Genomic DNA, 71134 nt, shown 5'->3' on the forward strand with positions numbered 1-71134 from the left:
TTTTTATCTCTAAATTGCGGGTGGATATGTGTCTAACCTGGGAGTCAAAAACTTTTGTCTCTAAACTGACTCCTTTACCCTATGTGGGGTACGATCAGGGGGCATGCAAGAAAATAACCATTAAACTAGCTCTCGGGAAATCCACTCTGGCAGTGTCACAAGGAGCTTTGGACAGCTTACCATATGGTGAAAAATATATAATTGCTAGATATCTTACTAGTTTCAATACACACATCTAGCAAAAGTGCAAACTAGTAATTGTGAGAATACTCCTAGATGCATCAAGTAGCAATTTTCTTATCATATAGTAAGTTGAGTAGCTATATGGTAAGATAGTTGCTAGATGAATCAAGAGAGTTCAAGCTCACTTGCTAGTTTGAGATGTGTTTGGAAGCTAGTAATACATCTAGCAACTCAAAGATATGACATAGTAGTTCATCTAGTAACTTCCTAACAAAACGTGGTAATCCTCCTAACGCTACTCAATGTCTCTCCTAAAATTACCTCAACAGCCCTACCTTCTAGTGAAAGTCCTCATCCTACAACCTGTGAAATCCACACTTTTAAATAATCAATCAAACAATCAACCCATGGCACTTGGAACAATCCACAACAAGAGACATGACTCACAAGTAACATGAACCACTACACACCCACACAAAACTATGGCCGGATGTATTGTGCCCGGCTCACAATCAACTTATAAAGCCTTTGGCCTTATAAAATAGTGGTCATACACTAGAATTCAATACAAGACGATTCCCACATGCAATAGTGAAGATCCACAAGAAATCTCCCCATCGCATACATCAACCCACAATGTAAGCTGCAAATTCCACCTGCTACTCCACAACCAAACCACAAGGGGTTACCCTTGCAAACTCGCATTCTCGGCCTCCTGGGCAATTTCGATAATGGCGAGCATGCTGATATGAAAGCTCCAGAAGAGCCAACTCCAAGTCTCTCACATCCAATCCTGACAAATTATCATTGATACAAATGACAATGTTATAAAGAATCAAATGACAACAGCGCAGGCAGTATCGCGCATGTAGTTTTATAGTAGTTCATAAAACCAGTGCTACTAACATACCAGCATCCTGTCCCATCTCCACTAGATTGGATGTTGCATCTGGCCCATCCTTACTAGATGACAGCAAATGCGAATGCTTGGCCGTATTTCTTGTGCGCATCCCAAAATCCGGATGAGCACCAGGCCATACACTCCGCATCTCCCTGTTATTTTCACCATGGCACATGCACACATCAAACCAAATATAAGAGCAAGTTCCAGTATCATACACAACTACGCATAAGCAAAACAAGACAAAGAGACATCACACGCCTTAAAAATGTGCGGGCAGCATTTCTACTATAACCAGGAAGGTTTTCTAGCTCTCTCTTAAGCTCTGCATAATCTGGGATGCGCTTCAAAGTGCATATCCCGCCACCATGCTCAGTGCGCAAAGCAAGTGCAATTTTTTGTAGTCGGGAGGCTATCCTGTAACACACACAGAATTTTTCCATTGAAAAGGAATGTATCATAAATACACAAATAGGGCTATTAATATGTCCAATAAAAGCACAAGACGTAGTTTGAGACAAATTTCAGTGCGTTGAAGCGTTATATTGCTTCACAAAATTCACCTGTGATTGTGCATCACATCTTGAAAAGCTTCCTCCAACTCACTTTGGTCAATACCCAACACATCCACTATCTTAGAAATGCCCATACTCTGCAATTTCTCTTTCAAAAAGTTGAGAATTCATATAACCTTGAGATGCAACACCCGTGAGATAATTTTGTTCTAGAATCCCTTCGCAAAGCATGCACATGCACTCATGAATCAAGCATAGAATGCACATCCAGCATACACTTGGATTCTAGAGGCGGCGGAAGCGAAATTGACACCATGCAAGAGCTTCATACCTTTTGTTCAGGGATCTGAGTGGATGGGGATGAGGGGAAGCCCTGATTTTAGGGATGCATCATCAACACCGAGCATATAAATTTACAGTAACATAAATGGGTCCATATACCCACACATATCTCTGCATTCAAAATTGATAGATATTACATGTCTATGCTACACATACATAATCCATCATCACATTCCACTTGGGGGCAATGTTGCCACAATCACACCAGACCCACCAAGGTAATCTAGGATCATGTAGCCATTCACGAAGCGGCCTATGGAAGTGTAGGTAGGACAGTCCAAACCATAGGGTGGATGGTTTGCTTTCGCAGTGTGTGCAACCCATTAACAATATCATGTGGAAACATGACAAATGTTCCAAGGCAGTTTTGCTTCTACAAAGGCAAAATTCCATCAAAACCACATACCTGAAGTCGATGGGGAGATAGAAGTCATAGACAGACTCGAGCTCGCTCAAGTCCAGTATTTGGCTGTTGTACTCGATGCAGTGACGATCAAGAAATTAGAAAAGCATCTGTTGTGGCTGTTAAACATCTGTTGTGGCTCTCACAGATGTTTAACAGCCCAATCGGAAGAACGGGTTTTTAGCTTCAACCGCCATGTTGATCGCAAGGAGAAGAGAATCCTCATCAATCCTCTGAGGGATTCGTGCTGTGATCTTCGGAACCAAAAGAATGTGCCCATACTCAATAGGGCTGACATTAATGATTATAGCATTTGTCCCCTCAACCACAGGTGCTTCAGGATAAAATTCTCCTTCATGAGAAACTCCACTTTTGACACAGAACAGAAGCTCTTCTTTTGCTGCTTTGGTGAAGTTGAACTTTGAAGGGTCAAAAGGCTGAAGAACTTGATTGACTCTAAACTCTGTGGGTCGCTTTTTTGAATGGCGACCCTCATTGAGCTGAGCAATGAACCCATACTCCCCAGGGAGGACCTTGGTCTCGCAGGCAGTAACATCGTATCGAAAAAGACCCCGTGCAGCACGATCTTCCCACTGTGCAAGAATCACCAAGTCCAAAAACTCAGAGGACTACTGCCAATCAAGATCCTCAGTCTTGGAACAGCTTTCATCACCAGGAGGAAAACAGAGCCTTCTTGGAAACTTAAACAAAGGCAGGGAAGATCCTGGGGCACAGCAATTACCAAGAGGGTCCTTCCCATTCTCAGCATCATACTGATTAATGGACAGAACAATTTCGACACACTGAATTGTCCGCATGATGCTGGCCCTTCACTCACTCACACCTCTTCAAAGAGAAGTAGGCAGGAGTGAGAGAGGCAATAAAGTCAAGGGATTATCCCTGCCGCCGCCGCTGACGATGAAGATGATGCATGTGAGCAAGAGGATTCATAGCCCTGACTACGCAAGATTGACTGGGTATGTTTTTCATTGGTCCTCCTTGCCTGCAAAGCTCTATCTTAACACATTTCCCACATACCTGTTTGCCATTTAAGGCAACCCATACAGCTTCTACAAAATTGTGTTGCTGTTTCGTCTTAGCTTCTTGCACCTCCCCCATATCGTGGCTTCTGCTGCGCCCGATGATGATGATGATGCAGAAGTCTCGTTAATAGAGATGGGCTGCATTCTCGGGAGCTGTTGAAAGGGATCTTCATGGTGCTAAGCCCATGACCAGAGGCAGTCGTCGTAGAGCCTAATCACGACGGCTGGTCGCTGAGCTCGCAATAGCTGCAGACTGATCCAGCCTCTCTAATACAATATTGGAGTGTCTCTCGTACTCACTTGTGGTTATAGTGAGGATGCGTAGGTTGGGCAGTAGATCACCTCTTGCAATGTTTCATAGCGTAGATCTGTGCAAAAGTGGGCTTAAACATAGCTCCTCCAGCCCTGCACTGTCGAGAGATACAGAGCGTAGGGATTTTGTCTGTAGTTGCTCGAAATCTTCGGAATAGGCATAATCTTTAAGTCCGCAGGTTTTGCACTTCTTGTGTCCGGCCACTGTCTAAGTTCTTGGGCTCAAAAAAACCAAGGTGTTCTAGGTTTTCCTACAATTAAAATTTGCCCCTAGATTTAAATTTGATGGTGAAAAAACCTACAAATTTTAGGGAAAAAAAGTGGATTATAGTGCAAAAACCTTCAAATTTAGTCAATTTACCTCTATTGATTCTCATACGTAGGTTTGACAAGTTTTTGGAAGAACATTATTTTTAATAAAAGTGTTATCTACTGTAGGGCATTTAGCACAAAGCTCTTTCTCATCAGCATCACAAACTAAGTCCTTAAGGTGGGAATCCTTGAGTATAACAATAAGAAGAAAATGAGCTATTTATGTTGTTGATAGCGTAGAGAAGAAGAGAGGAGTTGGAGCTAGGAGAGCCTATGCTTGCGCTCTAAAGAGATGACCATGTAGATGGGAGCTACATTAGCCATCTCACTAAATTATGGAGGATGTAGGTCCCAGAAGACAAAGGTGAAGGACAAGGGTAGAAGTTCATAGTGAGCACAAGGACCCTCCAAAATTTTAGGGATTTTATCTGTTTTTACACTAAAATCTTCAAATTTTAGCCGGTTTCCATCAAGGTGACCCTCCAAACTAGCCGTGAAGTTTCAATTTTTATCCTTCAAAATTACACTGAAGGTGGATTTTCTGTGAACACTACTGTAGCAGGATTTTTTTGTTGATGGCAGATTTGCAAAACGTTGACATATGCAAATCAATTAATCATATGATTATTCAAGTCATTGCTTCAAGAGGCTAGGGGGATGTATCAAGGCATAATAGGGATGTGACTACTCTAAGATGTCCCCTAGAACTGCAATTTAAAGGTTAATGAGTATTCATACTTATAGCAACTTGAAAGGACAGGGGAACTGAACATGCTCATCACCACCTATATAGGCCCTTGGCCTTATAAATTTAGGGACCCTACAAACTTAATGAGGAAGTTACAAACTTAATGAGGAAGTTGCTTGAGTAGCTTCCTATGCATGAAAGTCCCAAAGTTAGGGGAATCTTTGACCTAACCTTCCACTCACCCAAAGGGCACCTCTTTTCTAAAAGGACACATGGGACACATGTCAGACTCTCACTAAGCTTAACGACATGGTGTGCTTGAATGCTATTGGTTGTGCTAAACAGGGGTCCAATGAGCTTCTACTTCCATCCAAAAAATATCTAGATATTTTCAAGCTCTCTCTCTGTCTAAGAGGTAAGGAGGACACTTGTCAAAAGACTACCCATGTACTTGACTGCATGCTGCATGTGATTGGCTAGGGGGAGAGGGGTCCAATAAGCTTGATGGAAAAAGCTACCACTCACCCAAATCAAGAAGGGGGGGTGCTAGGGGGATATACACCACACACACACTCATTGTGTGGATCCATTCTCACTTGGTGAAAGTTGAGGAACTCCACCTCCTTCTCCAAGCTTGTGAGAAGTGAGAGCCTACACCAACACTCTTGGCTATGGAATGCAAATCCAACCAAGAGCCATGCTTCAATGCTTAAGCTTTGCCATCTTCTCCATATTCATTGCTATGCTATTATGTATGCTAGCAAGAAGAGTAGTGATAAGTGAGGAACTATTTCTTTCTCCTATGGAATGTTTCTTCTTCCTCTTCCCTACCCTCATTCCCCGCTAGCTCTCTCCACCTTCGAAGGTGTTTGAGGCCTTGGGACTGAGGAATGGGATAGTTAATGCTTTCTACAAAGTTTATGTTATGCTTGTGATGCATGAATCTTTCCATCTTCATTGCATCACCTAGGTCACAAGGAACACAAAGATTGTATTGTATCAAGTCTCTCTTGGTGGGAGAAACTATAATACAAATGCCTATTGGAGGGGGGACCGGATCCATATGAATCCGGTCCTCAACTATTGTCATGTTCTCTCTTGCAAAAGTATTGTTCGTGCCAAGTTAACTAATTACAATGTTTATGTTGCTACCACCGATTAAATTCACCCGCTGTGCTCATAAAGTAATCTCTCAAAAGTGCTTCACCTAATGTCCTAATTCCGCTACTTTCAAAGTTCATAGGCCATTTCTATTACATAGCAAGTAATTTATGGAAGTTGAAAATGTTGTTTGTAGCGAGCACATTTTGTAGCCTTGCTCTTTGACATACCATCTTTCATTTGGACCCCTTTACCATCGGCCCCGTGTTGAGATAGATCTGAAAGCGTATGTCTGTATTCTAACCCTTGTTCCTGTTTATTCTCCCACATTAAATTATCAGTTTAATATGAGAAAATCATTTGGGTTGGTTAGATATTAGATTTTATGACATATGTGATTGTATGTTCATGTATCTCTTCTACATATAGTGTCTATAAGTCTGAAAGAAAGAGTCATCAAACTAATACTAAGCTTAGATCTTTTTATAGGAGTGCCACACATTGTTAGATCATATATTTGTTCTCTTGTATTGAGTTCTCTAATCAAAACATAGGCTTTGGTCCTGCATATTCCTTTTGCCATGATTTAATAGACTACAGATGCCACCAAGGGCTTGCTCTAGTATGTGAAGAATAAAGTAGACTGGTTGCTATAGTTTTGGGCATTGTAGGAAACTAGGCTGCATACAAAACATCTCTTGCCATGAAAATAGAGTATCCACCACCTCTGTGAATGGCATCTGCATGCACGACCACATCACAAATCTTGATGGTTGTGCCTTTTCTCTTCTCTTATGTAAAAGCACTATCTTTTGATGTGTATGGCAACCATACAAATCCATCATCTAGCACATCTTGTCAAATCTTGTCCAGCTCATTATCCTAGTTAAATTTCTCATATATCTTGTTGCTAGATTTGAGGTCACCTTGGTTTTATTTAAATTTGGACTAGCTTGTTTGCATGGAAAACTAGCCCGAGCCGGTTGCAAGTCAATTGTAGCCAACAGACAGTTGTTGACCAAAAAGTTAACACATTCTTAAGACAAGCATTTCAAACACAATATCTCTCCCTCTGCATGCACATGCCTCATCTATATGCTATGTGTGTATGCTTGCAAACCTAGTGCAACCTAATCCTACACCATTAGGGTTGTGCATTTGCACCTCAACAAACAAACACACACACACACACACACACACGAAGGACAATATGAGGAGAATTCAAATTCAAAAATGTGGGCCATCAATTTAGCACTATTATGTGAGGATGCTATCCTGTATCTCTCTACTCTGTGTGAGCTCTAAGAGCCTTTACCCATACTGTGATTGTTATAGGCTACAACAAGAGGAGAAAAAGAAAGAAGTAAATTTGTTCTAGGTAACATTTTCCATCATGTGCCAAGACCTCTTAGGAATTCCTTATGGCTTTATATCATTACATAGATGCCCATATCATCTCTTTTCTTTAACCAACTTAGAATTCCAAATGGAATGCCTTTGTTTCTTGCCTCTCCCTTGCCTAACCTATATATAATCACCATCACAACATCTATTGCCTCCCTCTATTATGTAACCCACCATCCTCTTCAACAAAAGATGTTTAATCTCTTTACATCAATCTACCATAACATGAGCAAGGGCACAAACATTTAGTTGGCATAGAAATAGGTGAAGAGATGTAAACCCAAGCAATACAAATTATAAAGGGTACATATGGACTATCTCTATCTATATCTCTCTCCATATCCATCTCGACCCTTCTAGCCAACGATCCTATGTATGATAGAGTATTTCCTTTTAGATCTCATCATGGAGTGCAAAGTGCCACTTGAATACTCCCCTCATCTTTTCTTCAATGTGTTTTTGTGTGTGGCATATAATATGTCAAAATTAACACAATGTAAGCATTAGGTAAAAGACAAAATTTATAGGCCTTAATATGCACATTTTATATTTAAAGTCATGAACCTCTTATCGCTCGTAATAGGGAATATGTATTTTGTTGAACTAGATATATATGCAATGAGTTTTGAGGCGTGTAGCCTGAACATGTGTAGTACTTGTAGCACCTCTAAGTTTTGCTTATAAGGAGTTTGATAACTAGATCATAAACGATTAATAGATGGCACACTCTCTCCGTTAAAAGTAACCACAATACTATGAAGAATTTTCTTGCGAATAGAACTTGCACAAATTCCTATGGAACTTCTTCCCAAGTGAGAATCGAATGTATAAGTGGAGTGCATTTACCTTTGAGGGGAAAGTATCACCACATAAACGATCTTCTCAAAACAAAACTTTTCTAAAATACAAGAAAAGGTTGTAGACAAATGCCCAAACTTGGGTATTGATTCTGTCAAGATCATTTGCCAAGGTATAAGAGTTACAATGCGGTTTAATGATTATTTGTAAATATGACTTATTTTTAAAAAAGACAACTTAAAATAAACCATAGTACATGCATATCAAAAGTCATATAATAAAATAGCTAGATTAAAGGTCTTTGTGTCCAAAAAATACACAATATTGTTAATGCTTAGTACCAAATAGCCACTTTATTGTGATGAAGAAAATCATGTTTTCTATATAGTAAGTATGTTGGACCTAACACTTACTACTTCAAACTAGCAACTACAAATTTACTATATTGTAATTGCATTGGACCTATGATTTGCTACTTCTAAATATCAAGTCAACGTAGTTACTATATAGTAATTATGTTGGACTTAAGATTTGCTACTTCCAACTAGCAACTCCACATAGTTGCTATATAGTAATTGCATTGGACCAAGGAGTTACTACTTCGTTCTAGCAACTCCACATAATTACTATGTAGTAAACATAGAGGTACTTGGGAGTTCCTAGTTTCAATTAGCAATTATAGACTTCCTATATAGGAAACTATGACTTTGCTAGTTCAATACAGCAAAAATCTCCTCACTTGCTTTTCCAATCTAGGAAGTACATGGAACACAAGAGAGAGGGGGCATGAAAGGCAGGTCCGAAGTTGATGGTGGGAGTAGGGTAGATGCCTTCACACAACCACTGCAGTTTCTCTCTAGCCCTCCTCTTGCACCTTATGATATGGGCAGCATAGTTCACACGATTGCGAGCTATGGTGGAGGCACGAAAAAGAGAAATATGTCGTCTGTGGCAAGCACATCCAAGAGATACATGATCCGCCATGCATTTGGGGAGCTTTGTGGGATGGCAGAAACGAGCCAAAGAGCTATGCCAAGCAACGAAGGTAATGGAGATGGGGAGCACTCAAGATATGTAGAGCACAGGAGATGACAGAGTGGTGTAGACATCCCAGGGAGATGATGGTGGGCAAGTGAAACTATTGTTGCTTCAAAATTCTAACAATTATTTGAGAACCTCGAGCATAAATTAATTGTGTTTCGACAAAATAGAGCCAATGTATGTACATTGCCTAAGACATTGGAAGTTTCGACTCGTCGCAAATCTACACAGTACACTCATAAGATCTCTTGCAACCCCTGTTAAGTCATTGTGGTCTCCATCTAAATACAAGCCATTATCCCATATTTTCCTGCTTGCACACAAGAAGTTTTGGACAAATTCTCACAATATTTCCCACATTGTCACTTACCTCAACATTATGAGCTTCTGTGAGGGAGGCGTCGCATACCTAGCTAGGTACAATTGGGGGTAGGGGACCGCCGCCCCCCGCCCCCCTGTCCCCAATCGTACCTAGCTAGGTATGTGGTGCCTCTCGAGGAGAAGCTCATGATGTTATGCATTGTATGAAAAACACTGAGAAAGACTCGGTTTTTCTACATGAGAAAACTTCTCAATCTTCTTGTGAATTGTTTGTAATGGCTACTAGGCAATGTGTTGGAACGAGTTTAAAAACTTGCCTTCTTTTGAGTGACCTGAAACTTTATCTTTACAGGCACCCGTAGGGTAAAGGGGCCAATATAAGGCCATGTAAGAAAAAAATAGTATTTTTGGGGGGGATTTTTCATATCCGGCCAAATTTGAAATTTGAAGAGTGCATTCAATTCCTCATGAAAAGACGCATTGGATGATATCAAGATTGATATTTTTTTTATTTTGCCTCAGCACTCTATTTGAAAAAGCGTAATTCTAAGGGCTTTTTAGAAAACAGAGACACTCAAGCCCCAATAGTAGTACACTTTTTAGCAAATCAGATGTGGACACCTAAGAAAGATTCCAAGCATATTCCTTTTTTTTGTCTCTCTTTTGGGGGTGGAGCCATCTTCCTTTTTGGGGGTGGTTCCTTATTGGCCCCTTTACCCTACATGTTTGACATCAATACCAGAAGTTCAAGCAAGGAGTACTTGGCTTATAACAAGCGGACATGGAGTTTCAGATGGTTGGACATCCTCATTAGAAAAGTGATGTTCTTGATACAACCCTGTTGGATGTTTTCTTAGATGCCATAACGTAAATGCTTTAGACACATCAATTTTCTCAAATGGAGGTGCATGAGCACACAAGCAAAAAATTATTTTTTGTTCACTCTGCCAAATACTTCAATATGTTATGAGGTCTATGTTGTGCTACAACATTCACAAGAAGTTTTGAACAAATTCTCATAATAATTCCCACATTGTGACTTACTTCAACATCATGAGCTTCTGTGAGGGAGGCACCGCATACCTAGCTAGGTACCATTGGGGGCAGGGGACCGCCGGCTTTTTGGGGGGGGCGGTGGTCCCCTGCCCCCAATCGTACCTAGCTAGGTATGTGGTGCCTCTCGAGCAGAAGCTCATGATGTTATGCATTGTATGAAAAACAAAGGAAAAGACTTCATTTTCTTACATGAGAAAATTTCTAAATCTTCTTGTGATTCTACTTGCAGTAATCCAAAACTAGCACACTTGCGAGAACATGCCTTTGCTACAAGCTCTGTAATCAATTTTACTAATAGTTTGCTTTGTTTTGGTACCTGCAGAATTGAATCGTGGTGAAGGTTTTATATGTGTCAACAAATTGATTGTTTTTTGTGATTTGGGTAGATGCAAGTACTGAGAAAGTGGGATTGTCAGTTGGGAGGTGGCTTTCCTCCTAAAATATTGAAGCTTAAGGTGCTTACAACCATGGACCCTTTCTCTCTATTCTCTCTCATCATGTTGATGGGTTGCATCAAACAAAGACAAACACATCCAACGAATAGGGTGAGATTGCCTACATGAGTAGCAGCTCGATTTCCTTTGCACGTGAATGCTCTCTTAACCTTCAAATCTTCAGCCATCATGGGCGATGGCTCAATATCTCCTACCTACATGTTTACTTTTTCGGACTCTGTTTTTCGACTTTCTTGTCTTGTTGGTACACTATTGCATGGTTCATTGATCACAGTACCTACTTTGTAACTTAAGCAAAACTAAGTGTTTAAAAGAAGGTTTACAATGTAGTACATGGCATTAGAATGTGCATGTGAATGAGGACTTAACATGTAATTTTTGAAACGGTAGTGGATAGCATGCAAGAGGTTGAGTACGGAGACTTCAACGATAGTTTATCCAACACAAATGGGTAAAGTTTAAGATGTCTAAAGCTATATACACAAGAAGATTTAGAAATTTTCTCGTGTAGGAAAACGAAGTCTTTTCCGGTGTCTTTCATACAATGCATATCATCATGGGCTTCTGTTCGAGAGGCACCACATACCTAGCTAGGTACGATTGGGGGCAAAGGACCACCGACCCCCCCCATCGAGCCGGCGGTCCCCTGCCCCCAATCGTATCTAGCTAGGTATGCAGTGCCTCCCTCACAGAAGTTCATGATGTTGAAGTAAGTCACAATGTTGGAATTATTGTGAGAATTTATCCAAAACTTCTTGTGTATATACACAACTACATATAGTCCTTAAGTCACCGTGGAAAAGTTGTTTTGCGTGGGTGTCCAAAACTTCTTGTGTATATACACAACTACATATAGTCCTTAAGTCACCATGGCAAAGTTGTTTTGCGTGGGTAGGGTTGGTTTTTCTTGTAATACAAGTATGCCTCATAGTGTGGGTTTGCAAAACAAAGAAAGAAAGTTTAAAGTAAAAACAATTTTGGTGCTCGTTATGTGTGCACCTTGTTATGGGCAGGGCTCATGATTCTCACTTTTCTCTAAGGTTAGAAAAAAAGTTTTTGGTGAGCTTTGTCCACAAAGATATTGGTGTGTCTCAACAATAAATTTATTTTTTGGCCTCTCCTCTTAAAGACAGGCCTCATGATTTTATCACTTGTTTTGAATAGCACTTGGTGTACGAGCTTGTGACTCTGATGTTACCTCCAATTCCAAAGGTACTGTAAGAACCTTCACTCACACATCCAATCTCTTTTCACTACAGATCTGCGTTGCATGCACTTGGAAGGATGTGCACTCCCCAAAGAGATTATTTCATATAAAGCTCACCTACTAGCTCAAGGAGTCTGATGCAGAAAATCAAAGGGATGCAAGAAAGTCTAAAATGGGTACCCAAATGAGCTAGTAGGGAATACTGTGTGTGTGTGTGTGTGTGTGTTGGGGGGGCGGGGGGGGGTGGGGTGGGGTGTGGACACAATCAGAACCGCAAATGCGTCATCATGCAAAATGTCATCCTTTACACTATACTCACACCTGAAACATGTTTCTTTTTCGACTAACAGGGCATTTCAAACTCCTTCGAAGGAGTATCTACAGCGGGGGATCCAGAACCTCTCCAAAAGAGTCCACGCCGGCGCAGACTCTTTTAGAGATTACTTTTTTAGAGAATAGATGTGTGCAAGCTGATGGCCCGATGGAGTGTGTGAAGATGTGCGGATATGCGCAGGTTTTTTTTCTTCTCACTATATGGTGTAGATCCTCAATATTGGCCTTTAATGCACTTCAGCAACTTGCCTACTAGCTAGCCTGTTATTCATCTATGTTGCACGGATCAAAGACAGAGCACACGTCAATCAAGGGCACTTAGCAGAGTCAACACATAAACGAGAGAGAGAGAGAGAGAGAGAGAGAGAGAGAGAGAGAGAGAGAGAGAGAGAGAGGGGGCTCCTTCACTGCCTCTGCCCATCCTAAATATTGGCAAAGTTGCATGATCAATCCAACAACTTTAGCTTTGAAGTTGGCCCTCATAATAACCAAGCCATCTTGCGAACTACAAAGAGAGAGAGAGAGAGAGAGAGAGAGAGAGAGAGAGAGAGAGAGAGGGGGCTCCTTCACTGCCTCTGCCCATCCTAAATATTGGCAAAGTTGCATGATCAATCCAACAACTTTAGCTTTGAAGTTGGCCCTCATAATAACCAAGCCATCTTGCGAACTACAAAGAGAGAGAGAGAGAGAGAGAGAGAGAGAGAGAGAGAGAGAGAGAGAGAGAACTCGCAAATCTTAAAGAGAGAGAGAGAGGGTCTAAAAGCTGTTTGAGAGAGTCCACGCCGGCAAGCACTCTTTCATAGAGTTTTTTATAAGGGTTTTGTTTATAGTAGCTGGTGAAATGATGACGGTTGAATTTGAGGTCCTATTTGCCTCAACTAGTGTGTCTCCAAATGGCTTCTAAACCTTGCCCAAATATGTCAATGAACAGGGACCCTCATATTTACCTTTCCCAAAGTGGCACAATGTTGTTGGTTGTAGCAAGCAGGATGTTGAATCCCTCTAGGTATGGTACATTATCCTTCGGTCGAGAAGGTAGAGATGCTAACGATGGTGAATCTATCAATCGAAATACTATGGATGTTGCTGCACGCAACTCATTGAACATGTTGATCGCACACATTGCATGTGGCATTCACAACAAATGTGGTGCTCTTTCATTTCTTCAAGGTGGGTCGTTGAAAACTACGTGCATTGGTAGATGGAATGATGTGGTAGTCACCTAGAGTATGGTATTTTTTTCTAAAATAGTCGAAGTGTGTGTGTGTGTGTGTGTGTGTGTGTGTGTGTGAGAGAGAGAGAGAGAGAGAGAGAGAGAGAAAGAAAGAAGGGGAGAAGATGAAAAGTTTAAATGTTGTAAGAACAAGCTTAGGAGAGCTCAAAAATGTAACCAACACCGTGAAACTTTGCATCATTTCACTAATACATTTTATTTTGGCTCTATAGAAAACAATTGCTATACCTATGTGTACTTAGATTTGTGAGGTTCTCTGCAAAATTGTATATGTCTTTTGGCTACTATTGCATCTGTTCAAAAGGGGTTTGACTACAACTAAGTGTCCAACAAAAAAGTCTTTCTTAAAAATACAAAGTTCCTTTCAATGACATTTATAAAAGACTTGAAACTTAAGAATTTTTTTAATGTTTTCGCACTATTCTTTTCAAGTATATGGAGGACATTTTCCTTTTCCTCTCGTTTTCTCAAGCGTCATGATTGTAAGCTGAATAATCATTTTTGAGAGCTAGACAAAATGGAGTCACCCACGAAAAAGTTTATCTCCAATTTCAATAAGATACAATCTAGTACCAAAGACTACAAACACACATTGCTCATATTGACTCCAAGCTCCTAAACTACTACTTCTATAATTTCCGTGAACTACACATTCTTGACAACAATTTTTTTTTGAGACAATCCTCTCTTCCTACAAGCACTTGCCATAATATTATGTATTGAGAAACTCCCCTCCATAACAAAGCGGGCACACGCACGCACGCATGCACACACACACTTGGCCAAGCAACTACCATGACTTGAGTACCTATGACCATCAGTCATGCTTGGGGGGAGGGAGCATAACCTTGGATAATCAAGGAGTTGATATAAGGGTGAATGATTGAAGTTTCCATGAGGAATGCTAGAGGAGTACAATGATAGATAAATAATATGTACTTTGATGTTGAAATGTTTCCTTTTATGATTTAAGTTTTATATGTATCTTATTGAGTTTTGCTCGTTTTTATGATTGCTCGAAAAGGTTTGCTCGGAGTTTAAAATTTTCCATTAAATACCCCAAGAGGCAAATTGTGTCGGGAGTCTTGGAGGGCTAGATTGAGGCCATGTGTTGTAGATTCTCTGTATTTTATCTCTCCCCTCTCTTATGCTATCTCTTGGCCATGGAATTCTTGAGCTTGCATCTATCATCCGACAAGATGGTGTAAGAGTTTTTCGCCTCTTTCTTTATGTAGTATGTTCTCTTATGGGTTTGTGTGTCAACTTATTATTTCTCTTTCTTTCTTCATCATGGGAAAGCTTTGTTCTGGCACATCGATGTGAGATGATGATGATGGACGCATAGTCAAATATAGCATCAGGCTTGTGTGTTTTTATGAAGTTAATCCTTGGCCACGGGTGTTAGAACACCCTTGCTCCTAATAATTGAATTTGCATTGATGTGTCTCTCAAGCTTGCTCCTACCGTGTACAAATCCTCCTTACGCATAATTGATATTCTCATATGAACATATCGTAAGCCAAAACACTAATTCATAACCTTTCCTTCAATAACAGCCAGTCAATAAAACCAAGACTAATCAAATTGTATCATTCACAGTGGAACATGGTGTTAGACAAACATTAATGTATGTCCTTTTTTTCCAATAACAACCAATTAATATGGCCAAAACTTAGCCTATTTTTTAATCCTAAGATAAGCTCTGGATCAACAAATGGAGAAGTATATGTTAAAGGTGATCCTTACGAAAATCTATGGATGAATGCAAGTTTGAACATGATGAATACAACCTAGAGTATCCGAGTGTCCAAGAACTCATTGGCTTATAGCTAAAAGTAGATTCCCAAATAACCTATGTGTGATTCACATGTCTGCACCATGTAAACACATGGCATCTTCAGGTAAACATAGGGAATGCAATCTGAGAGCTCCACATATGAGTCCATGGATTCTTGGGCTGGTAGTCCCCAAGTAAACACCTGAGTGGACCACATGTGATCACAATGTGAACTACAAGTGACCAAGAGAATGAAACCCAAGAGCAGCAAACATGTGCCCAAGGATTGAAAGAACATATAATCCCCAAGTAAACACCTTGAACTATGTGACGTGAACACCAATGTAAAAATTACAAGTGAATTTGAGAAATGAAAGCAAGGAGCACCTAGGTGCCTTAGAATTCATAGATACATAAAGTCCAAGCAAACACCCAAGTGGTCCAGCTATGATCACAATGTGAATTTCAAGTAGACATAAGGAATGCACCCGGAGAGCACCCAAATGTTCCCAAGGATTTACAAAGAGGAAATCCCCAAGTGAACACTCAAGGAAACCACTTGTGAGCACAATGAGAATCCAAATGTGAACTACAAATGACTAAATGAGAATCCAAGAACACCAAAGTGTCCAAAGAATTTGCATAGATGAACTACAAGTTAATGTGAATACGCTTTTGGCTTTGATATGGACAAAGTGGGCACAAGTGATCAAGAATAATGACAAAAACATTTATTGTAATAAAGTTATATCATTACAAGCCTCTATTCACGCCCGCAATTGAGCCAAATTAAAACGTCTCTAATTGTCTTGTCCAACACCATAGGTACAAGCCAGAGTCCTTGCTGTGATGTTAGTGGTTATCACATATCTTTACTAAGTTCCAAAGTAAAGGTTGGAATAGCACATGGCATGTAGAGCAAGTTGAATTGATTTGGGGGTCCACCATGTCAGTTTGTTAGCAATGTGGACACCATTTGTAAGGAGCACCATGTCTCCTCACATGTCCCTTTCTTGTGTTGAATACCATTCCTAAGTCTAGCTTGATTTGCATATGCTTATGTCTGCCGAATGTGACCTCTAGCCGGCATCTCAATCTCCTTGGACCTAATGGCTCACCTACTTGGTCGAAATCTACAAAACCCATTAATTTGTGACAAAGATTCCTAGAGAATCAAGAATTCGAAGGCAAATGTGAAGAGCCTATTGCCATCCTCCCTGCCCCTCCTTTCGCTTCCTTGCGGTGCTCCCCTCCCTCCGTGGATCTGCAGCTACACACAAGGGAGAAGGCAACCAGCAACCTGTACAGTGATTCGACGGACATAATCAATCACTCGCGCTCAGCCACCTCTCCAGTTCCTTACTTGCAACGTCATGATTTGAATCCCTACGCACAAGCGAGTTGAGAGAGGAGAAGGGGTAGGGAAAGGATTTCCAGTGTCCTTTCCCCGGAAAAGAGCGACCCTACTATGGCGATTGACGAAAGCCGGGAGCCATGTTGGAGAGCTGTTTTCAGGGGAAAGGACATTGGATGTCCTTTCCCTCTCGTCAACAGCCGTGAGGAGGGGGGCCAGAACACCCAGTACAGTATTAGAGCCGAGTCCCACTAGGTGTTAGTGGTATTAATGGTATTTAACTAAACTTGTAAAATTGTAGTCACACAAAACAAATTTTAATTTAAGGGCACTTAAAAGACAATAGCCGTAAAAGTAGTAATACTCTTGATACTCTCTCTTTTCCTAGTATTAAGAGGTTCCTTTTGAGACCAACGAATGAGAATTCAAGATGATGACTGCAGTTTTCCTACTTTGTAGTTGCACGATCAACTTCCACCTAGTTTACTAAAAAGTCTTTACTATGTTATAGGTACACATTCACCATTTTCAAATATAGTAATATTCAGATAGAAATTTGGGAAAATTACCAAAATACCCCTCTAATTTGTGGAAATTCCCAAAATACCCTTCAAATTTCACAAATTCTTAATATACCCCTCATAATTTGTCAAAAATTCCCAAAATGCCCTTCAAATTTTTCAAAATTCCCAAAATACCCCTGATTGTGAGAGTAAATTTATCCAAAAATTAAAAAAATTGTAGCTTTACATAACAAGACTAATTGTCTATGAATACAAGATACTAAAACTAGAATTTGAGCTGGTTATGTAGACTTTGGAGATGAATTGCTTCATTATTTTTAGACATAATTGTCTTTTTTTTGGGAGGTAATTTGTGACAAATAACATGCTAAGCACTAAAAAACGGATATACATTGTTGAGCAGACGGAGGGCCAGGATTTGCTACCCCCAATCCACGACGTTGACGGAGGAGGAGAAGGAGAGAGACTGTGCTCCCTCCCGTCCTCTCTGTCTCTGCGTATGCGATCCCTCCCTCTCTTTGCCCATTCATGCTCTGTCTCCACCTTTGTGCCATCAGCTCTAGGAACATGCACGCTCTTCGTTTTGCATCACATGCCTACCATATATAATCGCAGCATGCATGCTCAACTAATTGCCCACGCTTGTACTGACACACATCGACACTCTCCGTCTCTCCCTCCTCCATGTGCTATCAAAGGCCTTTTCTGTCCTCGGAGGTCTCAGGAGCATCTCCCTCTCGCTACGTCCGCCCATGCAGGTGTTGACCATCGTTGTATATCTCTCTCCTTCCGGCCATCTCCCTTCCCGGCTACAGCATTGCACTCTAACCCCACCCACCCACCCACGCAAAAGCCCACCCCACCAAAGGACTGTCGTAGCATGCATCCAAAGGCAGACCAATAGACCAATAACTGTGCACATGCATCATGACCCTCCGATGTAGAGCAAAGATTGTGAGAGCATCGCGACACAGAAAAAAAATTGCTATCTCGTCTTGCTACGTCCCACACTCATAAAAATCTTCATTTGTATGCGTCCTCGTGCTGACGCACGGCATCACAGACTCACTCTTGCTCTCTCCCCTATCTCCCTCTCTCTTCCACGTGCAAACACAACTTTTCCCCTCAAAGCCACAAAAGGCATCTCCTTGAATTCTATCTAATACACCACTTTCCAAAATTGGCACGACATACTAATACAGATATTCAGTCTTAATACTTGATAGCCTACTCGATTCTTAAGAAACCAATTAATTTTTATCCAAGATTCTCAAGGAATCTTTTCAATTCAAAGCAAAACTACATGTCGACTGTGCCAGCTCATCCCCACCTCCATCTCTCTGTGTTCGTGGCTCCGTACGTTGCCTTCATCCCATGAGGTCTAGTATGCCATGACCCATCCTCTTGCTGATGCAGGACCCATCCTCGCCCCAACCTGTCGCCATCATTGTGTCTGCAGAGGGGTCCACCCTCGCCAGTGCAACTCCCCCCTCTCCTTCGCCATGGCTTGGCTCGGCACTCTACCTTCGTCCATTTGGGGCGAACCCTCTTCTTTGCTTAGCACGACCAAAGATTCTTGAGAAGACCCATCAACTCTGCAGAACCGAACGCTCCCAAAGCTCAGCATTGCTCCTCCCCTCGCTCCCCATCACGTCCTCCCTCTTCTCCATCTGGCACCCTAGCCATTGGACGAGCTCGTCCTCCTCCCACCTGCGCCACCTAGGTCATGCATATGTGTGGGCATTCACAGCCAGAGAGCCACATTCACCCTCCCATCGTAGCTCCATCCCACTCCACGTACAACTCCTTGCCCACCGCGCGTCTCATGTGTTTGCGATCGATAGCACCTCTGCCAAGCCTCTCTTCTACTTATCACAAGGAGAAGAAGAAGAAGAAGAGAGTTTTACATCGCAGGAAACTATCCCGAGCGAGCGAGAGAGAGAGAGAGAGAGAGAGAGAGAGAGAGAGAGAGAGAGAGAGAAGAAGAAGTAGAAGAAGAGCATTTTAACGTCGTAGGAAACTATCACAAAAGAGAGAGAGACAGAGAGAACGTGGCAACATCTGCAGATGCTCAGTCGCCATTCACTGAGCACAGTTTTCTTCTTCTACCACACGTCCTTGCATCCTCACCCTCATTCAACTTTTCTCTTTTACTTTGATATCAAATCAAAAGTTTAACTCAAAACTCTACCTTTCCCCTTTCATAAGCCCTCAAGGATCCCTTGAGATACCCTCTAATCAACTCGAAAAACAAAATTGGTCGGGCCTACTTGCGGCCTATTTGAAGCCTTCATCTTGCACACAAAGTATTTTACCTTTTCACTTTCATAAGGCTTTTCATTTCCTATACTAACCCTCACTAATGCATTTGAGATGTTTTGAAAGACTTTTTATTCTTCAAAGAATAGGGATGTTAATGACTCCTCACCCTAGCGGAGAAGAAGAAGAAGATAAATTTTAACATTATGGGAACAATCGCAAGGTGCAAATCCGGGGGTCGAGGGGGTGGGACGTTTTCATGCCATGGCACGTGCATAATGTGAAACTAAAAATATCTACCTCACTCTTAATTCTTTTGCTATGTGGGGCCAAATGCTATAGTGTACATAGTGTAATATATGTGAAAATGGATGCGATGGTTGCAGTCGTGTAGATATTTTGTCGTGCAGACAAGGCTCGGGACGTGGCATTGTTCAAATTTCATAGTGAGTTGACAAATAGTAAGTTCACATGTAAAGTACAATTGGGTCAGGCCACTTTAGTCACAAATGCCCTCGAAATGAGAGAAGGGAGAGGGGGGATCACATTCATAAAGTTATCTGTAACTTTTAGATTTGAAGGTGAAAAAGTCTACAAAATTTAAATAAATTTAGTGAGAAAACCTTCTGCTATAGTCACACATACACAATGGCTTGGATGATATTAAAATACAAAAATTAGGGAGAATCCCCCCCCAAAAAAAAAAAAAACCTACGAAAAGTGTCCCTCTGCTCACCCTCACCCCGCTTGCTACCCCCATCGCGCTCTGCACAACACGCATTGTTGCCAAGGCTGCTACTCGCTCGAACCTGAGGGTTTGCACGGGCAGCCTCACACGAGTAAAGGGCCTGGAAAGAGAGAGAGAGAGAGAGAGAGAGAGAGAGAGAGAGAGAGAGAGACCCTACGTTCTCTGAACGAGACAGAGAGAGAGGCACCAACCTCGTTGTGGCTGAGAGAGAGAGAGTGAGAGACATCTGGCTCTCTCTTGTACTTCCACAGAGAAAGAGAGAGAGCCCGACCTCGAGGCTGCTCCCAAAAGAGAGAGAGAGAGAGAGAGAGAGAGAGAGAGAGAGAGAGAGAGAGAGAGAGAGAGAGAGAGAGAGAGAGAGAGAAAAGAGAATATCCAAGAACATTTTCTTATTTCTTGCAGTGGTGCAGACATAATCATTGAGTGCCCGAAGCAGAGATGGTATAAAGGTTTGAGCTAGCTGTGGTTCTTGAGATCAGAGAGCATGTAAGGGAAATTATGATCATGGGGGAACTTGGGAAGCATTCAAATTAGCCTTGAAGGAAGAGTATTTCCTGGAGGACTTTGAAAGGGTGACAAAGAGAACATTTCTAGAGTGGGTAGTTAGTCCAAAAGAGGGACTTTCACTTATCGAACTACTCAGGGTCAAGCGATATTATGATCAATTGTCAAGGACTGAAAAGGCTACCCTAAACTCAGAGAAGACAGATCTCTTTTTGCAGGCTGCAGGGAAAGAGATTCAAGAAAAGATAGAGTTACTTCTTGAGGATAGAGATGTTGAAGGGCCTAAAAGCTGTTGGAATGAGGTTGAAGATGCATTATCACTTCTAGCTAAGCGACAACGACGAAGAGATAAGATGAAAGTAAACCCTCCTCAAGTCCCAAGTGTTCCTAAGGGTCCTATAAATCCTGTTATTGTGGTTCCAAAGAGTGACAAATCCATCTTAGATGATATTATCAAAGGAATGAAAGAATTGAAGTTAAAGCTTACAAGTTTAGAAGAAAAGGGGCAACCATCACCCCAATCTATAGGGAAAAGACCTCAAAACAGAGAAAGACTTGTAAATAGATGCATATGGTGCGATAGTATTGACCATGGAAGGAGGGATTGTGAAAGTTTCAAAGATGATTTGATAAAGGAGCTTGTTTTCTTTAAACATGGAAAGATTCACTTAAGTGAAATAGGTAAGCTCTAGGGAACAAACTTGGAAAGGGCGGGATGAAGAAGCTAATTGAGGGACATGGCTACTAACCATGCCATCATCGAATCATCACCATGCCATGTCATCAAATTTATTTCACACGTCCTTAGCAACGACGGCACCGTTGTTGGTTAAGGGGTATTTTAAAAAAGAGGAGATAAGGGGAGCGAGAGAAAGGGAAAGGAAAAGGAGCTCAGGGGAAGAGGAGGTGATGGCCAAGAAGGAGCTCGACGGTCTCTCTCTCTCTCTCTCTCTCTCTCTCTCTCTCTCTCTCTCTCTCTTTGCTTAGGATGCAAGCTAAGGAGAAAGGGAGGAGGCTCGGAAGCTATTAAGCCTTCTCTTTATTCAACTCAGCTAAGCAAGCAAGGAAATAGCACCTTTATAAAGGGTTTGTAGGGAGCAGGAAGCAAGTAAAGAACAAGAAAAGGAAGAATGGATTGGTAGATTTCTCTTACTCTCTGCCAAATAGGCTATGGGCAATGAAAGTCTCGCTTCTTTGCACTTGACCTAAGCAAAGGAGCACCAATTTCTAAGTGCAAATAACAGACATTCTAAGCGTGAAGATTTCAAGGTGTAACCAGGGTGAATTTTATCGTCTTGGGAGGATTTTGGGAAGATTAAGCTCTCATCCGCTCGAGAATTGATCTTGCAGTGCCGTTAATGGAAACTTTTGTAATTACATTCACTTTGGGTTAACCATTACCAACTTAAGGCTTTCAGGGTGTTTGTTTTAAGTTATCAAGGTGTCATTGGAGCTTTTATCTGGTGTAGTGCATCGGGTCTATTAATTTTCCCACAGCGAGCAGCCCGGTGCTTACCCGGCTCACCTCACGAACCCATTATCCCCGACATCTTTGGTGATTCTGACGCGAAACTGAGCCGCGGTGGGAAAGGTTTACAGAGAAGATGACTACACCGCAAGAGACAGTGATGCAGCAGATGATGCAGCAATTTGTTGCCTACATGCAGTAGCAGCAGCAGCAGACTGCACAACAGCAATTTAATTTGCATGAGTAGATACGAAAAGCTCGACAAGCAGTAACAAAAAAAATTACAGCGGTTTCAAGGTCGAGATGTTCCCAAGTTTATGAGCTATCCAAGGAGAATAATGGGATTGATAATCTGAAGCATTGAAGGTTTTCACTTGATTGTCATGCCAAAGCTTAGGGATCGAATTGGGAAGATACAGACTCCACAAGGACCAAACTGGCAGAATTTTAAAAAGGCATTACAAGAGGAGTATTTCCTTGAAGATTCCCAAAAAATAACTAAGCAAAGTTTTATGAAGCGGATCCAGCAGAAAAACAAGGACTTACATGTACAAGAACTGCTACGAGAATTTGAAAAGAAATTTGAGCAACTATTTATAGGAGAGCAACAGTCATTGAAACCAGAACGAGTAGAGCTATTTGTCCAAGCTATTGGCTGACCCACGACTTCAAAAGAGCTTGGTGCAGCTACTTGAGGATTCAATAAGTGAATTGGGCTTAACATCTGATTGGAAGTTGGTTTTTAAAGCAGTCAATATGATTGTAAAGCGGTAGATGAGGGTGGATAAGCTGATTGTGGTTGATCCCATGGAGACAATAGATGAGGAAATTAAGGAGAAGTCAACCTCTGGGAAACAAAAATTAGAAGAGCCAATTCTTTATGAGCTGATCAAAGGTATACAATAATTAAATTTGAACTTGAAAGCAATTAAGCTTGAAGGTGTAAGCACCAAAGGTTCCACTTCAGAGCCCAAGCAACAACCTCCACACAAGGATTGGGATGACCACTGCATGTGGTGTGATAGTAAAGACCATGAATGCAAAGACTATGAAGATTTTGATGAAGCTTACAAGAAAATTGTGGTCTTTTGGAAAGACAAGAAGATTCATCTCAAAGAAACAGGTGAGCCGCTCTGGTTGAATTTTGGGAGGGGTGGTATGAAGAAGTTAGTGGACAAAATACAACATATTGTTGCTATGGTAGAAGCAGCTACATATGGGTTGTAGGTATACAGTAATGCAGATGATGAAGGTGCAATAACTAAAGGTAATTTGTGTCCTTATGCTTTGAACACTGCAAAAGCAGGCAAGGGGACTCATGGAAAATTATGTCAGGTTGGGAATTGAATTGGGGAAACTACAAGATGGGCTGACCCAATGGGTTCTCTTTCCGTATATGTGTTTTATTGCCAAGTCCCAAGATAATGAAGCCATAGTAGAAGAGAAGTGTGCAAAAGTGATGAAGATATTGCAAGAAGATCAAAAAGAGCAACCTGGTCTAGCAATAAGAAAGATGAGGGACCTGCTCTCAAAGTGGTAATGGAAGAGGCATCAAAAGATAGGAAGCAAGGTAAGCCCAAGGGAGCTTCTTATAAGTTGAAATCTGACATTGAGTTGGCTACAGATCTAAAGAAGGTTTTTGAAGAGCGCATTCTCAATAGCAAGGTGGAGCTCACGTTGGGTGACATCTTGGGAATTGCCAAGCGTGAGTTTCATGAGGAGATTATAGACATTATCAAGAGGAAATGCCAAATACCATGTGAGCAAGAATCTGATGCAGTTAAAAGACAAATGATCCATCATATTGACTCAATTTTGGATGCTTATGAAGAGGCATTTGAAGATGAGAAGTCAAAGGAAGTAGTGGTTTTAAATCCAATTATATATGAGGTAAGACATGTTCATTGTAACGATGATGGAGATGAGGAAATTGTGTCCTAGGGTCACTTTTCTAGGACTCATTGTGCCAGAGCAATGACAAAAACCGTGGTGAAGCTTGGGGACATTGAAGAGCGAGTTTTAGTACGTGGACCATGGGTCAGAAATCAATCTTATGGCAAAGAGCTTACATTAGAAAGGGAAATGACCTATTGATGTTGATCATGGTTAGCGGATTCGAGCTGCCAATATGCTTCCAGGGGATCTTTATGGTGCATGTACAAATGTTAAGGTAACTATTGGGGATGTTTGTGATGCACAAATTTTTTATACAGGAGCATTCGTCTTATCCATTCATATTGGGAAAACCCTACATTACGGATGTGCGTATGGAAACAAAGGTGTTAGATGATGGCTCGGCCTATGCAAGGATCCGGAGCAGGGATAGTAAAAGGGTTGTTCAATTTTTGAATGTGTGTGTAGATCATGCCAGAAACAAAGATATCCTATGTGATCATCCATTGCCGAAGATACGCAAAGAATTCAAAGAACACAAGTTTTCACAGGATTTTCTTGGGGTGCCACTATAAAGCGAGACTATGATGGTACGTAGATGGGAAAGCTCTCGCAAAGAGAGACTTTCTCTTCGGGGATTTTGGAATTAACATCTAAAGGTTCGGTTTCATACAAGAAGTTTAATGAGCTACCTAAATGGAAAAAGCAATATGTGTCAGGTATTCAAAGTGAATTGCAAAGATGTGATGTGTTTGAACCAGATGATGTGATTTCAGGGATCTTTGAAGAGGTCTCTTATGTGGATACTATGTCAAAGCTAGAGAAGATCATGCAATATAGATTACAAAGTGAAACTAACATTGTTAAAGTGCATACAGTGGACATGTATGAAGAACTAGATTTATATGAAGCACTTACACATATAAAGGAGGATTTGGGAGAACCAGTTGAAGTCCAAGTAGAGAAAAAATATAAATTTATTGCAAAGAAGGTGAGGACGGTGGCTACACCTATACCAGAAGGAAGTGATGGAGTAATGGAGAAAGCTTCTTGCCATTCTATACTGAGAGACCCAAAGAACATTGGGCATAAGTTCGAAGAGACATTGAAGCAGCTAAAGATTGGAGAGGAGGATTTCCTTACTGAAGAAGAGATCAAATGCTTTCGAGAGATGCTTGAAGAACATGGTAAAGCCTTTGCTTTTGAGCCAGGTGAGATTGGATGTACAGATTCAAATGTTGTTTCTCCTATGGTTATATTTATTGTTCCTCATATGCCATGGAGTTTACGTCCTATTCCAGTACCCAAAGCTCACTTGCCGAAGCTCATTGATTTGCTAAATGAGAAGATGGGCATTTTGGAACCATCATGTGCACCATACTCTAATCGGTGGTTCATTGTTCCAAAGAAGAATGGTACCCTAAGGTTCATTCAGGATATGCAACCAGTCAATAAGGTAACAATCCACAATGTGGATACATGTCCAATTGTGGACGAGTTTGATGAAGCCTCTGTAGGAAGATCCATCTACTCTATGGGTGATCTTTACTTAGGATATGATTAGTTTCATCTTGCTTTGAAAATCAGAGATCTTACTACAATGCATACACCTCTTAGTTTGATGAGGATGTACACTCTACCACAAGGTGCTACTAACTATGTAGCTCATATGATGAATGGTATGAATAAGGTGTTGAGGGATTTTATTCCTCATGTTACTTTGTCTTTCATCGATGATTTGCCGATCACGGGATGTGAAGAAGGGTTCAAAGATGAGATAAAAGATCAGAGAGGATGCCGACAGTTTATTGCCCAACATATTGCTAACTGTGCAACCATCTTATGTAGGCTTGAAGAAGTTAACTTGTCACTTTCAGGGCCAAAGAGGTTTTAATTGTGGGACATATGTGTGGCCCGAATGAAAGACGACCGAGTCCGACTAAATTTGAAGCTATATAGAAGATGAAAGAAACATGCACATCGATCACTCAGGTTCGAAGATTTTTGGGTGCATGTGTATTTTATCGTATTTGGTTGCCACACTTTGCTCATGTTGCAAAGCGCTTTATCAATTGTTAAGAAAGGGAAAAAGGTTTGTATGGGAAGTTCATACAATGGCCGCCAGAAAATTGAAAACGATGCTTCTCGAGGCTCCTACCTTGAGAAAGGTTGACTATAAGTGTGAAAGGCCAGTGATCTTAGCTGTTGACACTAGCCAAACAGGTATTGGGTGGACTATAGGTCAAGATGATGAAGATGGTCAGAGGTATGCAACCCAATTCACAGCAAAAGTACTTAATGCTCGTCAAAGAGGTTACCCACAGGTTAAGAGAGAACTTTGGGGTGTTGGTACTGCCCTAAGGTCTGACAAAAAATATTTCATAGATGCTTCAGTTGTGGTAGAGACAAATTGTTTACCATTGATAGGGATGACTGCAAAATGCACTACTCCGGACATTGCAATGTTGCGATGGATAGCCTTTATTAAATATCTTAACCCTTAGTTTTGTCACATTGCAGGCAGAGATAACCCTGTAGCAGATATGTTGTCAAGGGCCAGATATGAAGATGAAAAGGAGATGCTTACCACTAATGATGATGTGGACTTAAAGTTCTACACCTCTTCTCATTTACATGCGAGATATGATACTCTTGTTCATGTTTTTGAAGTCTTTTCTGAAGAGCTATACGATAGAGAATGGCTTTTGATAGGTCATTACCTTAACACTCTTACCAGGCAAGAGGGATGGAGTGATCAAGAGCACAAAGGATCAAGAAAAAGGCTTATAGCTACTTTTTAAAGGATGGTCATCTATGGAAGCAACCAAAGCGTTCAAGAGGGGTACCACAATGGGTTCTTTGTGATAAAGCAACTCAACAGCAAGTGATTGAAGAGTTTCATGGAAGCTTATGGGCTAGACACAAAGAGGTATGAGCAACTTTTGTCAAAATCAAGGACCGCTACCGGTGGAAGGGAATGTACAAAGATGTTGCTCACTTTGTGGAAACTTGTTTAGTATGCCAGTAGTACTCTAATGTACGAGTAGTATTCTAGTGGATTGCATCCTACTTATCCGTTAGCTATGCATTACAAGTAGGTAGTGGATTTGATTACAATGTCGGTGGGGGTTTGGTAGACCAGGTATATTGTTTCTTTCTAGAGAAGATCTCACAAACCAAGTTGAAGGGAGAGCTTTGCGTACAAAAGCTACAAGTTGTGTGTGAATTTTTGCTTGAAGATGTAATTCCCAGGTATGGTTGTGTTGATAAAATCACTATTGATAGAGGAAAGCTGGATGCAGATGAAGCTCGTAAGTTCTTTGTTTGTTTGACCATCAAATTGACTCTTACTACGACATACAATCTGGAAGAAGTGAAAGAGAGCATCCGCCTTTTGTTAAGGCTTTAGCAAAGACGTGCCAAGGACATATTGGTGATTGACCTACGCTACTACCTTTTGCTTTATAGGCTAATCGCACTACGCATAGTTCAATTACAGGTTATATGCTTGTCCGCACACCCGCACTAGTGTGGGTCTGGTGGTATGGGACACCAACCCTTGTGGCAGAGACTAGCCCGTTTAGCTGTAGGCTCCCAAGCACGGAGATGAGCCCATTTTGGCTCTATGGCTGGGAGGTGAGCATCATGTCCGCTCATCATGTGTGTCTAGGTGTGAGTTTGGCTCGTGTTATGTCATGTGTGCACGATAGATCCGGCGAGGGACAAGCCCCAAAGGCACGTCCACAGAGAGCCACATTCCCATTTGCTTAAAGATTGTGGCATCCATCATCGATCCAACTGTTCTAACCCAAAAACACCCCCAAGAAAACAAGGTGATAACTCACAATGGCCTACATAACCTTAGATAAGGATGATTGAGCCAAAAGTGTGTGCCATGATAAGATAATGCCCCACTGAAACACTTCATCAAAAAACATACAAGAAAGTGTTAACTTTGCCATATGGCACCAATCAACAAGCTTCATCCATCGGCCCTCGTTTTTCCGAAGGTTCAAGTAGCTCCGAGAGCCTGCCCATCTCACTCAACAGGAGGGCACAGAAGTAATAGCAACAAACTTTGAGGAAAAAGGGTGCTTTTATACTTGTTAAGCATCATACAGGAGGAACTATGTGTACCATAATCCAGAATTTGAATGGAATTCACATTAATGAATGCTCTTAGCTGGAACAGGGCAAAGTGATTTTATGCTCTTGCAATCCTTGGATTCTTGGTAACGTGTACACTTGTAAACAATCACCGCCACTGCTGAATCTGATACAAATAGGTCAAAAAATGTATGTTTATTTTACAGCATTTCCTTAATTAAGGATGTAGAACAAGGGGTACAAGCTTACAAATCCCCCACAACCAGAAGCAATGAAGTCAGCTCTCAATCTGTTCTGCTTTCCAGAGTGACCATAAACTTTTCAGTTTTGTTGCCTCTTAACACCTCAACAGCCACCTGATAAAGGCAATGTTAGAAAGAAAAGAAGACAGGCGACATCATGACAAAACAGCAATTGAACAAACTAATATGAGAACAACCTCATCGCCAACTTTGCATCGATCCAAAATCCTGTAGAGATCACTACCATTTTTCACCTTCTCACCGTTGATAGATGTAATAATGTCGCCCAAAACTAGGCGTCCATATGAGTCCCGAGTTGTGGGCTTCAAACCCTGTAGTGTGACAAAACTGATTCAGTAGCCAAGAGTGTAAAGCCTCCTCCATTGAGCCTCTTATCGTCCAATTAAAAACTTACAGCCTTTCCAGCAGGACCCATTGGAGGAGCATCCAGGACCAAGACTCCACTCACACCAAGTTGTTCGACTGATTGCTCTGGAGCAAATGTAATGCCCAATATTGGCCTGGTTACCTTTCCATACTTCACCAGTTGCTCCACTATGCCTCTCACCTTTTGCATAAAACAAAACATCAAACGTAATGAGCAAATTTTGAACCAAAAGCATCCAGTACAAACATTCAAAACTGTTCAGCCGTAAACGATGGCGGAGTGTTTACCCAAACACACACAAAGAGAGATATCTACACACATACACACACACTCTATATTTCCTGGTCTTAAAATCACCCCATATATTGTCCTTTCACTTCACTGATTCAATTTTCTTCATGTAGGCAGTAATAAAAATTGAATCCTTCACTACATCATAACAACCAACCCAGAGATTACATGTAGGAAAATATAAGTCCCATGTTTCACCCTTAACTGTTCACAAAATAAGGCGAGCTAAAATGGCATCAAGACAGAGGCTATTACAATGTCGCTAGACTTGATCAATAGCAGATTACATGTAGGAAAATATAAGTCCCATGTTTCACCCTTAACTGTTCACAAAATAAGGCGAGCTAAAATGGCATCAAGACAGAGGCTATTACAATCTCGCTAGACTTGATCGATAGCAAGGCCCTACACTCAACCCTTCATGCACTTAGACCCTATGATCACTCTTATGGTTATCGATGCTCTTGTTTACATGTGTAGCACAGGTGAAAGGAAGATACAGATCTCCCCACCTTCCCTTTCCTCCTTTTTTTCTCTCCAGCAAAGGCTCTCAGAGTCTTTGCAGCAAATATCTGTAGCTATGAGTGGTCTACATCACATTCTTTCAGACAGATACACTCTGTCACAAAGTCCTGTCAGCAGGTAAATATTGAGGAAGGAATAAAAATTAGCTAAACCGAGTAATTAGCTGCGACTATAAGTTGCACTACCATCTGCATCACATTCCTTCAGATGGATGGATACACTTCCCGGTGATGCTCAGCTAACAAGTGTAAGCAACGAGGCACGCCACAAAAAGAAAAAACAAGACAAGCCCACTGCATTGGAAAAAACTAATTATCTAATGGAAAGCGCTGACCAGGCAAGCTTACCGTATCGACTGGTATAGAGAATCCCACACCAGCTGATGCACCAGATGGGGAATAGATAGCAGTATTTATCCCTATTAAAGTCCCAGAACTGTCAAGTAACGGACCCCCACTGTTTCCGGGATTGATTGCCGCATCAGTCTGAATTACATCTTGTATTGGCCGGCCAGTGGCAGCAGAACTAATTTCTCTTCTCAAGCCACTGCATGCAGAAACGCAACAAAGATGGTTAAATAATCAAGGCCATAACTTCATTCTCCCTATCTAGTGCATTGATCTTAAAGAAATGATGAAAACCTTATAACTCCAGTGGTTAGAGTGTGATCCAGCCCAAACTGCAATACAGAAATGAGAAAAAGTTAGTGGTGCATACTTTACATTGCACAGCATGTGACCTTAAGTAACAAGACCCCCACAACTTTGGCTTACTTTTAAGGAAATTTTTCAGTTTTTCAAGGACAGCCAGATAAAGAGTGTGCAATAACCTGTGTAAGAATGCTATACAATTTGGACTCGCACTTAGCTACTATAATAACTATAATAGCTTTTCAATAACCTCGGAAGTTTTGACAGTAACATTGACTTGTTGACGCTAAAGTTACAGAAATGACAGCTCTTAGCCCTTGAACACAAAAAACAGTACGTACATCGAAAAATGTACAAAACCTAACCAAATCTGACTTGTAATACAAGTTGAGCAACTTGACTCACTGGATTGCCTATGGCATAGACTTTCTGGCCAACGAGAAGGTCAGTTGAGCTCCCCACTGGAATTGGCCTGAGCTTATTCTTTGGAGAATCAATATGAAGTACAGCAACATCCTTATCACGATCAAATCCGACAACCTTGGCCTCATAAGTCGATTGATCGCCCAAGGTCACTCTACAGTTGTAATGTAGCACTCTCAGATACGAATATGTAAAGCCTTGCTTCTTTGAAGCTGAAATGAGCTTTATGAATCAATGTGCCAGCAGCCTTAAGAGAACAAATAGCTTGGCAAAGAAAAACCAAATTTTACCTTAAATCAGAAGCACCTCGTATGACATGATAATTTGTCACTATATGCCCATCTGTATCCCAAATAAATCCTGAGCCAGACCCTTGAGGAACCTCCATAATATCCAATGTAAAAGCATCACGTCTGTGAAGCACCCAATAACCTGCTGTCATAATCAAGCTCAATGTTTCCTTATTTTACATATACATTCAATTAAATAGTCCTCTATAAAGAGCAAATAGAACATACTTTACCATACACTAGTGCTAGTTGGTACATAGCATAACCAATCCTCTCCATCGAAAAACATTTCAAACATGTATCCCATCATTAAGTTTCCTCTTGGCAAGTTCCCTCCCAAATAAATACAAAAAAATAATCTCCCTTGGATAGCCCAAAATACACAAACAGAGATTAACTTCCACAAAGTTGCGGAAAGGTGCTACATAAAAGGTGTACCTTCTCAAAACACACATTTAGGACATCAGTTGGATTATGATGAGTTCAACCACCAACAGCCAAATCTGCAACAACGTGGGTCTCATATTTACCTCAACCTAATTGCACGACCAGGGAATGGATGGTTGCATATGCTTTGAGTGCATCTGTCATAAATACAACACCTACTAATTCTTTCTAAAACCACCAAAAAATAAATGCAGCAATGGCTTCCCCCTAATGTTAAGGAACCCTTATAGAAAACCTGCATAACCGGAAGATGTCAAGACTAAGAAGCTTGTGACGTTAAAAACATTGATGCTGTCACAGATTATACAATATCCATGGTTGTTTTTTAACAGCACCTTTAGATGATAAAAGTGGCAGTATGAGATTAGGTTTAGACATATTTCTTTCCTTTCTCTCTCTTTACTTTCTTTCTTTCTTTATACACCCACACAATGAGACCCCCTTTTCCTTGTGATTTACCAAGAGGCAAGTGACACTCCAAGAATGAGGAGTGACACTGTAGTAAACTGGTCATGGGCATGTGTTCTTTAGGCAAGCACAACCTACTGCAGCAATTGGTGATTATGGCTACTGAAGAGACTACATCAGAGTGCTGCCAAGTTCAACAGAAAAAATGTGTGCACCTTGATTCAGGAGTAGTACTAAGGCATGTTAAACGTCAAGTCAAATATGAGCCAAGGTCATCAGATGAAATGTTTGTTAAGACCGCAAACAAGATTTCCTAACTAATTACAATGGAATGGAGAACTACAATGAACTGTAAAAGGTCGATAACAGAAATGCCCACCCCTCAAGATAGACCAAGAAATATTGCAAAACTCAGACATTCATACTCCAATTCAACTCTATTACTCTATTGGATTTCTAACCACCACCTTGAGGTAAACTAAGCATGCTTGTGACACTCTTATGTCTTGAGGAATCTAATTGTGTAGAGACTGTCCACTCTGAAGCTGTCAAAAAACTAGCTTCTCGCAGGTCAAGTGCAATGAATGCTGGCCCAGTCAGAACAGGCACAGCGATCAGCTTTAGTGAAATTTTTGCACACAACATGAGAGCATCCCACAAGGAAATATACTGAATGCACTCAATACTTCATCTTTTCTAAACAAAGTAGGGGAAATAAAATTACCGGGCTGCCAGGTTTGTGATGTAGACAACAGATGGGGTGTTCTCCTGAAAGAGCTGGACTGTGGCAAGCTCATCGCCTTGAAGCTTTCTACTGGGGGTAACGACAAACGCATGACAATCAGCAGTAATGGTGGTCATGAGTGCAAATGCCACTACAACCGATGCTAGCCACACTGACGCGGTAGACAAACCCCTCTCTCCTGCACTCCAGAGCTCTGCCAGCTTACATGGAAACTCATCTAGACAAGAAGCAGCCGCGGCTTTCAACTCTTGCAAGCATGCATGAGGTAAAACAGAAACTTCTTCACGTCCTCCAAGGGAAAGGTCTTCCCATGATGACGAACATTGCGCTGATGTTGATGAAGATGACGACGATTTTTCCAGGGAATATGAGCAATTCAACTCGTCTTTGGCCATGACTTCGATTCTCTGAGTCGATAGGTAACTAAGCTGGCAAGGGCGAAAAGTTGTATATACCTGTCTCAGCCGCGAACCTGACATTACAGAAAACGAAGCAATCCTAAAGCATTGAGCAATGGCTGATGGCCTTTGTGGGAATACCGAATTCTGCGCAGCGCTTGCAGTGAAACTGGGAGGACTGAGAGAATAATCTGCGTTGCTGCATTCGAGGCGGGGGAAAGGGCAAAGACAAAGAGATGCCGCCATTTCTATCGTCTGAAGAGAGCTCGAGCGCAGAAATAAGCTCCACCGTAAGCTCGCTGCTGCTTTCGACTGTGACGAGCTCGTACCGCTAAAGCCTACCACTTTGAACCTTCCAGAGAATTGAAAATCGGATTTTGAAAATTAGGCGATGAATGTTAAAAACATTCTTAAGGCGGTTGACAAGTAGGATGGGTTAGGGGGTGTTGTGGGAGCGATCCTAAGAGACCTCTATAATCTCTAGATTGGTTATGCCATTTCCCTCTTGTATAACAGGTCTTGAGTTCAACTCCTCGTCGGCCAGATCTTTAAGGTCTCTTGGGATAGTTTCCTACGACGTTAAAACTCTCTTATGAGAGAGAGAGAGAGAGAGAGAGAGAGGTCATTTTGATCTATGTGTTGGGTTCACAGGTTGCTCTTATGAAACTTGCAAAGTAAAGGTTGATTGAAAACAAAACGTTTCCAACGTGATATTGATCCAATCACATAGGAATATCCATACAATAATCGATTTCAAAGGAATTATGTAAGGAGAGGTGGCACTATTCATTACCAAAAGATTTGATCACAATGAAAGTGTCGTTTCTTGCCCACAACCCTCACAATTTATTAATTCAAAATTTGGAAAATTTTGGAGATTCTTCCCCTACCTCAATACAAGAGACCAAGCTTCCAACACCAGCTCCTTTCATAGGTTCAAGCTATGTACTTATCGTGGACTATTTAATTCATAAACCATGTCTCTCTAATTATTAGAGTCCTCATTGTTGCCATGGTTTGTAAACAACTATGTTGAGTCTAATTGTGTTACCAACTATGGCTTACCTCTAATGCAAATCCCAAGATGGCATGGGCATTTTTCTATACAAGCTAGGTGTTAAATGGCTCGCCCCCAAGACAGACAAAGTAGTATAGCTTCCTAAGTAGTAATATAAAAAATATCAACACATGGGGAGTTTGTAGGGCATGTAGGCTTATCGAGCAATACAAAAATTATCAAATACACTAAGAGCAAAGCTACATCTATGAAGCTAAGATCGCTAAGATCAAGTATCCCAAGCTATCACAACACAACCTTATCTACAAACAATGAATGGAAGTTCCATTGAGAAAACGAACTCCAAATGCTAGGAAACTTCAATTAAGGGGCCTACATACATATTTGCATACACGCATGCAATCAAATCCCAATTCTAAAAGATAAAAGAAATCACAATTTCTTTGTAGATGACTCCCCTAAATTGCTCACATACCCTTTAATTCTTTATAGTGTTGGAAATACGACTACAAGAAAGCACTCAAAGATGGAGAAGATGAAGGAGAAGCTCAAGAGCACACAACATAGGAAGTAGACTTACTAAGTGAGCTAATACAAAGATAACACTTTCCCTAGAGTGATGGAGGTATAAACAAGCCAGTGGAAAAAACCTCCTAACAAGGGAAAAAATTGCCCCAGTGGTAGGCTAAGTGTGTTCACACACATCACTTCAAAAATATGGTAAGAAAGGCCCCTTGGGAGTGACACGGTGAACGTGAGAGGGCACTCACGTATAGGGAAGTGCCATAACTTATGTGATCAGTTAGTCCATTGAGGGGAGTATGCTCAAAGCTTTGCAAAAATCTTCAAACTTCTCACGAGGCAAATCATTTGTGAAAAGATCATTATGGTTGTCCTATATATACACATAAGTCAAGCTCACATCTCTACAAATAGTCTCTCCCTGACATAATGATAATGTCCTTCTATGTATTTTCTACAAGCATGGAACACCAATTGTAAAAGGTGGGAACCGACTCCAGGGATACCTTGCACAAGGGTTTATCCAGATGAGTTACATGTCGGTAGTTACCAGACATTGTGTGACTATGCAGCCAATCAGACCCCGGTGCAGGCACCTATAAATAGGGTCCATCATTCCATTTTGGGGATAAATACATTGGAACTCTTGTATCTCTTGTAACTCTAGTTGCTAGACATTTTATAGAGCTTATGAGCACTAAGTGTTGTGCTACTTGTACTTCCAAACTAGTTAATGAATCTAAATCTATATTTCCAGTTGTCTCAATTCATGTTATCTATAGTCTTTGATTTCAGTTCAGTCGTTTGTTTGACTTCTCAATCTGGCCTTCTAAAGTGTAATTCAGTTCATCTAAATTTGACCTGACATTTGGCATCTAACTTTGAAATTCTAACCTTGGAATAGATGTCAAGTGACTAGCTCATTCCATTTTGGTGATCACGATGGTGAGCTAAAGCTCTTGCCATTTAGAATTCAAATTCAATCAGTTATTTGCAATGCCTTCACGTCGTCCAGCATGAGGAAGGCGAGCTATTACCTTGTTTATTGAGGATTAGGACCATATCAACACAGTGGCTAAAGAATTAGAGTTAGGCTCTGATGAATGACCACGCTCTTAGAATGAAGAAATTGATGCCATTTCAGGAAAAAGAGGAGGTGAGGAGCATCGAGCCACGCAACACACAGCACGTTCAAGAAGACGACATTCAAAGAAAGCTAAGAGACCCTCTCATTCATGTGGATCTCGCCATTCAGATGGGAAAGGCAAAGTGAAAGTTCATATCGATGTTAGTGATGCCAACAGGCATAGTAAACGAGCAGAATCACACACAAGATTTGGTCGAGGGAAGGAGCCTAACATAGTTATAGAGATTGATGAGACTACAATGAAAGATGGGAAGCAAACAAGGACCATCGTGACAAGCACAAACACCTGAACCATATCTCAATGATAAATCTAGACAACGAGAAAAGGAATCGAGTCATCATAGATCCAGACATGGTGAACAATCTAGTGATCTAAAAATTGTGTTTCCCACTCTCAAAGGTAGTCAAAGAGACAATCTAGATGCCCACATACGAGCATTTTTGCAATATGCTGATATGAAGGACACAAACTTTATAGGATGCAACAACGATATGGTACTACCATTACCCAACATGCAAGCTTAGAACTTATAGTAAGCTGAAGAAGGATTTCTTGATGGAGTATAGTGAAAACCACGGGGATGAGGATATCCTCTGCGAATTGAAAAAAATGAAACAGGTTAGGCTATTTGTTAGGAGTTATGTGGAGAAAATCAAGGAACTAACCATGCAGTTAAATGAACCATCATCAAAAAAATCCATGCGTGCATGGTTTTTGAGTGGGTTTAAAAGCAAGAAATTGAACAGGAGGTACTAGCACCAACCCAAAAGTTTAATGCTCTGGTGCAAAGAGCTCTAAAACTAGAGCAACAAGCTAAGAAAGACAAGGGCCAAAAAGGGAAAGAGATTTCAGCTCGAGTCAGTCATCTACTGAAGGGTCATCAACCAGCCAAATTTTTGTAAAAATTTTGAGGTGTGATGTTTTTAGTGCTTGTTTTGAATGCCAAAAAAAATTAATGCACTAATTATTGATCTTGATGGTTACAGAACAATTGATTGTTGATCAAGAGGGGCATTGTAATGTATCATAAACTTTGGCTACTGAGAGCTGATGGCAAGGGATGATTGGTGGAGTAGGTCGAGAATCCAATTGCCTATTGAGAGGCACAAATTGAATTGTATTTGTAAATTTTGGCTATCCAAGAGCCATGACCTTTTTGCATGTGTGCTATGATCGTGTGAGCATTTCAATGCATAAAGGAACTTCATTGTACCCAATTTTTTGGCTTTTGCATTGGATTAGTGCCACCTTGATTAAAAAATCTCATTGCACTAGAAGAAATAATTATTTAATATGATATGCATGTGGGCATGAGAAATACATTGATGAAGAGTTGATGAATGATTGGGACTTTGTGCTTGAACTTGAATTTGTTTGTTGCATGTTAGTGCTTGATTTGAATGCAAACTCACTGCATAGCACTAACCATTGAGTTCACTCAAAGGGCCATAAGGTATCATTTTGGGTTGTGATTGAGCATAGAATTTTTAGTGCCTACTTTGAATGATAAATGCTTAAGAGCACTAATGATTGTGTTCTTTTTTTGAAAGGTTGTGGGCAAGCATGAGCTTCCATTAATCCAATGACTTTTGGAGCTTGTGTTTGCTAACACTTAGCTTCAAGAAGCTTGGTTTGAAAATAAAAGGAATCATGGGGCCTCTACACAAGGTGGGTGCTTTGCTCAAGGATGCTCAAAGAGCATGAATAGGTTAAAATCCTTCCATGCTATGCTCTTTTCAATCTTTACATCTCTTTGCATGCTTGGACTAAGTGATTTTGCTTCTAAGCTATGAATCCTTTCATTTCCAAAAGCTAGGCATATATGAAAGTTTCAACACTTTGCTTTGTAAATATTAAGCTCATTTAAAATTTGGCTTTATGTATGCTAATCATAGGTAATTGTCCTTGACCTTGGGTTAATGTAGGATCGTTGCTTGTTAGTCCTAGACTCCTAGTGATCACCTTAATATCCCACTCATTTCTAACATGACTTAGGCCTATGATTAGGCTTTAGTCTCTTAGTGCATTTTCCAAAATTACTCTAATTATGGAAGAAATAAACAATGCAAAAAATGAACAATGAAGCAAAAAAGCTGTCCAAAAAGATTAGCACAAGTGCTACTAGACACATGAAAAGAAAATTTTATGTTATGTTTGTGTCTCTGTAAGGCCTAGCGCATTATTGGCACTTGGTAGACAAGGGGAACCACCTTGGATTGCTTGGTCAAGGCCCTAAATCGATACCCTAGGCTGATAGGGGTTAGCCGTCGCCTTAGTAGGCTAGTAGATTCTTGGAACACCTCCTTGAGGGTTCAAGGAGCCGAGAGTCATAGCTTGACTTTCCTTGGGGTGGTAGCCTTGTGATTTGCTTTACTTTTTTCTATGAAAAGTGAAAAAAAAATTATTTCATAGCTTCAAAAAGCTATGACAGTGTACTAACAGATTAGGAGCTTCTTTATGGCCCGTAGACATGATAGACTTTGATGCTTTATTGAGGTTGATTATATAGTTTTTAGGCTAGTAGGTTTATGACCTTGCATTAGCCTAGGGTCATAATTGATTGCTTGTGTTACATGCATACATCTCAAATTTTTAGTGATTTAATCTTCATAATAGTTTAGGTTTTTTTTTTCTTTATGTGGTTTCGTTTTTGGCTATGATGGATCCATCTTTTAGAAGCAAAAAGTCACTTTGCATGATTGATCATTGCACTTCATGTTCTATTCTTATTTGTTGGCCTTTGATACTTATGACTTGTCTTATGTTTTGCAGCTCAATATTCCTCCACGGACATACTTTCCACCATATCACCGTGCTTTGCTTCAACGGCTCACGAGGAAGTGTGCCAAATTAGGGGGGGGGGGGGGGGGGGGGGGGGGGGGGGGCAGCGACTAACACATGCTACACTAATTATGCATCAAGTTGGGGATGTGCTATTGATGTGCACAATATTTCCTATCACATTGTATGAGGTATTGGGCTCATTTAGGAGTTCCAAATTGTACAAACTTTAGGCTTAAGGGCTCAACTTTATCCCATGGTTGAAGGGCTTGAAACCCAAAACTATAAAAGAGCCCTATGCTAAGTGAGAAGTCATTCTTGGGTGAGCTCTCTTCTTTGTAGAGTGGATGGTCATGAGGCTTATGGGCTTTACATGCCCATGTAGCTCTTGATTTGTAATAATCAATTGTACTTTCTTTCTTATTAGTCTTCTTTGTTTTGATTATGTGAAGTGAGATTGTATTAGTGTGATGTTAAATATGTGAAGTGAGATTGTATTAGTGTGATGTTAGATCTATAATCTCTTTTCAAGTTAATCTCTTCTATCCACACCAGTGGCCATGGTGTGTGAAGGCTATGCCTTCCTTCTCTTTCTCTCTCTCTACAAGGTGTGTGATTAGTGTATGTGCATACGTAATAGCATTGAGGGGTTGGACCCGAATGGCCACACTAATGCGCCGAAGTAGGTATGTTAATTGCATGCTTGTGTAGTTGTGTGATTAGGAGTTGTGATTAGAGTGATTGATGTGAGAGGTTAATTTCAATTACATGATTTTGTGCAAAGTGATTAGTAATTAGGATTGTGTGGTTGCTCAGAGGAATCCCCTTCCATGGCTTTTCTCTATGATGGGTAGAAGGATCCCTTGAATTATTTATTTCAATGTATCCTATGACGTTTGTGACTCCAAGCGCTAGCCGGGTTGCCGATCCATGGATTGATAAATTTGTGTGGGTTGCAATTAGGCCATTGCTACAATGCCACCCTACACAATTGGTCAAGATGAGGATCTAGCCGGTACAAATAACCCTTACAATGAGTATATAGCATGCATATGTATAGAAAAAGAAGTTGAATCCCTAGCTAGACGAAAAGGGGGTGGAATTCCAAATTGGTTATTACCTGATGATCAAGAAATACAAGAATGGAATCTGGGTTGGAGTTAGATCCTAAGGTAATAAAGATCAATAAGATTTTGAAACCGGAGAGCAAAGACAAATCCATGCAACTATTTCAAAAACATCGGGATGTTTTTGCTTGGAAACATATAGATTTGAAAGGTGTCAACCCAAAAGTATGTCAACATCGGATAGCACCATTGAAACCAGATACACAAGTAGTATTACTCTAGAGGTACATGATAAATGCAAGCTATGCAAAGAAGGTTAAGGAAGAAATTGACAACCTACTAAAGGCAAGGTTCATTATTGAAACATCAATTAGTGAGACTGGTTATTTCCCATTGTAGTAGTTCTGAAGATGAATGGAAAACTCAAGGTATGTGTTGACTATAGGAAACTTAATGCTCAGACAATAAAAGAACCATCCACACTACCATTTACAGACATGATGCTGGAGGAAATAGCTGGACATGAAATGTATAGTTTTTTAGATGGGTACAATGGTTATAATCAGTTGAAGATAGCACCAAAAGATCGAGCAAAAACAATGTTTATTAATGAATGGGAAGTTTTCATGTATTCAATTATGCCGTTCGATCTATGTAATGCTCCAGCAACCTTTCAACAATGTATAATGGACATTTTCAACAAGTCCTTGCATAAGTTTCTAGAAAGTTTTGTGGATGCATATGACTTCACAATCTTCTCATCTAAAGACGTGCATCTCCTATTTTTGGAGATGGTATTTGAGATATGCAGAGAGAAGAGGATCTGTCTGAATCTCTTCAAGTTAGTATTCATGGTCTAGAAGGGATAGATATACTGGGATATGTCGTGTCCACAAATGTCATTGAGATAACTGAGACAAGATCCAAAGTTTCGAGTAGGCCAAAGCACTAACGAATGTATCTAAACTAACTTTTTTTTTTGGAGCACATCAATTTCTATTGATGATTTATTCATATGTTCACAATGAAGGCCATTTCATTATATGAACTAACTTAGAAAGAAGTTTAAGTTTTTATGGACTCCTAAATGTGAAGCCAATTTCTAGTCTTTGAAGGATTACATCAGCATGAAGTCAATTCTTTGCAAGCCAAACTAGGATATCATTTTTCATGTTCATGTAGATGCTTCTAACATGGCAATAGGATCTATTTTGGCTAAACCCCATGAAAAAACTGATTATTTAGTATACTTTGCCAGTGGCAAGGCAAAGGAAGGGTATGCATCCATACATAGACAAGCACTGGGAATGATATTTAGTGCCACAAAGTTCAGACATTGTTTATTGAGGAAGCTAAGTCATTTCCATGTTGATCATCATGCTTTACTTTATCTGAGTAATAAGGTAGTCATTCAGAGAAGATTAATCAAAAGGATGATGTTCTCTTGGAATTTGATTTTAAGATCTTCCATAAGCCTAGCAAGACCCATTGTGAGTGCAAATTCCTATCTAGAAGTACGAAAGGTATCTCATTTACATCCATAAGAGATGAATTAGTAGGTGTTGAACTATTTCAGACGATGACACAACTAAGGAACCAGATCCAAAGTGGTATGATGTGTATGATTTGTTGGGGTGAAGGTGGTGTGCCTCTTACCCCGGTTGGCCACACTAGAGACGTCCGACCACCCATTACTTGTACATACCTTATTCTTTACTAGTTAGAAGAATCTCTCACACACATAGTGTTGGGCTGCTCCACCCACATCCCATGGTGTGTGTGTGTGTGTGTGTGTGCGCGCGCGCGCATGTGTACACATGCACCACGTTCGTGCACTCACAATTGGTATCATACTTTTGATTTCATGATGGATGGAGTGCTACAAAGAAGTGAGCTTTTGGCTATGGTGAGATCGCTTTTGGTGGGAGCTTGAGTTCGGTGAGCTACCACCAGATCTGTGCTCATGGAACCTTGAGGGACTTTCCCAAGCTTGAAAGGAGAGTGTATTGAAGTGTGTATTCTTTTACACAACCATATTTGCAGGAAGAATGCAGATTTTCATTTTCGTAGGTCATTTTTTGGCCTCCAAAACAATGCTTTTTGTATGACTTTTGCATAGGAAATGCAATTTATGCAAGATCATGGTGTAACCTAGGGTTTTGGCATGCTTTGAACACAATGGTGATGTACATTTGGGCTGATTTTAACCTCTAAAATTTTAGTAGCAGCAGTTGTTTGTTGTGTGTTGAGGATTTTGCACATGGTTTGCTCTCGGGTGTGAGAGTGGTATTGGCTGCTACTGGCTTGCTCTTAGGTGGGAGGATATGATGTATGCTTGAGTGTGGATTTTTTGCATGATTTACTCATGTTTTTGAGCATGTTTATGGCATGTATGGTTATTATGTTCAAATAACCAAAATGTTGCCGAAACTTTGGCAAAATTTTTCCAACAATTTTATGCGCATGATTTGATGTAATCTAGGTAGTGATTGCAAGTTGCACTTAGGGCTTGTGCGATATTCTTTGCAAGTGGGAGATTAGTGGGTGTATGCCTCAATACCACATTGGGTGAGCTTGGTTATTAGTTCCCATATTTGCAGTGTCTTGTGCAGCAGGTACAACTCATTTATTGAAATTGCGGGAGATTTATGCTCATTGATTCTGGTCGAGGGATTCCTACATTGTTTGCCATTGTGTTTGGCATTGTGCCATAGTGTTTTGGTATTGTTTATCTCCTTGATTTTTTTGTGACATTTTGCTCCAATTACAAAGGAGATTCTGTCGAATTTTTGCCAGCTTTTATGCGTTTTGTGACAGGTGCTAGAGAGACGTTTTAGCCACATTTTGGCTTGTGCCTATGCAGATGGCCATTTTTCTTGCACTCTCATTGTGTATGGTCACTAATTATGCATGATTGGTTCTTGGTTTTGGCAGAGGGTTATGCACTTTATGTGATGTTTGCCATAGTTTTGGTGGTAGGTGTTTGATCAGGTAGTTTTCTTTTGCATAGTGTTGAGTGGTTATGCTCTTGTGGACAGTGCATTTGGCAAAGGGTTATGCACTTTATGCGATGTTTGTGCCATAGTTTTGGTGGAAAGTGTTTGATTAGGTAGTTTTGTTTGCATTGTGTTGAGTGGTTATGCTTTTTGTGCGAGTTGATCTATAGACTCTTTTTACACTCAGTTAGGGCATCTTGCAATGACAATTCGTCATTGGATACACAGGTTGATGTATCAGGCAAATGTCAGAGGCACAGACATGTGGTTTGTTGGAATTGTGGAAGACCGGGTCACATGAGGAGACGTTGTTTCAAGTGTTGCAGACAGCGGACAATTCCATTGGCTATTGTTGAGAGTACGAGTTTGGTAGACACTCCTACTTTTGCAAGTTCACCTAGACAATCTTACAAAATGGAATAAGTTCAAAATTGAAACTTATGTTTAAGGTACTTACCGATTTTGGTAACCACTACCCTTAGCATTAGAGATTGGAGCATCTGTGGCATGAATGTGCTTTCAATGTACTTTGTGTATGTATTTTGCATGCACTATGGCAAGCTGTAATTGCTTTGGAGTAACCATGCACCCAATATGTAAAAATAGGTAGGGAGACGTGCCCTAAAGACCTAGTTTTTCACGTCCACTTGATAGCACAAAGAGGATACGTTAAAGAGATATCGGACAACATAACGCACAAGCCAGTTTCTTGAGTATCTTTATAGGGCGCCTTGCTCCCCTGATGCATCTTATGGCATTGTCATACTCGAGACAGGTAGAAGAAAATTAACCTTGCCAATTGTCGACCTTGTCGAGTAATATACCGGATTAAAAACTTAAAAACATCTACAGTAATTGCAAAAACAAAGCGTACCTGGGCTGCCCAATAATGTTGGCATTTACCCTTGTTGACAATGAGTTGAGCATAACCGTTTCTGACTGCATCGGATTTAGTAAACCAATCTAGGAGCCATGCCTCAAAACTTAGAACCACAAGAAAAATATGCATGCCTACTTCTTAGAATTGGAGCAAAAGATCGGCCATGCCGAGCACTTGTGCCTCCTTCATCAAGGCCAGCAAGAAGCTGTGCCGATCTCCTTGAGAGTTTATGGCTGTCTCTCATAAGAGAGGGCAGCCCTTTTGGCCTATAAAAGGAGGCCATTTCTACACACATTTCATAGTGTGAAGTTGATGCAACAAGGTGAGTGTGAGGTGGTGAGAGTGAAGCAAGGCGGGAGCTCCATTAAGGGTATAATCCCTTTGTAAACTACTTCTTGTTTTGAAGTACTAAAGCCATTGAGTGGCTGCTTTCCCGTGGACGTAGCCCACATTGGGTGAACCACGTATATCGTGTGTACTCTCTCTCTCTCTCTCTCTCTCTCTCTCTCTACTCTATAATCTCGTGTATATAAATTTGTCTCTCTCCATTAAGTAATCTACTCAATTATCTATTTAGCTACGTCTTATTTCCAAACAACTGGTATCAGAGCAAGGTTTGCTCGTAGCTAAATTATCTCAAGGAAAGGATTCCTTTAATTGAGTGGGAGTTATGGCAGAGGAAGGGAAGCTCAAGATTGAGAAGTTCAACGGCAAAAACTACCAACATTGGAAGATGCAGATTGAAGACTATCTCTACCAGAAGGACCCCTATTTGCCACTAGGCGGTCTTGCAAAGAAGCCCGCAACAATGGCAGATGAAGCATGGATTGTCCTTGATCGAAAGGCACTGGGAACAATCCGGTTAAGCTTGGCGTCAACGGTGGCCTTCAATGTTTCGGAGATGAAGACCACGGAGGACTTGATGAAGTCACTTGACGACTTCTACGAGAAACCATCGGCATCCAATAAGGTATTTCTTATGAAGCGCTTGTTCAATCTAAAGATGGCAGAGAATGGTTCAGTTGCAGAACACCTAAATGACTTTAACACAAACATAAGTCAACTTCGACCGATGAAAATCAATTTTGATGACGAAGTGCGAGCTCTCCTTATACTATCATCTCTACCGGATAGTTGGGACGGCCTTGTGATGGCTGTAAGTAATTCTATCTCTGGCACAAATACTCTTAAGTTTGATGATGTTGTGGGTGTTCTCCTAAGCAAGGAAACGCGAAGGAGAAGCACAGGAGAATCATCAAGTGCTGCACTATCAGTGGAAACAAGAGGAAGGCTTAAGGAGAGGTTCAAAAACCAAAAGGGTCGTGATCGCTCAAGGCGGAGCAAGTCACGCACAAAGTCAGTTCTTGAATGTTGGAATTGCGGCAAGAAGGGCCACGTCAAGAAGGATTGCTGGTCCAAGAAGAAGAAGGAGACAGAGTCTCAAGACAACAAGCCAACATCGGAGTCCAATGTGGCAGGTAAAGTAGAGCAAGATGCTCTAATTCTCTCATTAGACAATGTGTCTAATTCTTGGATAGTAGATTCCGGGGCTTCATTCCATGCGACACCACACAAGCAACATTTCCAAGACTACACCAAAGGTAATTTTGGGTATGTATACTTGGGAGATGATGAAGCTTGTGAGATTGTCGGCAAAGGTACAGTTTCTATCAAAACTGCTAACGGAAATGAATGGAAGCTTAAAGATGTTAGGCATGTTCCTTCTCTTCGCAAAAATTTGATCTCTACAGGACAATTAGACGATGAAGGTCACAACATTGCATTCGGAAACAAACGGTGGAAGATCTCAAAGGGATCTTTGGTGGTTGCCAAGGGTGAAAAAGTCGGTACACTTTACTTGTGTACTGTTAGCACGCAACCTTCAGCTTGTGCAGCAACTACAGAAGTTGACAGTGCGGTGTGGCACTACCGACTTGGGCATATGAGTGCCAAAGGAATGCAAATCCTTCAAACAAAGAAGCTTCTACCAAGTTTGAAAGAAGTGGACTTAGAGTTCTGTGAAGATTGTGTTTATGGTAAACAAAAGAGGGTAAAATTTCAAAAATCAGGAAATGAAAGAAAAAATAAAAAAACTTGAGTTGGTTCATTATGATGTTTGGGGTCCTACAAGTACACCATCACTTGGTGGCTCATTGTACTATGTAACATTCATAGACGATGCGACTAGAAAAACATGGGTTTATGTCATGAAGAATAAATCCGATGTATTTTCCATATTTCAAAGGTGGAAAGCCTTTGTGGAGAATGAAACAGGTACTAAGGTTAAATGCCTCAGATCCGACAATGGAGGCGAATATCGCAGCCAAGCTTTTGAAAGCTTTTGTGCTAGCAATGGCATTCAGAGGCAAAGGAAAACCCCAAGGACACCTCAACAAAATGGGATTTTAGAAAGGATGAACAGTACAATCATGGAACGAGCACGAAGAATGCGGCTACATGCAGGCCTACCGCTTGAGCTTTGGGCGGAAGCTGTAAGTACGTCTGTGTACTTAATCAATCGGTCACCCTCAACGGCATTGGATGGGGGAGTTCCAGAAGAGGAATGGACAGGTAAACCGGTGAATTATGCATTTCTCAAAGTGTTTGGGTGTGAGGCTTTCATGCACATAGATAGAAGCCTAAGATCAAAGTTAGATGCAAAGTCCAAAAAGTGTTTCTTCATTGGCTATGGAGAAGGAGACTTTGGGTATCGCCTATGGAATCCTGAAGATGGTAAAATCTTAAGGAGTAGGGATGTAATTTTTAACGAACAAAATATATACAAAGATTACTTGGAAAGAAAACAAACAAAAGAAACAGGTGATGAGTACATGGAGCTTGAGGACAGTGAAGACTCAAGGACTGCAAACGGTGACAATGTGCAACAACGTCAACCAAATGAGGAGCCTCAACCTATTCCCCGAAGATCTACAAGAGGAAGTAGACCTCCAGAAAGGTTTGTTCCTTCCTTCAACCATCTCTTGATCTCAGATTCTAGAGAGCCGGAATCATACGAAGAAGCTATGAAACATGAATCCAAAGAAGAATGGACGAAGAGCATGCAAGTGGAGATGGACTCACTACATCGCAACCAAACATGGGAGTTGGTTGAGTTGCCTAAAGGTAAGCGGGCACTTCAAAACAAATTGGTGTACAAGCTCAAGGAAGAAGAAGGTGGGAAGAAAAGGTACAAGTCTAGGCTTGTGGTAAAAGGTTTTTCTTAAAAGAAAAGTATTGACTTCAATGAAATATTTTCTCCTGTTGTAAAAATGAACTCAATTAGGCTTGTCTTAAGCCTTGTGGCTGCTCATGATCTAAATCTCGAGCAAATGGATGTAAATACAGCATTCCCTCACGGTGACTTAGAGGAGGAAATCTACATGCTTCAACCAAAGGGGTATGAAGCAAAAGGTAAGGAGAAAATGGTTTGCAGATTAAAGAAGAGCTTGTATGGTTTAAAGCAAGCATCAAGACAATGGTACTTGAAGTTTGATCGATGGATGCTGGATCATGGATTCACAAGATACAACTCGGATCACTGCGTCTACACGGAGAATTTGGGAGATGGGAAATTCATCATCCTAATGTAGTATGTTGATGACATGTTGATTGCAAGTGCTAACATGCAGGACATCAAAGACCTAAAAGAGGAGCTGTCCAAATCTTTTTCAATGAAAGATTTAGGTATTGCAAAGAGGATACTTGGTATGAAAATATCAAGGGACAGGACGAAGAAGACAATAAAGCTATCTCAAGAAGATTACATCAAGAAGGTATTAGAAAGGTTTGCAATGCAAAATGCAAAACGAGTTTCTACACCTTTGGCTGGTCATTTTAAACTAACGAAGGATATGTGTCCAAAGACACAAGAGGAGATAGCCTATATGTCTAAAGTTCCATATGCTGCAGCGGTAGGTTCTTTAATGTATGCTATGATCTGGACAAGGCCAGACATTGCACATGCAGTGGGAGTTGTGAGTAGGTTCATGGACAACCCAGGTAAAGAGCATTGGCAAGCTGTGAAGTGGATACTTAGGTATCTAAAAGGGACAACAACAAATGCTTTGTATTTTGGAGGAACTAATATTTTTCTAGAAGGGTATGCTGATGCAGATATGGCAGGTGACAAAGATACTCGAAGGAGCACTACTGGCTATGTGTTCACGATTGGAGGCACAACAGTAAGCTGGGCTTCAAAGCTACAGAAAGTGGTTTCACTTTCTACCACAGAAGCAGAGTATGTAGCAATGACGGAGGCAAGCAAAGAAATTCTGTGGCTTCACAGATTCTTAGAAGAGCTTGGATTCAAACAAGACAATTGTGTCTTGTACAGTGATAGCCAAAGCGCTATCCATCTTGCGAAGAACTCAGCCTTTCATTCAAGGACAAAGCACATTGAGGTGAGATATCACTTCATACACACTCTTTTGGAAGAGGGACAACTAAAGCAAGGAAAGGTGCATACAAGTGAAAATCCTGCAGACATGTTTACAAAGGTGGTCAACAAGGAGAAGTTAAGCTTTTGCTCATCTTCAATCGGCATTCAAGGATAAGAAGCTAGAATGGAAAGCAGTCACAGGTTTGGTTTGGAGATCAGTCTCCAAGTGGGAGATTGTTAAGTATGGAGCCTGATTTACCCTTGTAATTTTCTGTGGTAAAATCGCACATCTGTAAGCCCCCCATTATGAGGAGAAGCCATCGTGCGTGAAGGAAAATCACTCATCGGAAACCCAAATTTTGACGGACAAGAATCAGAGGCAACTTTAAAGGCCTCGGGGGCCTCCGCCCCCGAAAGTTTTTTTTCATCGGAATATTCTTTTTCGCCAGAATATTATGGCCGGACGGCGGCCGGAAAGTGGTCGAAAAACAACCGGTCGGTTGGCCGGTGGCCGGTAGTCAATGGCCGATGGCCGGTGGTCGGAAGTCAATGGCCGGTGGCCGGTGGTCGGAAGTCAATGGCCGGTGGCCGAATTCAAAAGCGGACTTGTCTTGTCAAGGGCGGCCACACATGGGCGGATTAGAGGGTCCGATTTGGACTTATTCACACAAGGGCGGCTACACATGGCTGTCTCTCATAAGAGAGGGCAACCCTTTTGACCTATAAAAGGAGGCCATTTCTACACACATTTCATAGTGTGAAGTTGATGCAACAAGGTGAGTGTGAGGTGGTGAGAGTGAAGCAAGGCGGGAGCTCCATTAAGGGTATAATCCCTTTGTAAACTACTTCTTGTTTTGAAGTACTAAAGCCATTGAATGGCTGCTTTCCCGTGGACGTAGCCCACATTGGGTGAACCACGTATATCGTGTGTACTCTCTCTCTCTCTCTCTCTCTCTCTCTCTCTCTCTACTCTATAATCTCGTGTATATAAATCTGTCCCTCTCCATTAAGTAATCTACTCAATTATCTATTTAGCTACGTCTTATTTCCTAACATCGCCTTGGTTGTCATCTTCTTTTCATCCTCCACTACACAAGCTGATAGTCTTGTAGGTTTCTCGCCTTTGTAGTTTCCGTTGTTGCTGCTGCCACTGTTGTTTTCTCCACTTGAGTAGCGTCAAGGAGGAGGATGCCTCTTCTTACCACATTTGTTGCAAGACTTGTTGGTGTAGAAATCCTTTGCTACATGTCCCATTCTCCCACAATCATAACACTTCTTTACACTTGATGATGATGTTGAATATCCTCCCCTTGGTGATGATACAACAAAAGCCCCTCCCTGATGATGTCAGTGTGTCATAGAATCACTGATATGTGGGAATCACTTTTATGTCCAAAGGCTCATGATGCAGAATACTATGCAAAAAAATGCTTGTTTGGGGATTGCTCTAGATGTGGCATAAACAGGTTGACATTGTGTCCTGATGAGATTTCAATGGATAGTGGGGAGGTCACTGTGAAGATCTTCACAAATGTTTCAACTGGGCAAGTTGATGCAGGTGGGTCTGAGAAGAAAAGAAAGGACTTGGTAGTGCAACGAATAAGAATCTCTACTTTTATTGACCTATTCTCATCTCATCTTAAGAGCTTCATCAAGCATAACTACATTTTTTGGTGGCAGGCACAACAATTTAAAGAGTGCTTACTCAAGTTTCCATCAGATGATGTTGTTTCAATCATCAACTTTGTCGAGAATTATCGATTTAAAATACAAAATGAGATACAGTCCATGCACTGGTGGTCTAATCAGGTTACGATACTTGTTCACATTACTTATGTGAGAAACTTAGGAGGTGGTGTTGAAAAGACACTCCATTTCTACATACCTGATGATATGTTGCATGACACTCTATTTGTACAACATTTTTTTCTTCTTCATGACAAGTGGTTGAAACAGAAAAGCCATTCTTTATGACGTCATTGGGTGTGGTCAGATGGTGTAGCATCTCAATTTAAAGCATGAAGACCTTCCTAATTTGTGGCTAGGTATTATCGGTTGATAGGTATGCAGATGATGCATAACTTTTTAGCATCAAGACATGGAAAAGGCGAGCACGATGGAGCAGGGGTAGTCATAAAGAGAACCCTCACTCATGAGGAGTTGAAACCAGATGGCTGGCCTATGAAGTTTGTAGTCAATGTAGTCAACTATCTAAATGAAACATTTCAGCATAGATCTAGAACACAAAGAGTTTTTTGGCTAGTTTCCAAGGATGATGTGTGATGCAATGTCCAATGGGATTGTCAGCGTATTACAAGCTCACAATCATTTCATTGCATTGATGCACATTCACAGGATAATCCATGCGCTCTACGATATCGGACACTCTCATGTTTTTGTGATTCATGTATCTGTGGGCAATGGAGAAGATGTAAGAACAAACAACATGTATCTGATAGTCCAACCATTACTAGAATCAGACAATCCTTGCAATGATGAAGACGATGATGCCAAAGTAAATAACATTTCTGATTTCAATTTGCCAATGCATAATGTCTCTAACCTCCCCATGTATGAAGGGAACCGTGACTGTTTGTGTGAATTGTTATCAATTAGTGACAACTTTGCAGTCAAGGCAGCAGAGAAAGGACATGATTTCTATCTGATCAAATGCACCAAAAAGATGTACCAGGACAGTGAAGGCACAAAAGGATGCATGGCACAGCAAAATTGTTAGAGGGGAGAAAGTAGTTGAAGGCTTGTACTATGGCCAAGTTGAAGGCAGTTTTGATACAGACAGCATTCTAGATCATACACCTCTAGTTATGATCTATTCACACCTTGTAAGAGCAATACGGTTTCCCATGGACCCTATCCCTAGATGCCAAAATAGATACAGGTTATCCACTAAAATTTATGAAAACATATACAACAGCATGCCATATGATGATGAGAGTGATCAAGATGCACTAATCATGTAACAACAATACCAAACACAAAGGCAGAAAGTACCAATAGATTTCTATTACGATCTTTGACAGTACTTGGGTTAATTACCAAAAATTCAACCTAGTACTTCTTTTGATAGCATAATGTCTTTTTGTTTCACTCTTGAGTTTCCTCTCTTTGTGTTCTTGTGTTCTGATAGCAGGTACCAAAGAATAACTTGGGTTAATCACCCTATCCCAATAACTTAGAATAATTACCCAAAAACGAACCATGTTCTTTTCATTGCCTAATATATAGTTTCAAACATGGCATTGTATAGTACCAAAATTGGTACTGTACAATCCCAAATAGTTACTGAAACAAATGTTGCAATACCAATGATGAATAGTACCTAGTACCAAAACTAGTACTGCACCAACTATAACCCACCTGCATGATATTTTAGTGCATCCTCTCTTGACGGCTAATGTCCACAGTACCAATGGTACTATGAAGTACCAAAATTGATACTGTATATTGCTATTGTGTACAGTACCAAATAGTTACAGAACCAAATGTTGCAGGGCCTAACATGTATAGTACCAAAATAGTACCCAAGAAGACCAAATTAAAGTTAACAAGTTTAAAAATACACATTGCAAGTAGTTGGAAATAACAAAATTACCATAAATGGTAGTAATATTAACAGTTGGATACTGAACATTAGTCAGTAGGTCAAAGTAGTGATAATGTTGTGTATGTTAGTAGCCAATTGGGATACATCATATATTTGGGGGGTCAAACCGATACAAATAGCCTTCCATCTCTACAAAATTATCAGCAACTAGTGGGGACAAATCATCTTCAACATCAAACAATGGGTGTTTCCTACAATAGGCAAGTGGCAAGGATCTCTGATCCACTCAACTAACCAAGGCTCTACTATATTGGTGAGATACGAGGAGCCCTTGGGCTCCACGCATGCTCAAAAGAATGGATCGGCAAGCAATTGTCGTAGTCATTCTTTAAAGACTTGTAGCGGGTATCTTCAAGAAGGATCGTGTTGCTAAGATTGAATTGTGGGTGTTTTTCCCACACTGTTTGCAACTTCTTCAGGAAAATAGGCTTTTCCCACAATTTCTTGTCAACGTACGAAACACATTTAAAACTATCCCGCCAAATCTCACAATCCTCCTGAGAAAATATGTCAGCTCATACAAAAGAAATCATGTAAGACTTAATCAAAACAAGGCTGCACATCAACTTATTACTGACTTACTCCAAGTTACATAACCTTTTATGAATTTTGGGTTCTTCATAACTTTTAGGAAGCAAGTAGATAAGATTTGCATCAGCTTAGGCTTCATGCAACAACTCCAAATCATAACGCTTGCTCGAGCTGCCAGTACTTCCAAGAGATCTTGGGCACCTGGCCTCAACTTACAAAAACATAAATTATTGAAACGTATTCCTTGTAATGCTTGTTGGAGTTCCCATTCATCTTTTGGTAACCTAGACCACCTCTTCAAGTCCACCCCATTGACATCAAGAAAATTAGTATGCCCTTTGATGCAGGAAGATCCTTCAGAGCATTACGCTCTATAACATTAGGCTCATCTAACCACCAAGCTTTGAACCCTAACAAACAAGAATAGGCAAAAGAGGAAAAAAAACATATAATTGCTCATTAAACACTAGAAAGTAATAGGCATATTTGGCTCAGAACAAATGGCTGGTAATACAATGTGGCACAACACATGCATTACATCTTGCACGCACGGGTCTTAGGCACACGCACTCAAGAGAGTTTCTTTTTGATACAAAATATATCTACTAGAGGAGCGTCATCATCACCTGTTGTATGCTCATTAACATCAACCCCTATTAGGGGGTCCTTGTCTCCCAAAAACTGGGCCTTGTGCACTGCATCATCAAGAGGTAAGCATTCCTCAAGCAGCTCCTTGCTCACACCAGTACCATCCACCTTTGGGTCCTCTTTCTTTAACACTTTATTCCCATCGTGTCCACCTTTGGGTCCACTATAATGGGATCCTTGTCTCCATCCTTCTTCTCCGGTAGCGACTTGTCATCGTCTACTTCCCCCTGCTAGTCCTTTCCCCAATCCTGCTAGCCCTTGTCTCCAACCTGCTGGTCCTTGTCAGGATGGTCCTTGTCTACATCCTGTTGGTATGGTAGCACCTCATGGTTCGGCTCTTCCTTGCGGTCATTTACTCCCTCATGGGCCCCTGTGGTGGTGTCCTTGTCTTCATCTAAATTGTCTGATTGCACTTCATTAGACATGCCTTGAAATGTGTGTGTAGCTGCCTCGTGCATCTCCACATCACATAACTTACCACCATCTGCCATTTCCTCATCAAACGTATGTCCAGCCTTGGACTGCTTGTCTGCAACATGGTTGTCCGTTTACTCCTCTTTGACCTCGTATTCTACATAGTTCAACAACAAAAAGACATTTTACGATAAGAAAAACCAGAAATGTGTTCAAAAAAAGAAGGACAATTGCTTACTCTTCTGAACATGTCCCTTGTGAGCCCAAGTCTTGGCCACTTCGGAGATGCGCTCGTTGCATCCAACTTTCGGACAGATTTCTTTTTTCATTAGAGTGGCAACGAAAAAGAGAGGGTGGTACTAATGCCTATAGGCTAGCATGAAAGAACCAACCACATGGGCGGAGCTCAAGCACTCCCCACGTGCAACACAAGATCCTAAAGCATAGATTGTGTTGTCTTCATCCTTGATGTGGGGCCTTGGAAATAATGTGAATCTTCTTCCTTAATTCGTTGATTTTTGCAATCATCATTCTAACAAATTCACTCTGGATCTGAGCCTCTTCACACTCAGTCTCGAGGAGATCACATTCCCTCCATATGGAAATGTCATGACAGTGAATATTACCAAAGTAATGTCCTAGAGAAAAGTAAACAGTAGCAAATGTAAATGTCATGACAGTTACTAGTACTAGAGAGCACACAATACCAAATGTAACAAATAGTAAACTGTACCAAATGTTCAAACTACCTAAAGGACCAACTAGTACCAAAGGACAATAATCTAATAAGCACTGAATAGTACCAAATAAAAAACAGTAACCAATATGGTAAGTAGCAAAACTAGCAGACAATACCTAAAGTACCTGTTAAGAATATCATGCTCCTACCAGAGCACAACAGTCTAGTAAACAATAAATAGTACCAAATGTTGAGTACCAAACAGTAAATGGTACCAAATAATCAGTATGAAAAGTTCCAAACAATAAAATTACCAGATGCTAAGTACCCAAAGCACAACAGTAAAAACCTAAAGTACCAAAAAGTACAAAAAATGAGGTCTCCAAAGTTCCCAAAAATATTGAAGTACCAAAAGTAAAGTACCTCAAGTCAAAACATGGTACTTAAAGACCTATTATGTACATCACAATTCATAGCACACAAATATATATATGATGTTCCTACCAGAAAGTACCAAAAGGACTCCAAAGTAGCCAAAAATATTAAATTTTTCAAGAAGTACCAAATGAAAGTACTTGTGGTCAAACCAAGGTACTTAAAAGCACCTAATATGTACATCTCAATACACAAATATAAATATTATGCTCCAATAGAAAGCACCAAATGTTCCTATAAGATGCTCCTACAAGATGTACCAAATGACACTTGAAGAACTAGCTATATACCAAAAGTACAAAAACACTTCAAATAGTACCCAAGTTTGTCCATGACATTGTACCGAAAGTATGAGATATAAACCAGGACAAGTAGAAAAAGTTCCTATCAAGAATATGGCACTACATACAAGTGCATACAACTACATGCAAGAATATGGCACTACATACAATCACAATTAGAGAAAAATAACCTGGAGAACAAGAGGTACCATATGTAAAAATACCTATTCAATTTCCATTTCTAGAGCAAGATTCTTCATCTCCGCAGTGTCTTCGAGTCGACGTAGCATGTGTTTCGACGCCTTTATATCAGCTTCCACGTCTTTTATCTCATCACCGTCACAAGGACCTTGCCGATGTAGTTCATCGATGCATTGCTCGAACAAAAAAATATCCTCCTTAATTTTCTTTGTGAGAGCGTTTGAACCCTCAAACCTCAGTAAACTCTCTTTCTTTTGTTGGAGACTTGCCCTCAACTTGGACAACCTGTTCAACTTCTACGCAGAGCTTGTCAAAACTCTGTGAACAATGGCATCCAAATCAAAAATGTAATCTATTGCCACTGTTTCAAACTGCAAAACTTTGTCCTCTTCAATATTACACATATTGCTGGCACCCTGTGTGTACTGCCTCTTCTTGTTGGACCCTAATAGCCCACCATGAAATGCTCCATTAGCCCTCTTTCAATTTTCCACCTTCCTCTCCAATCCTCCAAGTTTACTACTACACATGCTCAACACACTCTCCCCAAAGCTTGCCCATGCAATTTAATGTCTTGTTGGGTCATTTTTAGCAACATGGAACTTCTCAAAAGTATAGCACCTAGCAAACTTAGTTGTAATCTCCCACATGATGGGGAACCCTGGTACACCTTATGAAAAAGAGTCTGCAATCAACAATGAAAGAAGGCTGCAAATGATGAAGGTAGACCCTTGCATTCTTCTGATACTGATATTGGAAAACAGTAAGCCATTGATCATCTGGTAGATCATAGTCAGATAAGTCCTTAGAAACCTTTCCTTCTAGACTCAAACCATACTCCTCACTCATGTAATTCTTCTGCAGTATAGCAAAATTTGTTGAGTATTGGGTACTCATCCATTCCATTTTCCCCTAAATATACAGCAAGAGGAAACAATTAGATATGCCACTATAGTACCAAATGTATAAAGTACTTAACATGCAACCATATTCATGCAACCAACATGCAGATAATGTCTTACAATACCTTAATTAACATGCAACCAAACAAAATGGTACATTGCCAACCATGTAAAGTAACAGTACTTACCCCTCTTCTTTGTTGTGGATATGTTCACTTGTGCAACAGAGGATTTTTCCATGCTCTCTGTCATCTCTGATTGATCAATGTTCTGCTTCTCTTTGGGGGCTGTAGTACCACTGTTGCTACGACGCTCGTTCTTGCTGGTATGAGGCTCATTGTGTTGCTACTAGGATTTTTGAATGAACTCCCCTTCATCCTAGACTGCTTCTCTTCAAAAGCTTTGTGTCTAGCTCTAGGTGCACATTTGCGGGCTGGTGTCCTCATGTTGGTAGAGGGCAATGGAGGAAGGAAAGGTCACAAGGGGAGTTATGGCAAAGGTGTTTGTGAACAACCTGCAAAGTGCTCTCGCATGTGGTAGGGAGAGAGAGAGAGAGAGAGTTCAAATCAGTCCCAAACGTGTGACCACGATCACGTATTATACCTTGCTAAACCATGATTGCACTCGATCTAATAATCTTTGAATTGTACCTTTTAAAATGTAACCTTAAAAAGCCCAAATGCAAGTTCCCTCCTCCAAGAACCCTACAACTACCAAAGTGGCAAACAACCAAATGGGTACAATTTTTGTACCACCAAACCTTGCTTTCAGCCCTTGGCAGTACCTTGATTGACTGTGCAATGCCAGAGAGCACTTGGCTAAACATGTCATGCTCAAAATGCCTTGGTCGATAATGCATAACAAATGTGGTGCCCTACAAGGGCCTAAAGCCCGCACATGACCTAAAGAGGAGGGGGCCGCCCAAAGGGGTGTGGCTACCCAAGGGTGGGTAAAGAAAGGGGAAATAAGGAGGGAGAAGCGTGATAGCAACGGGCAGGAGAGAGCACGAGGTTGTTTGCACTCACAACAGGCTCCACATTGCTTGGATGACTTCGAAGCAGAAGTGGATGTTGATGAGTAGGCAGTGGTGCCTCTATTTGGCTCAAGCGGTGCCACTTTTCGTGCAGGTCATCATTCGGACTTGTCACATCACCGAAGGAGGTTCCATGCACCTTGTCACGGCAGCGTGACAACCAAAGTGGGGTAAAAAAGACCTAAAAATAGGAAGGGATAGCTTTTGGAGAATAAACGAGGGCAAGGGAGATTATTATTAGGGCATTAACGAAGGAGGGAGGAGTTGGTTTTATTGAAAAAACAAAGGAGGAGGAGGCATAAGAGGGAGGAAGGATTGAGATCTCTTATGGGCTCTCGGGCTCTCTCGACCGAAGCTAAGAAGCAACTCTCTCTCTCTCTCTCTCGCTCTCGGAACTAGGAAAGGGGAAGAAGAGCATCTATGCAAGAAGGAGCTCTCTCTCTCTCTCTCTCTCTCTCTCTCTCTCTCTCTCTCTCTCTCTCTCTCTCTGAGCTTAGCAAAGAGGTCAAAGCTAAGCAAAGCGAAACTCTTTCTCTCTCTTGTGGAGAGGAAGCCATATCCGATCAAGATTTTAAGCAGGAAGAGGCGGATTTAGCGACATAGGGAAAAATTTTGTGGTCAAATCATCATGATTAGCCTTATGTTCATCAACACCGGTCCTCACAGGCGGACGTTTTTAATTAGTGCACGCTAAACTAATTTGGCATAGATTAACGGGAGCTTAAACTCCTTAATCTACAATTGATCATCTTAACGGTGTTGTTAAGAGCACCGCCTTGGCAATTGTGCGTCGACTTTGGCCAGCATTATTTAAATTCTGTTTATTTGTTACTGCACTCCCGTTTTGGAGAGGATATTAGGCACTTGTGCAGTGTGGTACATCTCTTCCCTCTCTCTTCTCCCACATCTAGCAACCCAGTGTTGACCCGGCTCACGTTTCGAACACATATCCCCCAACAACGTGTATGTGTGTGTGTGTGTGTGTGTGTGGGTGTGTAGGTGTGTGTGTGTGTGTGTGTGTGTGTGTGAGAGAGAGAGAGAGAGAGAGAGAGAGAGAGAGAGAGAGAGAGAGAGAGAGAAAAATTTTCCTTTAGTAAAGCTCTACCCTTTTTGTGAAACTCCTCTCACCGTTGGTGAAGCCCCTCTTCACAAATGATGGAATGATGAAAAACACTTCCTCTTCACTTGATGGATGCTTTTGATGAAGATTTGACAGCTTTGTAAACTGGCCTTTGAATGCTTCTGGAAAGCTCAATGATTTGCCTTGGAGAAGCCCTTGTTGAGGGAGTTGGATTTCTGTAGGCTGCAGCTTGAGAAACAAGGCTTGAAGTTTCAAATTTAAAATAAAACCAAATTGCAGTGCATGGAGTACAAGCTGCATGGTGGGAATGAGGGCTTGATCAGTACTTGGTGCACTTGAGAAGCTGAGGAACTGCGTGGGAACTTCAGCTTTTTTAATTTTAAAAAAATGAATTTCAACAAAATATAAGCTCAATAAGTTCTCCTTCAGAATTCGCAGAAAATGACGACCGCAACACTGGTAGCTGCAGTTGGCAGCGACTCGTGAGTTGTTCGCTCACAGGACAACAATACCTTTGCAGTCGATGTCGTGGGATAGAGTGGTATCATCACATCAATGCCATTGCCTACACAAAGGGTGCAACAGTAGCTGTTGCACAAAAGGGTAATGCGAGCTCGTGTGCTTGAACAATAATAGCCAGCTGGAACAGAATCCGAAAGGCTGTGGCAGGGTCGTCTGGTGCCAACAACTGGTTAAGTGCGGGATTGATGGTGTAGAAGAGCAGCACTTCACGGGCTGAAGTAGGTGTGTGTCAATAGTTGCAGGGAAAATCCATTATCTTTGCATATAGAAGCTCCCAATCTTGGATAGGATTTAGAAAGAGGAAATCAGATTGGGATATACAAGCATTAAGCCCAAAACGAGCTTAGACTGTTAGAGTATCAAGCCTGGAGCGAAGCGTGAAAGCTTGGGGAATTCAAAATGCAAGGTTGAGTACAAGTGTGTGGGCTTAGGGCCCGCAGTGTCGGAAACAAACCGGGGGCCAATGTATATTAACCGGTCGAAATTATGAATTCCAGTAGCTTGCCTTTTAGAAAACCGAGAAATTTAACGCAAGTTTCAGTGTAACTACCGGCAAAAGCTTCAAATTTTGACCTAAAATCGAGAGAAATCCAAGTTTGCTCTTATTTTAACCGGTTAGGGAAACTGTATTTTTCTAGCCCTGGGCCGCCACTGTGAGCAGCTTCAAGGTGTCGAGCACTACGACCATGTGTAGAGGTAGCAGCCAAGCATAAGCCAGAAGCCGATCATAACATGGATTGTAGGCTAGCTCGTGGGTTGCACTCCCAGGTGGGACTGTTTGTGTACAGGTGACGATGACTCCATCCCAAAACATGACAAATTTGATTTTGCCTCTATTATTGATGGCTCCCACAATAGAAAAGTGCTCAAGTCCCTCTTTGGCCTTTCGGCCACACATTAAAAACTCAAATTGAGCACATGATGGGAAACTGAAATAGGGTAAAGTTTGATGGAAGTGGACACTAATACATGCTGTTAGAGAGAATGCTTAGGATCTAGATAGATTAGAAAATGCTAATATAAACCATGTTCTGATACCACTTGATGAGAATGGGATCGTGCTAATTAGGGTGGACGAAAGACAAACATAATGAACACAAGTGGCGGCTAAATTGTTAATTATGTTCTAAGATTGATTAATTTGGACTCATAAACACGATCTTCAGTAGTTTGCTAACCCATCACAAGCTCACAATAAACATGAGAGATATAATGCAAACATGGAATGGCTCTTTATTCATGAAATGAGCTTTAAGTAGCTCTACAACCTTGCACCACCACATGTGGGACAATTCTACCTTTTCTCTCCTTGCCTCATACTCTAGTGACTCTAGTACAAAAGCTTACACCTTTCAACCGCTACCACGCCTGCTTTTTGCATGACGTCCCTCCTCCTCGAGATTCACGTGTGTAGCCAATAACTGTGATCCCATGGCAAGGTCTTCATTAAAGTACCCGTGGCCTTTAGTGCTGAGGGTCACCTTGGAGGTTACCTCATAAGAACCCTATACTTATTCAAATTCTGATCGAAAAAGTGTAGATATACACTATGTTCTAACCCTACTTATATAAATATTTCAGTTCTAGTTTCTATAGAATCACATGTTTGTTATGGCTCCAAAATGTGCTCGAATGGAAAATTTAAATAGCGCTACGCTAAGCAATGAAGGCCAACGTGGGTTCGGCATGAGACCTCAAATAAATCACCGAGTTGGATTTATTATAATCTCTTTGTTTTGGCAAACCTCCAAAATTTTCTTTAAATAGTTAATCTATTAAAAGCCATTGATGGTTGTCTTTAGGAGGAACCTTTGCCAATTTATGTGATTTAGAAAGTATTTCTCATGTGGTGTGACTATAAGTTTCCTTCTTCATCAATGCTTTAAGTTATGTTGTTGGCTGTGAATTCTATGCGAGAAATCATAAATTCTCACCTTTGTTTTGATTTCAATATGCCATGGATAATAGTATGTTACCAACAACCACCACCACTCCAGGGGATTCAAGAAGATTTTTTGGTGAGCCTTTCATCACTTTTGCATTTTGATTGCAATGTGCTAGTAGGTGTTATGGTGACCACAATTAGTAACAAGGCGTCTAGAGATAGACGTTGGCATTGTCTTTCACTCCGCGAGAGAGAGAGAGAGAGAGAGAGGGGCCCAAACGACGAAGAAGAAAGACTATAGATTAAAGAGGACAAAAATAAAACATACCTTTCAAATTTGAAGGCCCTCTCCCTTTTCCCTCCCCTCCCCTTTTTGCCGAAAGGCAGTGCCAACAAAACCGTGCATAGGAGCTCCCCAGCGTTGCATTATCAGATCGGTTCGAAGAATTCATGGCGAGCAAGAGCAAAATCCTGATCATCGGTGGGACGGGCCACCTCGGCACTTGGATCACAAAGGCCAGCGTTGCCCTCCAACACCCCACCTTCCTTCTTGTCCGTCCTTCCACCCTCGCCGCCCGCCCCGATCTCGCCAGCTCCCTTCACTCCATTGGTGTCAATATTCTGCAGGTACTATTAAATCTCATACTGGATTTTTTTCTAGGGTAGCAGTTTTCATGGCGGGGATGACGCCCGGGATAGTTTATATATTGCAGGGTTCCCTGGAAGACAAGAGCAGCATCATTGATGCAGTCGAGCATGCGGACATCGTCATCTCGGCTGTTAAGATGGGAGAGCATATAGTAGGGCAGTTGAACATTGTAGAGGCCATCAAACAAGCTGGCTGCAATCAGGTCAGGTTCTTTCCATCAAATCATCTTTTTGGCATGTGCATACCGAAAACATGTTCAGAATATGCGAATATATTCTTCAACATATTCTGCATTCTGCATGTTCATACCATTGCTTGGGGCATATACATGAGAGTACCAAAAGGCTCAGTTTCGACGAATTCCTTTCAATTAAGTGGACCTCTTTGTTTCTCGCAGAGCCAGGATTTTATCCTGGGTTAATGAGTTCTTAAGCTTGCTACTTTATATTGTCTTGGAAAATTTACAATGAAAGGACCTGAATTCTACTGTTTTAATGACCCTATTCTGTAAAGGAACTAAAGTAGCTTGTATATATAGAGAAAAGATGCTGATTGATTAGCTTGAATTCTCTAGCGCTTTGTACCATCCGAGTTTGGGGTTGATGTGAATAGCCCAAGAGGTTTGGCAGCCTCGGAAGGCCTGCAAAAGATGGTCTTCGATGACAAGCGCAGAGTGCGCCAGGCAATAGAGGCTGCGGGCGTCCCATTCACCATACTGTGTGGCTTTATGTTTGCGGAAATCTTTGCTAAGACGCTCGGCCAACCTGTCCAATGGACGTCCCCACCCACAGATAAAGTCCTCATCTATGGAGATGGTCATACAAAGGGTATTTGTTTTTCCTTGCTGACATACCACAGTTATTTTTCTGTTTATTATTGTAATGTCTATTCCTTATATGAGGCAATGTATCACTCTCTAGTATATCCCACTGCCATATTATCTCCTTAAGCTACATGAAGAAAATTGAATTTATTGACTTGTTTCTTCCAACTTGGCACAGGCTCATACATGTGTGTAGAAGACATTGGAAGATTTATCATCAAAGCGGCCGACAACCCCCGCACACTCAACAAAGTTGTCTACCTAAGGTTTCCCAAAAACATCCTCTCTCAGTTAGAGCTTGTAGCCTTGTGGGAAGCGAAGTATGGGAAAGAAATCGAGAAGATCCATGTCTCCGAAAGAGATGTGCTAGACATGATAAACGGTAGGAGAAGAAGAAGAAGAAGGATGCTTATCATGTCATGTTGTAAGGAATCACGAATTTTCTGTGCTTCGTCACATTCACATTTGTTGACTTAATGTGTGTGTTTTCCAGAGAACCCCTTCATGGCAATGAAGCATGCGGTCTATATGCAAGGTGCTACGTCCATTCTCGATCAAGAAAGCAATCATGTTGAAGCATCTGACCTTTACCCACTTGAAAAGTACACTTCAATTGAAGAGTATTTTGAGCAATTTATTAAAACAAGTTGATGGAGTTTGATTATAAGTAGTGACAATGCCTTGAGTGTAATACTATTCCAATCAATTATGTCCAATAGAAGCCAAGTTCAAGCAAGGCACATCTCTGATAGGAATCAATGAGCTCAGGCAAGATCCTAGGCCCCATTGCACCTGAGATTGCAGTCACGGAGGAATCCTATCAACAAATGCTAGGCATTTTACACATATCAATGGTGATTATCTCGACTATCATTGCATGTATGTGTGAGCATTATAAGTGTACGCTATGTATACGAATGAGATATTGCAACAAAATACTGTTGGATGCTTGTTTTTGCATATAATGAAACCATCTCTTTTTGCATTCGCGCTTCCATAACTCCGTCTCTTACCTCAGAAGCATCATCTTTGAAACAAACGCTTCAATTTCAATCTCTCAAAATTGCTATTATTGTTTTTTCATAAACTATTGTCAACCTTAGTGTCTGTCTTAGAGTCTATGTTAAGATCCTAGCTTCAAAGGTAGCTTGTTATTTATTTTCTTCCATATACAAAGAGCAAATACCAAGAATGAAAATCAAACATTTTACCATCAAAACATGTACAAAGAATAGTAAGTATACACTTATTCTTGAACAAGTTGCCAATTATACACAAGAAGATTTATAAATTTTCTCATGTAGGAAAACGAAGTCTTTTCTAGTGTTTTTCATACAATGAATAACATCATGAGCTTCTGCTCGAGAGGCACCGCATACCTAGCTAGGTACGATTGGGGGCAGCGGACGACCGCCCCCCCCCCCCACCCCCCCCCCCCCCCCCCCAGCTGGTGGTCCTTGCCCCCAATCGTACCTAGCTAGGTATGCAGTGCCTCCCTCATAGAAGCTCATGATGTTGAGGTAAGTCACAATGTGGGAATTATTGTGAGAATTTGTACTTCTTGTGAATTAGCTTTGGAGGACGACCTGAATATTTTCCTTTTGTGTTTATTAGTAGAAAACTTATATAACAGCGAGCTATAGTTCAGTTACTTACTATGAAGTTGAGGATGTTCCAGGGTTCGTGTGAGCATGGCGCTGAGGATGGAAGTGAGGTGGGGAGAGGACTCTGCTACAGTGGTGCCCTTGGGAGAGGGGCCCTGGCTGGTGGGCAGCCCCGGCTCCTCTTGCTCCTTTCTTCCCGACCCTACATTTTTGGAATCTTGGGGCTATGGGGGCCTCTTGCTGAAAAGCGGGGAACACTGCTATGCCGCTGGCAGAGACACAGCTTCAGGGCTTCTTCGGACAAAGCCCAGTAGGCGTGGGAAGCAGGCATTGTAGACAAAGTTTGGGAGCTACAGCGCTTTGTCAGTGTCCTCATTGCCGCTGCGGCCAGTAGCGTTGGAAGACAGGGCCTGCAAAATGATGAAGAAGGGGTTCCTTGTGCGCCGGTCGGCTATGGCTGTGGTTGGACTCTAAATTTACAGGCGGGGTGGCAGGTTCGGTGTTACTTGCGGATCTTTTGGGGGTACTCGCACATCACCCACGGTCTGGAAAGATTTGGCTCCGGAGATCTTGCTGATCTGCAAGGATGTGTTTCCCTTGTTGGGCTGCGGGGTTATGGTGGGTGCCACCTTGGTGTAGCCATGGCGGCTTGGAGAGATGTGCAGAGAAAGAGGGGGATGAACGAGAGCAAAAAGAAAGAGAGAGAGAGAGAGAGAGAGAGGGGGGGGGGATTTGACACAGCAAAAGAGAAACGCTATGTATTATGTGATTCTTTTGTAAATCAAGGTGAGGAGACATAAAAGTTTGCTAAGTTAGCTGGAGATGAGGGAGAGTAAGTTTAAATCCGTGCCCATAATCACATGAAATTTTTATTGTGTTTTAACGTTAAATTAGATGATGACTTAGGGAATTACCAAGATACTCCTCTAATGTGTGAAAATTCTCTAAATACCTCTCAAATTTCAAAAATCTCCAAAATACCTTTGTATCTATTTTGGTTGGATTGTTAAGATTTTCTCATCTTTATTCTTTTTTTGGCAATTGAGATCCATTTTTGAGTGCTCAGCATGTGATTTGTCACAAATTACCTCACAAAAAAGGCAATTATGTCTAAAATAATGAAGCAATTCATCTCCGAAGCCTACCTAACCAACTCAAATTGTAGTTTTAGCATCTTGCATGATAGACAATCGGTCTTCTTATGAAGATCTACCAAAAAATTATTTTTGGAGAAATTTACTCTCAACAACCAAGGGTATTTTGGAAAATATCGGTATTTTGGGAATTTTTGAAATTTGAGAGGTATTTTGGAAATTAAAGAGATATTTTGGTAATTTTTCCTATGATCCATTACACATATATAATCACCAGTAGTTCACATATTACAAAAAGCTCCACTTAAATAATGTGAAAGGTACACATTGCATATCAACATTTTGAGAAAAAATAAAATGAGAAAGAAGTAAACTAAAAACAATAAAATTTAAATTTAAAACACAAAAAATATTTTAATGTTTCTTAATAAGAAAACATAAATATAATAAAACAAGATAGTGAAATGAAGTTTTTAAATGAAATAATCTTTTATCAATACCTCGTATCATGGGATCAAACTCTTAATATACTTTCTAATCCAAAAAGATAAATGCACATTCGAAAAATAGCATTTAAAAGACTATGATGTGTTTCTATTCACAAGACTTTCAAGGCCCTTGGGACACTTCTCAAGCAAAGAAATTTGAACTACCTTTACCCATAGTGCACTAAGGTCTTTAGTAGGCCAACAAGGTGAAGAGGCACAAAGGCTTGCTAAGTTAAAGGAGGAATGAGAGTTATGAAAAGTAAGTTTAAATGAGTGTTTACAATCGTGTGAACTTTTTATTATGTTTTAATATAAAATTATATTATTGTAAAGTGTGAGCTTTGTCCTAAGGTGTGAGTCAAGGAGAGGAGAGTGGATTTATCCCACATACTGCGGAGCAAAGCTGTAGAGCTACTTAAAGCTCATTTCATGAATGAATAAACAACTACTCCATTTTGCACTACATGCTTGTCTATGGTGAGCTTGTGTTAAGCAAGTCAATACTCAAGATTGTGTTTATGAGTCCAAGCTAATTCCATCTTGGAACCTAATTCACTTGAGTGATAACCTTGCTTACACACGCACTCACACATTGAAGCTATGTTTCTCTTTCATCGACCATAGCTAGCACGATCCAATTCCTAACATTTGGTATCAGAGCCATGTTGTGCTAGCTAGGATTGTTGTTATGCGTTTATGTGTTAGTACAATTAGCATTACTTTATCATCATTAGATAGATCCATTAGATTTGCTCTTCTATTGCATATCGCACGCCTGATTAGTGTTCCATTGGCTAGCATGAGCATGTTCTTGAGCTAAAGACTCTTGGGCCACTACTCATTGGCCAATTGGAAGCCTAATTAGCATTAGATTGCATTAAATTTTCATCAAGAACTTGCATTTTGCATTCAACGGATGCTCATTATTTTAAGTTAATTGGCATTTGCAATTAGTGTGTGTGTGTGTGTGTGTAGCCTGCCTCGAGAGATTTCAATCAAGCCCAAACACACAAAATTTGAGCTAGATTTTGTCAATTAACACTTTGAACAAAAATTCAAACTTGCAAAGCTTTATTCTTTGTCTTCCTTCGGTAGCTAATCTTTTGTGTATGTGTGTTTTGATTCATTTAATGCTCATCAACGTTTTCTTTCACACCATCACTTTTTCTTTGTGAGCCCACGTGGTGGGAATAGCCTACTTTTGGCAAAGTCAACCCAAAAAAAGGGGTGCTCGCCACTACCGAGCTCTGAGTGTACTGTTTACCGCCACCGCTTTGCATCTGTGTCGAGCCACTTACGGATTCCAAGTCTCCAAGCTCGTCATCAAGTGGGGAATCATAATCACTACCCGCGTCCTGCTCAAGTCCACTCTACTGACGCCACATGCTCGCCAGTGGTCACCTGCTGCAATCCTAATTTTCCTTGCGGCCTTGAGCTACCGACCAGCTCTCAATTCCTCTCACCATCCTCTGCTCAGCGCGAAGCATCTGTGGCCATTTCTCAGTGTTGAATGCTTACGGCTATTGCGCTGAGGCGCTCCCATCATCACTTGGAGGTTCTCCACGTTCTGCAGGCTCCATAATTGCAGCGCGCTTTCTTTGAGCATGCCATTGACACTAATTATTAAATAATGTTCCACTAGTGGGCCATCCCGCGGCATTGCTCTCACCTCGGCCCTTAACGGGCCCCGCTTCCCACGACCTACTTGCGAGGTTACTTTGGGGCCCTTTCGGCTTCACAAGGAACGATTCCCGCGTGCCCGTTTTGGCACTAGCACCGGTTCCTGCGGCCAACATTTTGGCTCACAAAATTTATGTTCATTAAAGGCACTGCATGCCAACTTGATTCACTATTGACTCTCACTGAGTTAGAGTTGTTATATGCAAACTCAAAGGATTGCAATTGATTGTTGAAGCCTATATTGTAAGTACACAACCCTTGTATCCATTTGCAAAGGGGTTTAGACACTGCCAGTGCAATTTTTCGCTTGCTTAGACCGCCCTTTATAATTTGTATGTCAAATTTAGCTTCAAAAAGGCTCTCGGAGTACGACCAAGATGGAAGAGAGCATTAATTTTTGCATAAACCTTTTCATAGGATATTTTAGCATATTGTTGCATGTCATTATGATGCATGGAATAAAGCCTGATTGCACAACAAAAAGGGGGACAGAAGCACTCGTTCGAGGGGAGGATACAAAGTCAGACCATGAAGCAGTTGAAAGCAACAGTAGAAGCAACGAAGGCAAGAGACCTAACAGAGGATCAGCTCACATAGTAGAAGACAAAAAGGATGAAGACAAGAGCAACGTTGTCTTTTATGAAGACCCGTTTTGAAGATGCAGACTCTCTACTTGTAGGGGAGGACTTTTTCCTGTGTAAATCTTATCATCCTGTGTGGACATCACCATCCTTTGTGGATTTTTCTTGTGTGGATTTTACCATCCTGTGTGGATATCACCATCCTTTGTGGACTTTATTTTCCTGTGTGGATATCACCATCCTTTGTGGACTTTATTTTCCTGTGTGGATATCACCATCCTATGTGGATTTTGTTAGCCTGTGTGGATCATGCATCTTCAGTATCTTGTCTTAGTCGAAACCTCAAGGGGAGGATTGTAAAGTGTGAGTTTTGTCCTAAGGTGTGAGTCAAGGAGAGGAGAGTGGATTTATCCCACATATTGTGGAGCAAGGCTGTAGAGCTACTTAAAGCTCATTTCATGAATGAATAAATAACAACTCCATTTTGCACTACATGTTTGTCTATGGTGAGCTTATGCTAAGCTAAGTCAATACTCAAGGTTGTGTTTATGAGTCCAAGCTAATTCTATCTTGGAGCCTAATTCACTTGAGTGATAACCTTGCTTACACACGCACTCACACATTGAAGCTATGTTTCTCTTTCATCGACTATAGCTAGCACGATCCAGTTCCTAACAATTATCCATATACATATATAATCACAAATGGTTTATATATTAAAAAAGGACCCACTTAAATAATGAGGTGAAAGATGTACATTGCACATTATTATTTGAAAACAAAATAAAATGACATAAAAATAAAAATAAAAATATACATTATATTATTCATTATATACATACATGAGCTAAATTCACAAGAGTTGGCGGCAAAAACCTTGTACTCTTTCTTCAACCCCTCTCTTCATTCACAAGGGACATAGGTAGCTCTAAATGATTTTGACTTCCAATGAGTTGTAGTGTTGTTGAGTATGTAGTTGTTGGATTCAATTCAATCGCATCAGTCCACGTTTCGTGCTGAAAAGTACACGGTAGAACTACTCTTCCGAGGAGAAGACAGCTTGCTAATTTTTTTGTGGGTCCAAAGAAGTATATTAATCTCCTTTTGTGTCAATGGACAGCCTCCGCGGTGAAAGCACATTTCTTTTTGAATGTCTTTCATCGGCTCTCGTGAACCCAACCATAATCTTGAATAGTTTATATATAAGAAAAAACTCCACTTAATTAATTAGGTGAAAGGTGTACATTACATATTATTATTTGAAAACAAACAAAAAATAAAAAATATATAAGCAATAAAAATAAAAAACACATTAAAAACTAAAACAAAAGAATATAAAATGTTGTCATTAAAAACAATAGATTTGATAAGCATAGAGAATAATAACTCAATTTAACAATTTAATAAAATGAATCTTAATAAAGTGAGAGTATTAAAAAAAAATTGAATCAATACTTCACATCATATAGTAAATATTCATGTATGATAGCCGGTACTTCACTGTGAGCTATGTCCGATTGACAAGAAAAACCACTAAATTGACATATATGGCATATGTATCCGAGTTGAAACACAAAACTAAAGCTTTGTAGAGTTTTTGATGAAGAATTGATACATGCAGGTGTACATAATTTGGAGCAACCAAAACCAAGCATGTGCCTTTGCAAGGCTTATCTCCATCATCAAACCCGGACACCACTCTATTGGTATAGTTGCTTACAGACGTTTTAATATGCAGCACAAAGCGTGTTGAAAAGTTATGCTTGCCAACCTCTGTAGTGCAATAGCATTTTGAAATGCTAGTCAAAAAATGGCCAACAAGATCACCCGCCGCCAGCTTCGATAATAGACATCGTTACTCATTAACTAGCTCAATTGTAGGCCTTTTGAGAGGCTATGCACGTGGGAAGAGGTAGCTTTGATGGTCAAGGCTTTCAAAGAAAGAAGAGACTTTCTGGTAGAGAGACTTCAAGCTTTAGGACTTGGCTGATATCATATTTTTGTTGAGTTGGTGGTGTGAATAGGCTCTTGATTAAAAGCCAAAGACATCAAATAAGGTGGACAATTTAATAAATAGTGTGAAATTAAAAACCAAAAATGGCGAATTCTGTAACAGCGAATTTTGTAGCAGCGACGTTGATAGTGAAATCTACTTGTTGCAATGGGCTATAAAGACAAATGTTGCAAAAGGTAATGTGTCAACAATTCAACAACATCCCTAGGCGACTTCTTTGAAGGCGGTTTTGATCAATTTCATGCAGGTCTCGTTTTTGCCTTTCCTCTTGGCGGGTGACCTTTCCCACGCTACTTGGTAGCTCGGCTCGACCAAGCTCTAATACCAGTGTTGGACTGTGGGGCTATGGTGGGTGGCACCTTGGTGTAGCCATTGCGGCTTGGAGAGATGTGCAGAGAAAGAGGGGGATGAACGAGAGCACAGTGAGAGAGAGATTCGACACAACAAAAGAAAAACGCTATGTATTATGTGATTCCTTTGTAAAAAAAACCTTACAATATAAAGCAAAAGCTTGCCATGCACACTTCTAAAAGAAGTGTAGTTCATCTGCATGCTTTAAGGGGGTTTCCCACGTGTAGATGACCCTTGACTAGGGCTTGAAAAGCCAACATCCCTCTGGTTGTTCTCTTTCAAGGGTTGATTGTATATCGATGTACTAGTTGGTCCTTCTTTTTTGGGAATTAATTCTTTTGCTCCTTTTACTCCTCGATCGCATCTCCTGCCAATCCGGTGGACAGTCTAGGGCGGGGTGATAGCCTTCCTAGCCCAGTGGAATCTTCGATTGGGTTCTCTCCTTGGATGAGTGGCTCGAGTTCAACCTTGTCATGTAGTCAAGTTGGCTCCCTTATCAGCCGATTACCATGGTTGGGTGGCTCCTTGGTTAGCCATTTGCTTCATTGTGGATATGGTGGTGCCATAGCTTGGTTTGAGTAGGACCTTATGATGTAATTCCTTTTGAGATGAATATATGTATATCGAGTAACAACTGTGAATATTGCCAAAAGCAAAATATTGCCAAAAACAAAGAACTTAGTATTACTTACTATGATAAAATTTCATTTTTAGGAAATAAGAAGAATGACTTTGAGGTATGATAAAGTTCATTAGGTTACTTACTATACATTAAGATTACTTACTATGACAAAGCTTATTGTAGGAATAAGAATTTAAATGACTTCGAGGTATTATGTATCAAGTCGACCTTGCTATCGCATAGAACTTTACTATTCTAGGTGTATCAATTAGGTCTCCCCAATCTCGAAAAATTAAAAATCTTTTCAAAACATCTCAAGTGCATAAGTGAAGGGTGAGTCTAGGAAATGAAAAGATCCATGGGAGTGGAAAGTCAAAAGAATTTTTTGTGTCCATATAAATAGAGATGGTTTGGACCTTGATACATTTTGTGTTTTTCTTTGCTTGTTTTTCCTAAAAAGTTTTCTACTTTTTTAGAGTGTCCTTGCACTATAGTGAATATAATTTTTTGATACCATTAGGTGTATCAATAAGCAAGGGCTACTGTTCATTGTACAAACATTGAAGGAATTAGGTCTACCCATTTTGAAAAAGAAAATTATGTAAAAGCGAGGAAGGGAGGGCAAAATAAAGCATGAGAATTGAAAGGATGATCCTTAAACTTAGAAGGTCAAGGATTTGGAAGTAAAAATGAAAGTTCAAAATGATCTATATAAAGAAGACTATGTGATCACATTGTGTACTAATGCTCTCCCTCTCTCTCTCTCTCTCACACACACACACACACACACACATTGTGTACTAATGCTCTCCCTCTCTCTCTCTCTCTCTCTCTCTCTCACACACACACACACACACACACACATACGCACGCACGCACCATTCCACCAATGAATTCTTTTCGTTGAGCCATTAGGAGACATATATATAAGAATAAAGACATTAAGGAAGAATTTAAACTTACAAAATGTGACGTTAGCCTCGACAATTATTTAAATCCAACAAAGTCTACATTTAGCTTGCACGTATTGTGCACATCTTCATATATATATATATATATATATATATATATATATATTTTTTAGTGTAAATGTTTCTTGCAAATTATTTTT

The 71134-nt window shown here is 40.8% G+C and overlaps 4 protein-coding genes, 1 long non-coding RNA gene and 1 pseudogene across 7 annotated transcripts; 2 read left to right on the forward strand and 4 right to left on the reverse strand.

The window, feature by feature from the left end:
* Positions 1 to 650: 650 nt before the first annotated feature.
* On the reverse strand, positions 651 to 2486 carry LOC147454057 (uncharacterized). 2 transcript variants are annotated; one of them, XM_086516055.1, is made up of 6 exons: positions 2348 to 2486; positions 1931 to 2052; positions 1648 to 1736; positions 1346 to 1501; positions 1094 to 1236; positions 651 to 976 (listed from the first exon to the last, which is right to left on the reverse strand). In XM_086516055.1, exons 3-6 carry the CDS (start codon positions 1731 to 1733, stop codon positions 843 to 845), a joined length of 519 nt encoding a protein of 172 aa, XP_086372181.1. In that variant the 5' UTR covers positions 1734 to 1736; positions 1931 to 2052; positions 2348 to 2486; the 3' UTR covers positions 651 to 842. The 2 variants fall into 2 exon arrangements, with proteins under 2 accessions (XP_086372181.1, XP_086372182.1); XM_086516056.1 differs by lacking the exons at positions 1931 to 2052; positions 2348 to 2486 and having other exon boundaries at positions 1648 to 1917.
* Positions 2487 to 2496: 10 nt separating this feature from the next.
* Positions 2497 to 3162, reverse strand: LOC147454058 (GDP-L-galactose phosphorylase 1 pseudogene; annotated as a pseudogene).
* Positions 3163 to 28235: 25073 nt separating this feature from the next.
* LOC147454059 (protease Do-like 1, chloroplastic) lies at positions 28236 to 33449 on the reverse strand. 2 transcript variants are annotated; one of them, XM_086516058.1, is made up of 9 exons: positions 32672 to 33449; positions 31093 to 31215; positions 30785 to 30956; positions 30371 to 30408; positions 30077 to 30275; positions 28941 to 29093; positions 28723 to 28857; positions 28547 to 28639; positions 28236 to 28449 (listed from the first exon to the last, which is right to left on the reverse strand). In XM_086516058.1, the coding sequence occupies exons 1-8, from the start codon at positions 33334 to 33336 to the stop codon at positions 28568 to 28570; spliced, it is 1557 nt and encodes a 518-aa protein (XP_086372184.1). In that variant the 5' UTR covers positions 33337 to 33449; the 3' UTR covers positions 28236 to 28449; positions 28547 to 28567. The 2 variants fall into 2 exon arrangements, with proteins under 2 accessions (XP_086372184.1, XP_086372183.1); XM_086516057.1 differs by having other exon boundaries at positions 28533 to 28639.
* Positions 33450 to 60508: 27059 nt separating this feature from the next.
* LOC147454060 (phenylcoumaran benzylic ether reductase IRL1-like) lies at positions 60509 to 62574 on the forward strand. The gene is made up of 5 exons (XM_086516059.1): positions 60509 to 60744; positions 60831 to 60968; positions 61341 to 61593; positions 61768 to 61971; positions 62083 to 62574. The coding sequence occupies exons 1-5, from the start codon at positions 60568 to 60570 to the stop codon at positions 62238 to 62240; spliced, it is 930 nt and encodes a 309-aa protein (XP_086372185.1). The 5' UTR covers positions 60509 to 60567; the 3' UTR covers positions 62241 to 62574.
* Positions 62304 to 64213, forward strand: LOC147454061 (uncharacterized). Its single transcript, XM_086516060.1, has 3 exons — positions 62304 to 62443; positions 63268 to 63503; positions 63676 to 64213. The coding sequence occupies exons 1-3, from the start codon at positions 62348 to 62350 to the stop codon at positions 63830 to 63832; spliced, it is 489 nt and encodes a 162-aa protein (XP_086372186.1). The 5' UTR covers positions 62304 to 62347; the 3' UTR covers positions 63833 to 64213.
* LOC147454062 (uncharacterized) lies at positions 62418 to 63261 on the reverse strand. Its single transcript, XR_015188583.1, has 2 exons — positions 63063 to 63261; positions 62418 to 62968 (listed from the first exon to the last, which is right to left on the reverse strand). It is a non-coding gene; the product is annotated as an uncharacterized LOC147454062 (long non-coding RNA).
* Positions 64214 to 71134: the final 6921 nt, after the last annotated feature.

Source organism: Adiantum capillus-veneris, chromosome 7 (assembly GCF_014529385.1).
Source record: "Adiantum capillus-veneris isolate H3 chromosome 7, ASM1452938v2, whole genome shotgun sequence".
Classification (NCBI taxonomy): domain Eukaryota; kingdom Viridiplantae; phylum Streptophyta; class Polypodiopsida; order Polypodiales; family Pteridaceae; genus Adiantum; species Adiantum capillus-veneris.

Excerpts from the sequence above, each read along its gene's own strand:
- LOC147454057 (XM_086516055.1), bottom strand. The coding sequence starts at position 1,733 with ATGGGCATTTCTAAGATAGTGGATGTGTTGGGTATTGACCAAAGTGAG. Across the intron at positions 1,237-1,345 it reads GCTGCCCGCACATTTTTAAG|GGAGATGCGGAGTGTATGGC; the intron begins GCGTGTGATGTC and ends TGAAAATAACAG. Across the intron at positions 977-1,093 it reads GGAGATGGGACAGGATGCTG|GATTGGATGTGAGAGACTTG; the intron begins GTATGTTAGTAG and ends ATAATTTGTCAG.
- LOC147454059 (XM_086516058.1), bottom strand. The coding sequence starts at position 33,336 with ATGGCGGCATCTCTTTGTCTTTGCCCTTTCCCCCGCCTCGAATGCAGC. Across the intron at positions 30,957-31,092 it reads CGAGGTGCTTCTGATTTAAG|AGTGACCTTGGGCGATCAAT; the intron begins GTAAAATTTGGT and ends TTACAACTGTAG. Across the intron at positions 30,276-30,370 it reads CTAACCACTGGAGTTATAAG|TGGCTTGAGAAGAGAAATTA; the intron begins GTTTTCATCATT and ends TTCTGCATGCAG.
- LOC147454060 (XM_086516059.1), top strand. The coding sequence starts at position 60,568 with ATGGCGAGCAAGAGCAAAATCCTGATCATCGGTGGGACGGGCCACCTC. Across the intron at positions 60,745-60,830 it reads TTGGTGTCAATATTCTGCAG|GGTTCCCTGGAAGACAAGAG; the intron begins GTACTATTAAAT and ends TATATATTGCAG. Across the intron at positions 60,969-61,340 it reads AACAAGCTGGCTGCAATCAG|CGCTTTGTACCATCCGAGTT; the intron begins GTCAGGTTCTTT and ends TGAATTCTCTAG.
- LOC147454061 (XM_086516060.1), top strand. The coding sequence starts at position 62,348 with ATGAGCTCAGGCAAGATCCTAGGCCCCATTGCACCTGAGATTGCAGTC. Across the intron at positions 62,444-63,267 it reads GCATTTTACACATATCAATG|GGTTCGTGTGAGCATGGCGC; the intron begins GTGATTATCTCG and ends AGGATGTTCCAG. Across the intron at positions 63,504-63,675 it reads GCTTCTTCGGACAAAGCCCA|GCGGGGTGGCAGGTTCGGTG; the intron begins GTAGGCGTGGGA and ends CTAAATTTACAG.